Genomic DNA, 72,089 nt, shown 5'->3' on the forward strand with positions numbered 1-72,089 from the left:
AGAACATGTACCGCCTTTACACATCGCCCCGTGAAGAGCGTCAATTAGTCTACAATGTAGACTAAAAAAGACTTCATCACCACGCCGAACGGAACCGGTCCGACCCAAGCAGTACCGAAATACTTCGGTTTAAAGTTCAAACATTCTGACATTGTCAAAAGAGAGAGGGAGGGGGGAGAAAGAGAGAGAGAGAGGGAGAGGGAGAGGGAAGGAAAGGGTGGGATGGAGGGAGTGAGGGGGAGGGATGGATGGAGAGAGAGAGATGTGCATGTGTCGCATATATTTTATGACGCTTCCCTTCGCTCGTCATTTATTCTATTTCCTGCCTCGCGCGCGCGTGCATATGGACCCTCCGTATGTCTCACAGATGCCGATAATTCAAAGCGAAACGTCCCCACATTTTGGACGTGATGTGTCGTAATGTGTCCCCTGGCGATCCGTATCAGTCACTCACACACACACAACAGGCTGACAGCACCGTGACCCACGAGCTGCCGCGTCACACACACAAGGCGGCTGTCTATTCACTTTATATGTGATTTAAAACGTTGTACGGGTTTTAATGCCGGTTCTTTGATGCCTAAATGGGGACAGTACACACACACACACACACACACACACACACACACACACACACGCCGCTCTGCGAATGCGGCTTGTTGCAGCGTGAGAAATAGAACGCTGTTGTTCCTCGCGCGAGACGGGTTCGTGTCGGTACGCTCCCCAGGTGTGTGGAGAACCCGGTTCTGCTGGGGTTCTGCCGACCTCGTCGCAACAGCCTTTGTTCCGACGACAGGAGAATGAATGTGGCGGTATTGGGTTCCGCGGCTGAGAGCGACACAGTCGCACATCACAAATGTTTATTATTACTGTAGGATCTGTGATCCTGATACACTGTTCATATATGAAGGAGTAAAACTGTTTCATTACCAAACATCCACACATCTTGGTGCAAATGAAGCTAGCGAGGGAGTGGGAGAGAAAAACAGGCGAATGCGAGTAGAAATATAAGAGGATTTAGTTTTCCAGCCACTGAGAGATTAAGCCGACAGCAGTGGAAGTGAAATTGTGCATGACATATAAAATGGGCGGATTGGTGGTTAGATGAGAGTCTGTTACCACCGTCCATCCTACAATAAACGCGCTCATGAAGTCACAGTCTGTTGAACATCCGCTTCACCACACACACACACACCGCTATTGTCCCGGGAAAGAACATCATGATTTGACCACAGTATCGGTGTGATCGGTCTCCACTGACGGTTTTTGCAGTCAGATGAACAACTAAGAGTTTCAGTGTGGTGCGCGAGCCCTGCGCAACCTCAGCACCGTCAGCACGCGCGTCTCGTGTCTCCAGCCCAGATCCCGCACATCCCCACATCTCTGAGGATCTTCTCATCGCAACCACGCAGAAAAGGTACCGTTAAAAGTTTGCGGATCCAGCGCAGGAGAGCGGAGGCTCGCTGCTGTAAGTGAAGGTTGTGCTTGTGTTTCTGGCGCTGTGAAATGAGGGTTCAGGATTTATGATTCTGAACGGCAGAGCGCCGCTAACGGCACAGACGACGAGGCTCGATGCACTGAAGGAGTTTGATGAGAAGTGATTTTTCTGATTCTTCGTTACAGGTACGAATGCACGTTAACTCCGTTGGCTTTATTAAATGTCTCTACAGTTGCTTCATTAATATCCGTGCACCAAGTTAATATCGGCGCGTGCCGAGGCGCAGACCTGAGGGATGCTTGCGGAATGATAAAATCTACTTTTTTTTCATCTGGAGGACATGTCCCCGCTACAACTTCGGAAGTATTGTCGCTGAGGATGTCATATGAAGCTGCAAGATCCCCACTGTACCAAACGCTTGAGAAGTGAAGGATCTGTAGGCGAGCCGCGCATCTTGTGCGCTGTGTGTGTTTGTGTGTCCAACCTGCTCGGCGCATTCTGGGTCCAGTGACCGCGGGGTTTACGCAGTTTTCGTTGCCTCGTTATTCATTTTCATTGCAGTCACTGCTGGTACAATGTTTTATCAAGGATTAGAGCATCTCTCTGCGTAATGATTTACCCGGATAGAGAGAGAGTGATAGAGAGAGAGAGAGAACCCTAGGACGTTTGGGGAAATATCCGACGGAGGCGAACGACAAGTACGTGTATGTACCTTGTGTTTTATAAGGACTCGGTCACTAATCGGGTGGCTGTTATATTGCGATAAATGACGGGGTTAGAGAAAAAGAGAATGCTTGAAGATTTGGATGCAAATGGTGGTCTCGTCGCTTGCTGAAAGCCCTTCCGTATGCATCTGCCATGTCAGTGTGGTAATTGTGATATTTGCGACAAACGGCTCGTCACTATTTATAGCGTCTCTTCGTGTCTTCGGTGCGTGTCGAGCCTCGCGCCATCGCCGGTGTTTTTGTGGCTTTCTCACGCGCTCGGGCGTAACGCGTCTCCACTGTTTCGTGTGAAAGTGTCCGCTGCGCGAGCGTTACGTGCTCGCTATGCGCAGTCTTCCGAGAGTCTGCACTCCAACCGTAGGGTGTTATTAAAGGGACGCAAGCTACACTTGACTTAAATTGTCTTTGCAGTCTGGTGGTGTTGGGATTGGAGTACGTTTTCTTATACGTTCTTATGATTTGTGGCAACAGTAGTGAACGTGTACTTCATGGTCTGTTCCTGTCAGTCAAATAACATATTAGTTTTGATATCATTTTGAATTATCTGAGATCTTTCTGACACGGAGAGTGTGGTCAGTACTGTGAGATCTCCACTGACACGGAGAGGGTGGTCAGTACTGTGAGATCTCCACTGACACGGAGAGGGTGGTCAGTATTGTGAGATCTCCACTGACACGGAGAGTGTGGTCAGTACTGTGAGATCTCCACTGACACGGAGAGGGTGGTCAGTACTGTGAGATCTCCACTGACACTGAGAGGGTGGTCAGTACTGTGAGATCTCCACTGACACTGAGAGGGTGGTCAGTTCTGTGAGATCTCCAGACCAGGGTTACCCTTGTGTGACCAACGGCCAATGTAGGAGTGCAGTGATTATTTCGGTCTACAGCAACACCTGTGTGAGGCTTCATTCTGTTGGCAGCTGAGATGTGTCTGATGTCTTATCACGTTCTGTCTTTGGTCAGGTTCTTCTGGAGCGATGTGGGCTCGTGTGGGAGCAGCAGTCTTGGTTTGGGCTTGCGTGCTGATAGCCAGCGTCCTGGCTGCTAGCAAAAGGTAAGTGTCCACTCACTGGGACATATAATCCAGATGTTGTCTTCTTTAAATCAGAGTCACCCGGGGTAGTTTAAACGGTGTGTGAAGGCTAATCGTCTTCAGCCAGTGGATTCCAGGGTTCCTTACGTCTACACCACAGGGGCGGTTTAAGGCCAGCACAGATGAGACCAGCACGGCAGACAGCAGCAAAAGTCACAACAGTGAAACACAGCAATGATTAAGTAGTGTATTAAGATTTGTTAATTAATTACATGTTTTGTTTGCTAGTTAAAGTAAATGCATCACATGCAATGACAAAATCGATAAAACATAAGAATGTTTTTCAGTGTGGTCCTCAGATATGTTTAATTATTCTGGGTATTCCTACACACCACAGCTTGTCACAGATTATATGATAGACTGACTCATAAAGATTATATTAGCACCCTTTTCAACAAGGTCACAATCATACGAATAAGATCCACCTTTCTGGAGTTAATCTGACACATTCACTGTGTTTAAAAGTGTACATTTCCACTGAGAGTCATAAAGACACAGCAGAATCATCTGTGTTGTGATGATGTGGCCGTTCACATCAAATCTGCATGAGTTCAGTGGTTTAGTCTTAAGCAGGAACATCTGTGTGCAGACAGTGGAGGTGACGGTGGTGTGAGGTGTGACCCCACCCTGTTGGGGCGCTGTGTACACGTGCATGCTTGGTTGCGCCGTTGCTATGGTTGCTGGGAGATGGGCGTGTCCTTGGGCGTGTCCGTGGGAGGGGCATGTTGACACGCTCTTCCTGACACGTCTCTGGACTGTTTTCATCAGACTGCGTTTAGCCCACAGTCGTCAGATTCTGATGCCTAAAGGGAACTGTGCAAGGCCCTGCTGTTATAACCAGGGTAGTGCAGCATTATAAGCAGGCTGTGACAGTGTAATAGTGAACGTAAGTGTGACCCAGAACCCTCAGCACAGTCCTGTAGGCGACCCACAATGACGCCCTGCAGCTGCTCAGATGACCTGTAGGGGGGGCTGGTGTGCTGTCTTTATATGAGGTGGGGGGGTGGGGTATCTACAACCCCACAACACGTGTACCGCCTCGCTGATTTGTTTACACTTGATGGTCCCTGTAGATCTACAGATTCATAAATTGTTAACAACCCAATTTATTCTCTATTGTTGATAGTCTGCAGGGTTAAGGTTAGAGTTAGGTTTAGAATCAGGCTCAGCTTCTGGGTTGAAGTTACGGTTAGAACTAGAGTTATGGGCATGTTTAGAGTTACAGTTAGATTTGATAGTATCTCTGGCAGTTAATTGTGGTTTCATTTGTATTTAATTGCTATTTGGGTGAATCAAAGTTAAAGACCAAATCACCCCAAACAGCCGAAGTGTCGACGTGGAACACAAGATTCTCACCACTGGTTCTCTTATATTCTCCTACTACACTGTCGTCTACCCTGTCTGTCATCTCTCCTGTCTGTCATCTACCCTGTCTGTCTTCTACCCTGTCTGTCATCTATCCTGTCTGTCATCTACCCTGTCTGTCTTCTACCCTGTCTGTCATCTATCCTGTCTGTCATCTACCCTGTCTGTCTTCTACCCTGTCTGTCATCTATCCTGTCTGTCATCTACCCTGTCTGTCTTCTACCCTGTCTGTCATCTATCCTGTCTGTCATCTACCCTGTCTGTCATCTACCCTGTCTGTCATCTATCCTGTCTGTCATCTACCCTGTCTGTCATCTACCCTGTCTGTCATCTATCCTGTCTGTCATCTACCCTGTCTGTCATCTATCCTGTCTGTCATCTATCCTGTCTGTCATCTACCCTGTCTGTCATCTACCCTGTCTGTCATCTATCCTGTCTGTCATCTACCCTGTCTGTCATCTATCCTGTCTGTCATCTACCCTGTCTGTCATCTACCCTGTCTGTCATCTACCCTGTCTGTCATCTATCCTGTCTGTCATCTTTCCCCTCTTCTATCCCGTCTCCCTTGTTTCGGGTGGCTCCTTTTCTCCATCCTCTCTTCTTCACTTCCTCATCCTCTCCCTCCTCTTCCTCTAGCTCCTCCTCCTCTGGCTCCTCCCCCTTCGCTCTACTTCATGCAGACTTTATTCTGTGTCGTTTCTGGTGCAGTTTGAATTATTCTTCAGCCCAGTCTCTGCTCGTGGGGTGACAGGTTGGGACAAGATGGGGGCATGAGTCTGGGGCAGGCTGATAGCTGCATGCTAACACTGCTACGCTGTCATCAGGCCTTATGGGTGGGGTCTGTCTCCTGCAGCCACTCCCCTTTCATGCTGTTTATGGCTGGTATGTGTGTGTGTGTGTGTGTGTGTGTGTGTGTGTGTGTGTGTGTGTGTGTGTGTGTGTGTGTGTGTGTGTGTGTGTGTGTGCACATGCGTGTGCATGTCATGTTGTTCCTCTTCTGATGTAACATGGCTGATGTAATGAGAATACTTGCCAAGCTGTTTTACTATTTCTGAACACTTGCAGTCTTCACGTTTCTCTGTGCCATGTTCTTGTCATCCCAAACCCCCGTTGGCTTCCCCATGACAACCCATCACCAGGGGCCACCCGTGACAGCCCATCACCGGGGGCGACCCATGGCGCTCTGGGCTCTTGTGGCTAATGTGAAGGAGACTGATTGAGTGTCTAACAAACCTGACACTGCATCGCATGGCACACGTGTGATACCGCATGGCACACGTGTGATACCGCATGGCACACGTGTGATACAGCATGGCACACGTGTGATACCGCATGGCACACGTGTGATACCGCATGGCACACGTGTGATACAGCATGGCACACGTGTGATACAGCATGGCACACGTGCGATAGGGCATGGCACACGTGTGATACCGCATGGCACACGTGTGATACAGCATGGCACACGTGTGATACCGCATGGCACACGTGTGATACCGCATGGCACATGTGTGATACAGCATGGCACACGTGTGATACAGCATGGCACACGTGTGATACAGCATGGCACACGTGCGATACAGCATGGCACACGTGCGATACAGCATGGCACACGTGTGATACCGCATGGCACACGCGCGATAGGGCATGGCAGCATGCCATCTCATCACTGGCACTCTTTCTCCTTTTCTCCCTCTCTCTCATTCTCCCCCTTGCTCTCCCCTCCACCTGTCTCTCTCTCTCCTTCTCTCCCCCCCTCTCTCTCAGTCCCTCCCTCCCTCCTACTCCCTCTCTCTCATTCTCTCTCTCCTTCTCTCTATCTCTCCCTTCCTCTCTCTCTCCCTCTCTAGTGCTAACTAATCTTGATGACCTCCTGGTCTCCTTGTGTGTCTCCTGTTGTCTGGGCTGTGCGTGGTGGTGAAGCTCTGTTAAGTGTTTATTCAGTGGTCAGATCATGGTGGTGGACACCAGGTCTGTGGGGAAAAGGAAACAGCGATCACCATAAAAGACACATTTACATCACCAGTGACTGCACATAAAAGAGACCGCTCACTTATAAAATGATAAAACATTTTACCTGATTTACCTGATACCTGATTTTACTTGACACTTGGTAGATATTTGATATTTGATTTGGTAGATAGGCTGTTGTGTTAACCATGGCCTTCCCAGTGACAGCGTCCTGGTTTTGCCAATGACACAGTCCTGGTTTTGCCAGTGACCCAGTTCGGGTGTTCCAGTGACCCAGTCCGGGTGTTCCAGTGACCCAGTCCGGGTGTTCCAGTGACAGTGTCCGGGTGTTCCAGTGACAGCGTCCTGGTGTTCCAGTGACCCAGTCCGGGTGTTCCAGTGACTCAGTCTGGGTGTTCCAGTGACCCAGTCCGGGTGTTCCAGTGACAGTGTCCAGGTGTTCCAGTGACCCAGTCCGGGTGTTCCAGTGACCCAGTCCGGGTGTTCCAGTGATTCCTTCCAGCTTTTCCCAGCTGGTCACCTCCTCCAACACCCAGACTGTGCAGCTGTTTCACTGTGTCATACATCCTCACACTGTAATAAATTCCCACTTGTGCTGTTTTAGCTCCAGTCAGAACGGGTCTGGCGAGCCGAAGGACAACACCACAGTGTTCACACGGATCCTGGACAGCCTGCTTGATGGATACGACAACCGCCTGAGGCCAGGACTGGGAGGTGGGTGGACCTGTCCTGGGTATATGTATGTATATACTTACAATACATATAGACACGTATACAATACATATATACATATATATATATATATATATATATATATATATATATATATATATATATATATATATATATATATATATATATGTTCATTTTGGTCAGGTGTGTTCTGGTTTGATCAGGTGTCTTCAGGTATGTTCAGGTGTGTTCAGATATGTTCAGGTATGTTTAGCTATGTTCAGTTGTGTTCATGTGTATCCAGGTGTGTTCAGGTATGTTTAGCTATGTTTAGCTATTTTCAGGTGTGTTCAGGTGTGTACAGGTGTGTTCAGGTATGCTGTGGTAGAGCATTTAAATACATATTGTTTATATTGTGAGTTATATCTGTCCTGTCAGTGTTAGCATCCTGCTAGCATCCGTTAGCATTAGCATCAGGACCTGGTAGCACCTGGTTAAATAAGAGACGTGTTCAGTAGTGAGAGTGCAGCGTTGGGTGTGAGATTCTGGAAGTGCCGGTTCCTTCTCAGAAGGGCACAAGGACATCTTACCATGCTGGAACATTCTTAACACTGCAGGTGTCTTCATTTACATGAGGAATGGAGAGCAAAGTTCATCAAAAAGAGAAGAGAGAGAGAAATAGAGGGAGAGGGGGAAGGGGAGTGAGAGAGAGGGAGAAAGAGGGGGAGGAGGTATCATTCATAAATGATCATTCATAATGTTGATCCTATTACTATTTATTATTTGTAATGTCAGTTACTACTATTACTATTTATAACTATTTATTATTCATAATGTCAGTTACTATTACTATATATAACTGTTTATTATTCGAAATGCCGATCCTGTTTCTATTTATTATTTGGACTATCAATCATGTTTCTATTTATTACTTTTATTATTCGTAATGTTGCTGGTGTCTCTCCTGCCTCCTTGTCTCCTGTGTTTGGGATGTTTGGGGTGTTCAGGGTGTTTGTGGTGTTCAGGGTGTTTGTGGTGTTCAGGGTGTTTGGGGTGTTTTGGATGCTCGGGGTGCATTACATCCTAATACAGAAAGATCCTTTGAGATTTGGAGAGAAATGGTGTAAAACACAGAGCGCTGGTGCAGGAGACTACAGCGCCACCTGCTGTCTTACATTCATCCACACGCTCAGACGCGTGGCCAGTTGTGAACGTCTAGGCCTGTGTGAGATGGTCACCAGTCCTGAACTACAGCGCGTGACTGATTGACACTCACACTGTTCGTTTGTTGCTCCAACAGAGCGTGTAACGGAAGTCAAGACGGACATTTTCGTGACGAGCATCGGCCCTGTGTCGGACCATGACATGGTGAGCTGGCATCCCTGCCTGCATGGGGCTGGTCTGCAGACAGGCAGCTCTAGCTCTCTCAGCAGAGCACTTTATGTCTTTGTGTTCCTATATGGTCCAGGCATTGAAAGAAAAATCAACAAAATGCTTTTCTTCTAACAGAGTGGATACGGTAGTATGATTTGTTACAGTAGATGTAGTTAACAAAGGTTATGAGTTTTTTTTCTGTAGGTCACAGATGGAATGTGTGTAGAAGTTCAACATATCACATAAACTTCCTCTTGGGCCCTGTGCGCCTGCGAATTAATATGTTGCCAGCACCAGTCATTTAGAGTAAAACCAAATCTGTTTCATTAAGTGCCTGTAATGTTTCAATATGAGATGTAGTTTCACTGTGTTGAAGGTGTAGTGTTACTGTGTTGAAGGTGTAGTGTCACAGTGTTGAAGGTGTATTGTCACACTGGTGAAGATGTAGTGTTACTGTGTTGAAGGTGTATTGTCACACTATGTTGAAGGTGTAGTCACACTGTTTAAAGTGTATTGTCACACTATGTTGAAAGTGTATTGTCACACTATGTTGAAGGTGTAGTCACACTGTTTAAAGTGTATTGTCACACTATGTTGAAAGTGTATTGTCACACTATGTTGAAGGTGTAGTCACACTGTTTAAAGTGTATTGTCACACTATGTTGAAGGTGTAGTCACACTGTTTAAAGTGTATTGTCACATTATGTTGAAAGTGTATTGTCACACTATGGTTAAGGTGTAGTGTCACTATGTTGAAGGTGTAGTGTCAGTGTTGAAGGTGTAGTGTCAGTGTTTAAGGTGTAGTGTTACTGTGTTGAAGGTGTAGTGTCACAGTGTGTTGATGGTGTAGTGTCACACTATGTTGAAGGTGTAGTGTCACAATCTGTTGTAGGTGTAGTCACTATGTTGAAGGTGTAGTGTCACACTGTTGAAGGTGTAGTGTCACACTGTTGAAGGTGTATTGTCATACTATGTTAAAGGTGTAGTGTCACACTGTTGAAGGTGAAGTGTCAGTGTTGAAGGTGTAGTGTCAGTGTTGAAGGTGTAGTGTCACACTGTTGAAGGTGTAGTGTTACTGTGTTGAAGGTGTAGTGTCACAATAGGTTGAAGGTGTATTGTCACACTGTGTTAAAGGTGTAGTGTCACTGTGTTTAATGTGTAGTGTCACACTGTGTTGATGGTGTAGTGTCATACTGTACTGTGCTGACTGTAGTGTCACACTGCGTTGAAAGTGTAGTGTCACACTGCGTTGAAGGTGTAGTGTCACTGTGTTGAAGGTGTAGTGTTACTCTATGTTGAAGGTGTAGTGTCACACTGTGTTGAAGGTGTAGTGTCACATTCTGTTGAAGGTGTAGTGTCACACTATATTGAAGGTGTAGTATCACACTCTGTTGAGGGTGTAATGTCACGCTGTGTTCAAGTCTTTATTGAGCATACCCAGAGTGATATACCCAGAGTGATTTACCCAGAGTAATATACCCAGAGTGATTTACCCAGAGTGATATACACAGAGTGGTTTACCCAGAGTGATTCAGAACTCCCGCTCATTCACGTCCACACTCTGAACCTTCATGAAAAACAGGCCAAAGGTCAAAATCAGGCAGTAGTCTGGCAAGCTGCTTTGCTGTGTGGTGTAATCACGCACGGGTTTCTGAACCTGGATTATGAGATCTTCTGAACCTGGATTATGAGATCTTCTGGGAAAGGATTCTGATAAAGCCTCAGGTTCCTATATTCTGCATGATTTATGAGACATTAAAGACAAAACATCAGCTTAGATCCGCACTCAGTGTTTTGACAGATTTGATGAATATGTTTTACATGGAGCACACAGCTGGAGTCCAGCTAGTGTCCACGACTTCACTCACGTTTAAGAGAATCAAAGGAAGAACCAGGACGTAGAAGGAAAAGCGCCGTCTCTCCTGGTCCAGGTGGGCCAGGTGAGACAGGTGGGACAGGAAGGCCAGGTGGGCCAGGTGAGACAGGTGGGACAGGAGGGCCAGGTGAGACAGGTGGGACAGGAGGGCCAGGTGAGACAGGTGGGCCAGGTGGACCAGGTGAGACAGGTGGGCCAGGTGGACCAGGTGAGACAGGTGGGCCAGGTGTGCCAGGTCAGACAGGTGGGACAGGTGAGACAGGTGGACCAGGTGGACCAGGTGGGCCAGGTGAGACAGGTGGGTCAGGTGAGACAAGTGGGCCAGGTGGGTCAGGTGAATGCGTCTCAGTCCAGGCTGACTGTGCTCCTCTGCTCCTGCAGGAGTACACCATCGATGTGTTCTTCAGACAGAGCTGGAAGGATGAGCGACTGAAGTTCAAAGGTCCCATGGCTGTTCTCCGCCTCAATAACCTGATGGCCAGCAAGATCTGGACACCTGACACCTTCTTCCACAACGGAAAGAAGTCTGTGGCACACAACATGACCATGCCCAACAAACTGCTACGCATCACAGAGGAAGGGACGTTGCTCTACACCATGAGGTGAGGCTCTCTCCAGCTGGGGGCAGTAGCGTGAGGCCTCCACCACGCTCCACTCATTTCAGCTCTGCCTCATGCAGAGGCAATCACCATGGTGACAGAGCTTGCTGGATTTTATAGATATGAGGACAGTTGCCTTCATGTTCAACCGTATCCACAGAGTATTTCATGTGACTTTGCAAACCTTTTCTTCAAAGTTGTGATACTGCAGTTTTACTAGTTTATCTCTTTATATTTCTAGCACCCCAGGTCTGTGTTCAGAGGCAGTCTCAGGATTTCAGATGTCAAAACAAACAGTAACTCCTATTTAGATGTAAACACTAAAACTGGGTCTTTAGTTGCACTTTTAAAAACTGAGAGATTGTTTTGCGGTTGATCTCCTAGAGAGAGACCTACGAGACTCTGGTAAAATAAAATACATTTTAATGCTGTGTTAGAATCAGTCCATGGAAACTGTTGACATATTCAGAAAAGTTCCATGACATTGCTAAGATTCCCTGAATTTTCCTGCTTACAGACTGCTGCTATATTGAGTTATGAGGGTATATGACCAGAGAGGGGAGAGATAAGGACATAGGACTGTATGAGGGACCAGAGGGGGTGGATGTGTGTGTGTGTATGTGTGTGTGTGTGTGTGTGTGAGAGAGAGAGAGAGAGAGAGAGAGAGAGAGAGAGAGAGAGAGAGAGGGTGAATGTGTGTGTGTGTGTGTGTGTGTGTGTAAGAGAGAGAGGGGGTGAATGTGTGTGTGTGTGTGTGAGAGAGAGAGAGAGAGAGAGAGAGAGAAAGAGAGAGAGAGAGAGGGTGAATGTGTGTGTGTGGTGTGTGAGGGAGTGAATGTGTGTGTGTGCGTGGGGGTTTTGTGTGTGTGTGTGTGTGTGTGTGTGTGAGAGAGAGAGAGAGAGAGGGGGGGGTGAATGTGTGTGTGTGTGTGTAAGAGGGAGTGAATGTGTATGTGTGTGTGTGTGTGTGTGTGTGTGTGTGTGTGTGTGTGTGTGTGTGTGTGTGTGTGTGTGTGTGTGTGTGTGTGAGAGAGAGAGAGCGAGAGAGAGCGAGAGAGCGAGATAGAGAGAGAGAGAGGCCTTGAGGGGACTGTGTTGTTTTTCTGATGTTGAATAACCCTGTTGTGCGTATATGGACCAAGGGCAGTGTCTGTGAGGTGGAGGTATTGTGTGTTATTCTGGTCAGGGTCTCCGTGCCCCTCACCCTGCAGCCCCACATCTCTCTCCTGTTTCAGGCTGACGGTGCGAGCGGAGTGTCCCATGCACTTAGAGGACTTCCCCATGGACGCCCACGCCTGCCCGCTTAAGTTTGGCAGCTGTGAGTCCATCCATCCTGCTCCTCCACCCTGGACACTACAGTAAACCAGACGAGCACCTTAGAGCTCTTCTCCCTCGTTATTCAGCTCGCTCTCTGTCTGTCTCTCTGTCTCTGTCTCTCTCTCTCTCTGTGTCTCTCTCTCTATGTCTTTCTTTCTGTCACTGTTTCTCTCTGTCTTTCTCTGGCAGTCTCTTTCTTTATGTGTCTGCCTGTCTCTCTCTCTGTTTCTCTCTGTCTCTCTCTCTAACCACACATCATTTCTGTAAAAAGCACAGCTGTGTTTCATCTGAGAGATAAAGAATTAAAAACAAAGGTGACGTCTGCAGCCCTCTGGCGTGTGACTCAACAGACGAGACCAGGGGATGTGAATCGTTTAGGGGATGTGAATCGTTTAGGGGTTGTGAATCGTTTAGGGGCTGTGAATCGTTTAGGGGTTGTGAATCGTTTAGGGGCTGTGAATCGTTTAGGGGCTGTGAATCGTTTAGGGGTTGTGAATCGTTTAGGGGCTGTGAATAGTTTAGGGGCTGTGGATGCTGTAGACCAGTGTCGCACTGTAGCAGGACTCTGGGACAGCACAGATTGCGTGTTGCCCACAGCCCTGCCTTTCACAAGAGGTTTTCTGATGGGTTTGAACCCAGCTGATGGCCCAGGGTGATTTTATCTGGACTCTTAAGCAACTCCACTGTAGCTGGGTCTTGTGTGTCTTTAACCCACTGTAGCTGGGTCTTGAGTGTCTTTAACCCACTGTAGCTGGGTCTTGTGTGTCTTTAACCCACTGTAGCTGGGTCTTGTGTGTCTTTAACCCACTGTAGCTGGGTCTTGTGTGTCTTTAACCCACTGTAGCTGCGTCCTGTGTGTCTTTAACCCACTGTAGCTGGGTCCTGTGTGTCTTTAACCCACTGTAGCTGGGTCTTGTGTGTCTTTAACCCACTGTAGCTGGGTCTTGTGTGTCTTTAACCCACTGTAGCTGCATACTGTGTGTCTTTAACCCACTGTAGCTGGGTCTTGTGTGTCTTTAACCCACTGTAGCTGGGTCCTGTGTGTCTTTAACCCACTGTAGCTGGGTCTTGTGTGTCTTTAACCCACTGTAACTGGGTCTTGTGTGTCTTTAACCCAATGTAGCTGGGTCTTGAGTGTCTTTAACCCACTGTAGCTGGGTCTTGTGTGTCTTTAACCCACTGTAGCTGGGTCTTGTGTGTCTTTAACCCACTGTAGCTGGGTCTTGTGTGTCTTTAACCCACTGTAGCTGGGTCCTGTGTGTCTTTAACCCACTGTAGCTGGGTCTTGTGTGTCTTTAACCCACTGTAGCTGGGTCTTGTGTGTCTTTAACCCAATGTAGCTGGGTCTTGAGTGTCTTTAACCCACTGTAGCTGGGTCTTGTGTGTCTTTAACCCACTGTAGCTGGGTCTTGTGTGTCTTTAACCCACTGTAGCTGGGTCCTGTGTGTCTTTAACCCACTGTAGCTGGGTCTTGTGTGTCTTTAACCCACTGTAGCTGGGTCTTGTGTGTCTTTAACCCACTGTAGCTGGGTCTTGAGTGTCTTTAACCCACTGTAGCTGGGTCTTGAGTGTCTTTAACCCACTGTAGCTGGGTCTTGTGTGTCTTTAACCCACTGTAGCTAGGTCTTGTGTGTCTTTAACCCACTGTAGCTGGGTCTTGTGTGTCTTTAACCCACTGTAGCTGGGTCTTGTGTGTCTTTAACCCACTGTAGCTGGGTCCTGTGTGATATCCAGCTGATCCTGGTGTTGTTTGTGTTGTCAGATGCCTACACCCGGGCGGAGGTTGTGTACGTGTGGACGCGTGGTGCTGCCCAGTCTGTGGTTGTGGCTGAAGATGGATCTCGTTTGAACCAGTATGACCTGATGGGGCAGGCGGTGGACTCAGGCGTGGTGCAGTCCAGCACGGGTGGGTGCCACACCACAAGTTCTCATGAACCTCCACCTCCCACACTCCCACTCCACCCTCTTACCCTAAAAGCACACACCTTTGAACAGCACTCAGGATTAAACAGTACATACTAGTAGTCTAACAGTACATACTAGTATTCTAACAGTACATACTAGTATTCTAACAGTACACACTAGTATTCTAAAAGTACATACTAGTATTATAACAGTACATACTAGTATTCTAAAAGTACATACTAGTATTCTAAAAGTACATACTAGTATCCTAACAGTACATACTAGTATTATAACAGTACATACTAGTATCATAACAGTACATACTACTATTCTAAAAGTACATACTAGTATTATAACAGTACATACTAGTATTATAACAGTACATACTAGTATTCTAAAAGTACATACTAGTATTCTAAAAGTACATACTAGTATTCTAACAGTACACACTAGTATTCTAAAAGTACATACTAGTATTCTAAAAGTACATGCTAGTATTCTAACTGTACATGCTAGTATAACAGTACATACTAGTATCCTAACAGTACATACTAGTATTATGACAGTACATACTAGTATTCTAAAAGTACATACTAGTATTCTAACTGTACACACTAGTATTATAACAGTACATACTAGTATTCTAAAAGTACATACCAGTATTCTAACTGTACACACTAGTATTATAACAGTACATACTAATATTATAACAGTACATACTAGTATTCTAACTGTACACACTAGTATAACAGTACATACTAGTATCCTAACAGTACATACTAGTAATCTAACAGTACACAGTAACTGTACTCAGTGTATTTGTGGCTGGTAGCCAGTGGTGAGTTCATCCACACAAGCACATGGCCCAGATCTGTCGTCTCCTCAAGATTCTTTTCTTCTCTGTGGGCCGATGCACACTGGTAGCTGCCTGGGGGGGGGGGGGGGGGGGGGGGGGTAGGGGTGAGGACGCCACGCTATTACACATTGAATAAGTATGTATTGATTAAGTATGTATTGATTAAGTATGTAATGAATAAGTATGTATTGAGTAAGTGTTTATTGAATAAGTATGTATTGATTATGGTGTCTCTTGTGGTCAGACTGAGAAAAGCTATTAATGTACGAATAGGAAAAAAACTGTTAGTGGTAAGAGTTCTGAGTCACAGTGTTTAATTAGTTTGCGCTCATTATCACAACAAAGAGTGTGTGTTTAATGAGCGGTCTGTTCAGAGGCAGGAAGATGGCCAGCGTGGTGAACACGAGTGCTTCATTCTCCCCGTGCTGGAGAAGTAACAACTACAGCACACGACAACCGCAAATAATGAAATAATGCAAATCTGGAATCAGGATTAGATCAGCTTAACAAAAAGAGTTTATAAAAGAATGGCTTCAGTTAATCCACATCGATGGCCAGGATCAGGTCTAAACGATGCTGGATCGCTTAGTTTATTTGTCAAACAGCTGATTGGACAAACTGGCACTGTGAATATGGTTGATTGGTCAGACTGTCATTGTGAATACAGTTGATTGGTCAGACTGGTACTGTGAATGTGATTGATTGATCAAACTAGAAGTGTGAATGTGCTTGATTGGTCAGACTGCTGCCTGCTGTCAGCTCTGAGCAGATCCAGTGAGACCCAGACTGCTACTCCAGTGGACTTAAATGCACCAAAACAAAACACTACCAATTATCCCTAAATCTCTGTCTCTTTTTCTGTCTCTCTCTTTGTCTCTCTATCCCTCTCTCTCTCCCTCTCTCTTTTTCTCTCTCTCTCTCTCACTCACTCTTTCTTTGTCCCTCTACCTTTCTCTCTCTCTTCCTCTCCCTCTTTTTTCACTCTTTATCTCTCACTCTTTCTCTCCCCCTCTCTCTCCCTCTCTCTTTTTCTCCCCTTTTCTCTCTCTTTCACTCTCCCTCTCTCTCTCCCTCTCAATCTTTCTCACTCTCTTTCTCTCTCTCTCTCTCTCCCTCTCAGTCTTTCTCACTCTCTTTCTCTCTCTCTCTCTCTCTTCATCTTTCTCATTTACCTCATAAGATGTCTTTTCCTTTTTTCTCATCCCAGGAGAATATGTTGTCATGACGACACACTTCCATCTGAAGAGGAAGATTGGCTACTTCGTCATTCAGACATACCTACCATGCATCATGACCGTCATCCTGTCCCAGGTCTCCTTCTGGCTGAACCGGGAGTCTGTCCCCGCCAGGACAGTCTTTGGTGAGTCTTCTCATTCATCTCTGAAGAGTAAACAATCAACAAGCTGTTATCTGCATCTTCAGAACCCTGTGGAGCCCAATGATATGATCCTGAGTGAGTGGGTCCAGTTCTGTTTGTGGTAGTCCTCTCATTACTAAAGCAGAGGAGAACATGGTTGTGTTGTTTTGTAGCGTGCCTGGGCTGGCTTGAAGCTTTTAATCCGCAACTAAAAGTGCAGTGCAGTCTCTGATAAGGGCAGTGCATCCATTACAGTGTCTGATAACGGAAGTGCATCCATTACAGAGTCTGATAAGGGCAGTGTATCCATTACAGTGTCTGATAAGGGCGGTGTATCCATTACAGTGTCTGATATAAGGGTGGTGCATCCATTACAGTGTCTGATAAGGGCAGTGCATCCATTACAGTGTCTAATAAGGGCAGTGCATCCATTACAGAGTCTGATAAGGGCGGTGCATCCATTACAGTGTCTGATAAGGGTGGTGCATCCATTACAGTGTCTGATAAGGGTGGTGCATCCATTATTTACAGTGTCTGATAACGGAAGTGCATCTATTACAGAGTCTGATAAGGGCAGTGTATCTATTACAGTGTCTGATAAGGGCAGTGCATCCATTACAGAGTCTGATAAGGGCGGTGCATCCATTACAGTGTCTGATAAGGGCAGTGCATCCATTACAGTGTCTAATAAGGGCAGTGCATCCATTACAGAGTCTGTTAAGGGCGGTGCATCCATTACAGTGTCTGATAAGGGTGGTGCATCCATTACAGTGTCTGATAACGGAAGTGCATCTATTACAGAGTCTGATAAGGGCAGTGTATCCATTACAGTGTCTGATAAGGGCAGTGCATCCATTACAGAGTCTGATAAGGCGGTGCATCCATTACAGTGTCTAATAAGGGCAGTGCATCCATTACAGTGTCTGATAATGGAAGTGCATCCATTACAGAGTCTGATAAGGGCAGTGCATCCATTACAGTGTCTGATAAGGGCAGTGCATCCATTACAGTGTCTGATAACGGAAGTGCATCCATTACAGAGTCTGATAAGGGCAGTGCATCCATTACAGTGTCTGATAACGGAAGTGCATCCATTACAGAGTGTGATAAGGGCAGTGCACCCATTACAGAGTCTGATAAGGGCAGTGCATCCATTACAGTGTCTGATAAGGGCAGTGTATCCATTACAGTGTCTGATAAGGGCAGTGCATCCATTACAGAGTCTGATAAGGGCAGTGCACCCATTACAGAGTCTGATAAGGGCAGTGCATCCATTACAGTGTCTGATAAGGGCAGTGCATCCATTACAGTGTCTGATAAGGGCAGTGCATCCATTACAGTGTCTGATAATGGAAGTGCATCCATTACAGAGTCTGATAAGGGCAGTGCATCCATTACAGTGTCTGATAAGGGCAGTGCATCCATTACAGTGTCTGATAACGGAAGTGCATCCATTACAGAGTCTGATAAGGGCAGTGCATCCATTACAGTGTCTGATAAGGGCAGTGTATCCATTACAGTGTCTGATAAGGGCAGTGCATCCATTACAGTGTCTGATAACGGAAGTGCATCCATTACAGAGTGTGATAAGGGCAGTGCACCCATTACAGAGTCTGATAAGGGCAGTGCATCCATTACAGTGTCTGATAAGGGCAGTGTATCCATTACAGTGTCTGATAAGGGCAGTGCATCCATTACAGAGTCTGATAAGGGCAGTGCACCCATTACAGAGTCTGATAAGGGCAGTGCATCCATTACAGTGTCTGATAAGGGCAGTGCATCCATTACAGTGTCTGATAAGGAGGGGCGCGTGGTGTTCAGCTGATGGCTGGTCCAGGCTGGTGCACTGAGGTTGTGTTGGCTTCCTACATGTGTGCCGAGACAGACGTGTTCAGGAATCTCACAGCCACATTGTTTCAGCTCCTCTGTTGCCCACTGAAGTCAGAGCTGAATTTAGAATGTAGTCCCAGAATGTGAACCAGTAAGATATGTCAGGAATCCTCAGTTTGAAGAGAAGATGTATGTGTGTGTGTGTGTGTGTGTGTGTGTGTGTGTGTGTGTGTGTGTGTGTGTATGTGTGTGTGTGTGTGTGTGTGTGTGTGTGAGTGTGTGAGTGCGTGTGTTTGTGTGTGCGCATGCGTGTATGTATGTGTATGTATGTGTGTGTGAATGTGTGTTTGTGTCTGTGTGTATGTATGTGTGTGTGAATGTGTGTATGTATGTGTGTGTGTGTGTGTTTGTGTGAGTGTGTGTGTTTGTGTGTGCTCATGCGTGTATGTATGTATCTATGTGTGTGTGTGTGTGTGTGTGAGGTATTTGAATCAGTACTATTCCATCCATATGCCCCCCTCCCTAGTAGCTTTGAAATAACACACAAACACACAGATTAGCTTTAGCATAACACAAACACCGAGATTAATTTCAAACACATGCACACATTAACTTACACTTAAACTTAAAAATGAGAGCACACACAATGATTAGCACACTGAGTTCAATCAATCAATCAATCAAAGTTTATTTGTATAGCGCTTTTCACAACACATGTTGTCACAAAGCGCCTTACAGGATTTAAAAGGTTAACAATACTACGGGTCCAGAACCCTAATGAGCAAGCCAAGGGCGACAGTGGCGAGGAAAAACTCCCTAAGATAGTGGGGAATAGGAAGAAACCTCGGGAGAACCAAGACTCAAAAGGGAACCCATCCTCCATTGGGCGGCCCATTAACACACAGATTACACAAAATACAGACAAATACACAAGTCACACACAAATCACACAATCAGACTAAGTAAAGGTAAAAATGAAAGTTCTGGGTTATGATATTGTCACTGGTAATGTCTGTTGATGAACGCCAGGCTTTCATTCCGTGTCGGAGCAGCGATGCTGGTATTGTAGGCTCCGACTGCAATGTTACTCTCCAGGTGAACCTCGGAGAAAAGATACGAGATGTAGTAAATATGTAACAGATTAATCAAAGGCCAAACTAAACAGATGAGTCTTTAATCGAGTTTTAAACATTGAGACTGTGTCTGAGTCCCGAATAGAGGCAGGAAGATTATTCCACAATTGTGGAGCTTTAAAAGAAAAGGCTCTTCCACCTGCTGTGATCTTTTTGATCCTAGGAACAGTTAATAACCCTGCGTCCTGCGAGCGAAGTGAACGCGCTGGGTTATATTGTTCAATAAGTTCACTAAGATAGTCTGGAGCTAAGCCATGCAGCGTTTTATATGTTAATAAAAGTATTTTATAGTCAATACGGAATCTAATTGGCAGCCAGTGTAATGACGATAGTACGGGACTAATGTGATCAAACTTTTTAGTTTTTGTTAAAACTCGTGCTGCTGCGTTCTGAACCAGCTGGAGTTTGTTTATCGATTTACCAGAACATCCAGCTAGGAGACTGTTGCAATAATCTAAACGAGAGGATATGAATGCATGGATGAGTTAAAACCTTTCTGTAAAATAAAAATATGGACTCATCCTTAGAAGACTATAGATAATAAATAATGACAAATGTGCATAAATAATTAAGTTTCAAACTAAATTAATTAGTTAACCCTAACCCTAAAATATTTATTTAAAAATTCAATTGTTTGTTAAAATAATTTGTTAGTAACATCACAATATGAATAGTAAACCACACAGATTTACTTACTAGATTGAGTTACAGAATGTTGCTCAGAGACTCTATATATTGTTGGAGTTCATTGCGTTTATGTCTAATCACTGTAAAGTTTAATATTATTGATGCTGCAGTGAAGAGTGTTTAGTCCAGTGTGATGACAGAGGTGACTGTGGTACAACAGAAGCATCATTACCAACAGACCCCAGAGAAGAGCCGCTCCAGCCCGACGGGTGGCTGATACGTTTTATCTTTATTTGTTTAGAAATATGTCTTATCTTTCCTCGTGGCTCTGATTAAAGAGGATGTTACGTGGGTGTTTAATCACTGCAAAATCTATTTGAATTTAATTCATCCATTGTGAAAGTTTTCTGTGACATGCAGATAAAAGAACAGAGAGAATGTTCTCAGTTGTGTTTGAAGTGAAGGTGTGTGTGGTGTTGTGGTGTGTTAGAAGTGAAGGTGTGTGTGGTGTTGTGGTGTGTTTGAAGTGAAGGTGTGTGTGATGTGGTGTGTGTGGTGTTACCTCACTGCAGAGTTACTAACAGCTGCAGTGCTAAAGTTCTGCATGGTGGTTGTGATGGATGACCTCTGCTCACAGGGGGCATTCAGAGGTCAGAGAGGCACCTGCACACAACCCATCCAGTTGGCTGCATGCCCTTTTAGAAGCATGAGTGTGTGTGTGTGTGTGTGTGTGTGTGTGTTCGCGTGTTCGCGCCAGCTGACTAGTAGCTTCTGATCAAATGTCTTTGTTCTTTAAATATTAAGGTTTCTGTTTGTCATGGTCCACGGCTTCTGCTGTTCTCAGACCAGTCATCCATGGGAAGAATGCTTTCTGCATGTCATCCTCCACATTATCTGCTGTCCTCAGATCAGTTATCTGCTGGACTCCCTGTCAGCCCTGTCCAGCAGGACTACATCAGGACTCCAGCCCTGTCCATGGGGTCTTCTCTGTGGCCCTTTGCTCCTGTTCTGGTCCACAGTCATAGGTGTTCAGAGTGCTGCACCGGCCCAACAAGCTAAACAGGCTTCAATTATATTTCAGTGTTTCAGTCCAGTCCATCATGTAACAAGAAAAACATCATCCCATAAAGGTGTGAGGAAAACAAACAAAATTAAAACACTAATTTAGAAGCACAAACTCAAATTACCTGGTTCTGTCACACACACACACACACACACACACACACACACACACACACACACACACACACACACACACACACACACACACACACACACATACATACACTCACATACACACACACACACACACACACACACACAAACACACACACACACACATACATACACTCACATACACACACACACACACACACACACACACACACACACACACACACACACACACACAATCATTTAGAAAACAAAATCCATTCGTATAATGGTACTTATAAGAAAACAAAAAATATTTCTTCATTATTCTACATGAAGATAGTGTAGTTCCACCATTAACTGTATCAGAGCCTCAGGGACAAAGTGAACTACTTTTTACATAGGCTGGACCTGTCAGCAAATCACAGTATGTTAAATAATAGCTTTAGTGCTTTGTCTCCAGGGGGGCTCATCCAGTCTCTCACCTGCTGGTGCTCTCCGGGTCTAATGAGTCCTGCTGTGACTGAGCAAACAGTTAAAGAATAAGATTCACAACTGTCAACAGTCCATCACATAAGATTTGGATAATTGCTTTAAATCATCAGCCTCAACCTTAGAAGCTTTTCAAGACAGGAGCAGGAGTTCAGATGCCCTGCAGCACAGCCGTCTCAGACCCAGCAATCAGCACAGCAGTCTCAGACCCAGCAATCAGCACAGCCGTCTCAGACCCAGCAATCAGCACAGCATCCCCAGACCCAGCAATCAGCACAGCTGCCCCAGACCCAGCAATCAGCACAGCCATCTCAGACCCAGCAATCAGCACAGCCGTCTCAGACCCAGCTATCAGCACAGCTGACTTATGGCGCATTTCCACACGGGCCTGCTTGGCGCGGTACGGTTCGATACGGGTCGATTCGCAACGGAACGGTACGGTCGCGTTGTGTTTCCATTACAATGGTGGACCAACACAATGTGGGTGGAGTCGCTGTTGGCGCGCGGGTTGTAGTGTCGTGACATCATTTGTATGCGACCACAACACCGGTCGATGCCCCTTAACACATAGCATTACTTATTTATCTTTATCTTCATTATTGTATGTGGTTGCTCTAATTATTGATAATTTGGTATTACTCAAACAGGCTGAACACACCCTGCATAAAAAGCATCAGTCATACAATCAAATGAAATCAAACTTTATTATGAAATATAGATATTTAAAGTACAACATATGTAAATAATATAGTTATAGTTAAAAAAAGTGCAAAAAGCAAATATATACGTATAGCTTTATATGAAATAAATATTTATAGTACTACAAGCAACATTTTGTGTGCTTTTACTGGCGTCTGTCTCGCATGGTGTTCACAAGTTCGCCAAGCACCCCGAGGAAAGCCCGGTTGAAGGAAACATTTCCCGCCAACTCCGCTCGCCTCGTCAGTGGAAGGGGAATCTTGAACGTAAAAAATAACAAATATTAAATACAAGCATTCCCGTGAAAGCAACAACAATATAGCGTAACTGCACAAAATGTGTAGCACGTCATCGCTGCGCATGCTGTGTTAATGGCTACAGCTAACTAGCAACTAGCAAGGCTAAGAGCTAGCTATTGTACAGTAGTGACTGTGGTGGTAACATTAACTACAAACACAGCTCTAAATTCCTGCGTTTACAATAGATGCGTTCATATTACGTTCATATTACATCTTTTACGAGCCTAGTAGTAAAACTGTGAAATCACAATACACTCACCATTCTCCGTGGCCTCCAGCACCGACATTGTCCAGCACGTTTTCTCTTCCGTTACTGGCTGGCCGGTGACCGTATATGACATCCATTTGCTGGAAGCATTTCCAGTCTTTGCAGTTTTGCTCCGCTGCGTTCGTTATGGTCCTTCACCGCCCGGTAATCGCGTTAAGCTTTTTTAGCTTGGACCGACCGGCACTGCTGAACGGACCGCTGGTAGCCATGAGTGGCCATTAGTGCGGAAACCTCGCTAAAAACCTTTACATTTTTAGTGGCCCCGTCCAGTTCGCCCTGGATTTTTTGATCGCTGATTATTAACAGAAAGGTTTGTACCTCGGCGTTTGACCAGGGAACAGACTTCGCTCCTTGGGTTTTAAAAATGGCTGAGGAGTCCATAGCATAGCGGAGGAGTCGCTCTCCTGACGCAACCTGTGACGACACTCCCTGGCCAATCAGTGTCATGCAGTTCCTCCACGTCACAGAACTGTACCGCTTCGGAACGGTTAGAACCTCGAGTGAGTCGGTACGAAAAAAGTACCCGAAGGGGCCGGCTCACTGGGGCCTGGTACTAATGGAAACACTCACAAACCGTCGCGAATCGAACCATACTGCGCCAAGTAGGCCCTAGTGGAAATGCGCCATTAGACCCAGCAATCAGCACAGCCGCCCCAGACCCAGCAATCAGCACAGCCACCCCAGAACCAGAGTACACTGCACCAGAGCATCTTTTAGCCATGCTTTGTGTTCCATTTCAAATGAAAAGTATGAATGAAGTAAAATCTGTATGATCTGCCAGAGGTCTGCCAGATGAGTTCTCTCCGTGAGTGGAGCACATGGATGGGAAACATGTCCATTCTCCACCTCACTAGCACCATCTCCACCAAATATATTACTGATAGTGCTCAGTCCTCATCTTCTGTTTGCAAAACAGATCCAATCTGTTGATGGTGCTGTTCCTCAGAGACCGTCGGTTATCTAGAATGATGATCTAGAAGGTGAAACAACTGGTTTTAATTGCACTATTGAGAACAGACATCATGTATTTTCATAAAACATCCCACATGTCATTAACTTGCAGGCGTGACGACTGTGCTGACCATGACCACCCTGAGTATCAGTGCCAGGAACTCCCTGCCCAAGGTGGCCTATGCCACAGCCATGGACTGGTTCATCGCCGTCTGCTACGCCTTCGTCTTCTCCGCCCTTATAGAGTTCGCCACAGTCAACTACTTCACCAAAAGGGGCTACGCCTGGGACGGCAAGAGTGTGGTACCTGAAAAGGTATGTAAAGAAAACCAGGTTCGCCACCCCACCACCCCACCCCCCGCTCAACAACTTTCATTCGCCACCGCCCCCCCCGCTCAACAAAATACACTCGCCACTGGCTCCAGGTTAAAATCTCACTCCAAGCGAACGTCAAAAGTTGGCAACCCTGTATGTACTGAATCTGACAATTATCCTGCACATTGAGGACTCTTATTGACTTTCTTTTAATTAGTTGCTAATGCTAATACTATGCTAATAATGCTAATACTTGGTTGAAATATGGGCTTGTTTTGGGGAAGGGATCATCAAATAAAGTTTGAAAGCTTTAAAAATTAGATTTCAAAATCTCATGATTTCTAATGTCTCTGAAGATGTTTCATCATTTTTGAATCCACCCGTACTTTTGTACTTTCCCAAATGGACGTTATCTCCTCCTGCTGCAATGCTAAGCTAACCCACTCGCTGTTGCGATGCTAAGCTAACCCACTCGCTGCCAACCCATGTTACAGCAAAAGAAGAAGAAGGAGTCCCTGTTGAAGAAGAACAACACCTACACTGCTGCCACGGTTACGTCCTTTGCCCCCAACATCGCCAGGGATCCTGGCTTGGCGACCATCGCCAAGAGCGCCCCCCCTCCCCCCACCGAGCCCAAGGAGGAGCCCAAACCCAAACCGGCCGAGGCCAAGAAGACCTTCAACAGCGTGAGCAGGATCGACCGCATCGCCAGAATAGCCTTCCCCCTGCTGTTCGGGACCTTTAACCTCGTCTACTGGGCCACATACCTGAACAAAAAACCCAAACTGCAAGGCGCCCTGCAGCCTCACTAATCCGGCTGGTGCTCACCACACTCCCTCTTCCTGTCTCTCTTCCTGTCTCTCTTCCTCTCTCTCCCTGTCTCTCTTCCTGTCTCTCTTCCTCTCTCCCCCTGTCTCCCTTCCTGTCTCTCTTCCTCTCTCTCCCTCTCTCTTCCTGTCTCTCTTCCTGCCTCTCTTCCTCTCTCTCACTGTCTCTCTTCCTGCCTCTCTTCCTCTCTCTGTCTCTCTTCCTGCCTCTCTTCCTCTCTCTCCCTGTCTCTCTTCCTGCCTCTCTTCCTCTCTCTCCCTGTCTCTCTTCCTGTCTCTCTTCCTCTCTCCCCCTGTCTCCCTTCCTGTCTCTCTTCCTCTCTCTCCCTCTCTCTTCCTGTCTCTCTTCCTGCCTCTCTTCCTCTCTCCCCCTGTCTCCCTTCCTGTCTCTCTTCCTCTCTCTCCCTCTCTCTTCCTGCCTCTCCCCTGTCTCTCTCCCTGTCTCTCTTCCTGTCTCTCTCCCTGTCTATCTTCTTGTCTCTTCCTGTCTCTCCCCCTGTCTCTCCCCCTGTCTCTCTCCCTGCCTCTCCTCGTCTCTCTTTCTTTGACTATTTTTTTTACTGTTTCTTTAAACAAAATGAGAGTGAATCAGAAACACTGAAGTATTAGTCAGGATGGGTTGTCTGTGCTCTCTCTGGTGTCATATACCGTACTACTGAAATGAAGGAAAAGAAAAGAAATGAAAATAAAACTCCTTTTTTTTATATTCATAAATCACTTTTGACAGACGCTATTAAAACGTATATAAACATTTGTATATATTATATATAAAATATATATACTGTATATAACAGTATATGTCTTGTGTAAGAGAATGCCATTCCACAAACACACATAACAGAACTGGGACAAAGACGTCTTGTTCTGCTCGTTTGTTGTGTCTGGTGATGTCACTAATGTTTTGCATTACGTCATTATTCTGTACATAGTTTGCATGGGCTGGCCTCTCCATGACGTTAATCTGGTGGACTGCAGCGATGCTTCCTTCACTCACAGCCAAGTGTTCTCCCGTGTTTTGGAGCTTGTGTTTTCTATTGGAATAGGGTTTCAGCAATAGCAATAAAACACGCCTCAGTGCACACACGTTCATTTACTCATGGTTATTACAAAAGTGGAACCATTCAGTCAGTAATTACGTATAACAAGAAGCTTAATATTTATGTAGTTTTAATGTAAATATTATAAATTAGAGACATCAGTAATAAGTTTGACCTTTGCTTAATGTGTCCACAAGGTACAACCACTCAGCGTGGAGCTGAGACAGACAGACAGACAGACAGCCAGAGATAGACAGACAGAGAGACAGAGACAGACAGACAGGGCTGTGTGTGTTTTAAATGTGTGGAGCATCGAATGGTACTTGTCTAAAAAAAGAGTTTCCAGGTTTAAAATTACTTTTTTATTTTATTTACTTGATGGCCCGATATTCACTATATTTTAGTTTCCATGTAATAGAAATGTACATGGAAAAACGCAAAACTGAAATTTATGCATTTGCACAGTTGATAATTTAAGTTGGAGACGTGTGAAAAGAGAATGTAAGACTGCAGAATTGTTGGAATGCATTTGTGCGATATGATACACTTTAATTCTGTAGTACGATAACGTTTAAATTCTTTGATTTCTTCGGTTTATTTTCGGGCGGAGGTGCATGCAGCAGCAGACTGTCCTGTACCGCAGTGTCCCGCACCGCTGTGTCCCGCACAGACGTGTCCAACACCGCTGTGTCCCGCACCGCTGTGTCCCGCACAAACGTGTCCCACACCGCTGTGTCCTGCACCGCTGTGTCCTGCACCGCTGTGTCCCACACAAACGTGTCCCACACTGCAGTGTCCCACACAAACGTGTCCCACACCACTGTGTCCCACACCGCTGTGTCCCACACAAATGTGTCTAACACCGCAGTGTCCAGCACCGCAGTGTCCCGCACCGCAGTGTCCCGCACCCCAGTGTCCTGCACAAACGTGTCCCGCACCGCAGTGTCCCACACAATTGTGTCCCGCATTGTAGTCTCCCGCACCAGCTTCTGCTGTGCTGCTAGTGCTGCTTCTCTGAAAGCTATGAAGGACAGGACCCTGGGTGGTGTTCTGTGTCCTGGGTGGTGTTCTGGGTCCTGGGTGATGCTCTGTGTCCTGGGTGGTGTTCTGGGTCCTGGGTGATGCTCTGTGTCCTGGGTGATGCTCTGTGTCCTGGGTGGTGTTCTGTGTCCTGGGTGGTGTTCTGAATGAACACCTTCCTGCGTTGGTTGTCTCTGGTTGACTCATTTCAAACATTTCTCAGAAGTACCAGCTACACTGCCCTTTGTGTCATGTGCTGTTTAGGCCTCTTCTGTTCAGGACTTGTTAGCCGCTGCTTAAGAAACAAGGCTGACCCGTTACCCTGGAGACCAGTGAAGTTCAGCCAGTGCTCATAGTGGTGGCGCTGTTCGCTTAGTAGCATGATGTCACTTCCTCTTCAAGAAAACACCTATAAAAAACCAGAGGTTCATTTTATGTTGTTAATAGTTTTTGGCTAATGCAAGAAACATAGATGATATTCCTTTTTGTTTTAATTACTTTGATGTAGCAATATCAGAATAGTAAGGGCTTTATCGTCATCCAAACATTAAAAATCTCTTGTCATTTTGTTCATGTAGAGTCACTTTATGTATTAAAAGGTGTAAATATCCTTTCATTCATTGTATTTTTTTTTCTATTTTGCGCTTCAAGTGAAAAGTAGCTCATTTATATATATATATATATATATATATATATATATATATATATATATATATATATATATATATATATATATAATTACATTTAATTATTGAAAAACTATAATGGTTTTGTGTATGCCGCATTAGGACATTTTTGATGGAGTTTTCTGGAGAAAATGATGCAGTTAAGTGCTGCTAAACCCCTGCTGTATCTCAGACTTTGCTAAAAGATTATTTTCAAACAGTATATTGAATGGATGGTGCAATGTACTCTGGGACTTGTAGGCTGGTTGATATGCAAGTGGACTTTAGCATATGTCATCAGAAACTGCATTGTTTTGGAGCAAGACTTTTCTGAAATGCTGTAGAAATATGAACATACGTTCATATATATATATATATATATATATATATATATATATATATATATATATATATATATATATATATATAAACTCCATGATGATAATTATAAAGATTTGTTGATGATACTTGTTCTAAAGATTTGCAACTTATTGTTATGCATTTTGCACATTAGAGGCATAATTTATGTAGTGAGCTTGTGCTATGCAAAAACAGCTTTGAACCATACCAGTTAGCTTTGAACCATACCAGTTAGCTTTGAACCATACCAGTTAGCTTTTCCCTTATTCACTGTCTTTCAATTGAAAATATTGTAAAGGTAACCACGGTTCTTTTAAGGACCCGATATAGCAGTGTGTGTTCTTTGCCAGTCAATAAAATAACTTTTAGTTTCCTCTAATTTCAGGTGTTTATAGTTGTACAGGGTTAGGGTTGATCGTTTTTGAATGTTGAATGCACTTTTTAGTGACATGGCAATAAAATAAAGTTAAGGCTTGACAACAAAATCCAGTAAAGTAATTTATTTTATGTTAAATCACTGAAAATGTTTGTGAAGAAAGATTAATGAAGGAAGCACCAGATGACGTGCTGATTTGGATATATCACGTAGTAAGTAATGATGTAATCCTGTAATCCTTGTTTCCCTGAGGGTCTCTACTCTCCACCCTGGAGTATAACTCCACCCTGGGGTACATCTCCACCCTGGGGTATATCTCTACTCTGACGTATAACTCCACCTTGGGGTATATCTCTACTCTGACGTATAACTCCACCTTGGGGTAGATCTCCACCCTGGGGTATAACTCCACCCTGGGGTATATCTCCACCCTGGGGTATATCTCTACTCTGACGTATAACTCCACCCTGCATCCCCTCTTCTTCTATTTGGCTATTTAGTTTTTTCACATGTATAGTTGTTGCTGCTTTTCTTCAGAAAGTCATGTACACACACACAACACACACACACACACACACACACACACACACACACACAACACACACACACACACACACACACACACACACACACACACACACACACACACACACACACACACACACACCCTCTGCATTCTGCATTTTAGGTTTCGGTGCCACTCAACAGAATTATACACTAAAATACATAACTTCACAATTTACTGAAATGTGATTGAAGATAATACTGATGCATATGTTTATTTCACTAATTGAATTATAAAGCACAAATATTTTAATAGTTTTCTAAGTCTAAGTAAGTGTTCAACATCTGTAGCTAACCTAAACAGGGTAGATCACTCATTAGCATGCTAATGCACACACACACACACACACACATGCATAACAAACTCTCAAACTTTAAAAAACAAATTGCATTTTAGAATTTCATACAATAGTATATATTACATTGAATTATATTAACAGAAGTTATTTGTGGACAGATATATAAGAACAACTTTCCCTGCACTGATTTGTTTATCTGTAGAAGAGGAATGAGCTTGGTTTGTTGGTACTGGGGATGTGATCTCTGTAAACGTTTTGGTTTATTATGATATGACCCTGTACAATTTGTTTCTCTGCATTAGTCTTCAAATAAAATAAAAATATTATTGTATTGGTTTTTATCCAGTATGTTTTTTGTTTTTTGTTGTTTAACAGTGTTTTATATATAAAGAGAGAGAGAGACAGAGAGAGAAATAGGATTATCAATAAAAAAAATTCTCTCCATACTGCACCAATAAACATAATTGGTTTGCTGTTACTATAAACATACATCAGTACAATGATGTACACAACATTTCCCAGCAGCACAGACTTCATGACACACAAGACTTAATGTAGACTCTAGGACCTGGATCTGCACTGCAACACTGGACTACAACAGAGGACAAGGGGAGAAGATGGCCTGTAGACTGAAGGACCAGACGCCTAGACATGCAGACTGAAGGACCAGACGCCCAGACATGCAGACTGAAGGACCAGACGCCCAGACATGCAGACTGAAGGACCAGACGCCCAGACATGCAGACTGAAGGACCAGACGCCCAGACATGCAGACTGAAGGACCAGATGCCCAGACACGCAGCCTGTAGACTGAAGAACCAGACGCCCAGACATGAAGACTGAAGGACCAGATGCCCAGACATGCAGTCTGTAGACTGAAGAACCAGATGCCCAGACATGAAGACTGAAGGACCAGGTGCCCAGACACGCAGACCGAAGTGTTACGACCCATCTAGGCTCTAGGCCGTAACAGGGGTGTGAAGGGGTGGAATATGGATGACAGTGATTGAAGAAATTGTAAAGTATTGGTGTATTTACAAGTATTCACAAACAGAATATATTTACAGGACAAAGTGCACACAGGTACAAACGTCAGAAGTGACCCAGGCCAAAACAACTAACAAAAACCATACTAGAAAGAAACAGACATAACTACACTAACAGGGTGAAACAAAAGACAACACTACTCTGACTCCCTATGTCCAAAACAGATACAAACCCACAACCCAAACAAAATGGCAGCCACTTCCTACTCACCGTGTGCACACACAAACCACCAATATACATATATCTATATACACAACTCTATACAGTTATATTAAAGGAGCACGCAAATCCAAATCCAAATCACAAGGTCATACACAGTATATCAATATCTCAAAGTTCACAATCTCTACAAGGTCGGCAAGGCTGAATCGCAACGGGGATCCTCTCATTTCCTCCTTATATACCAGGAAGCCGAGGGCGGAGACTTCATGTTCCCAGGGACATCAGGGATTCCTGGAGTGGAACATGGACTGGACAAACCTATAACAAAATGCTTCACGCGAACACATAACAAGACAGGGTCATAACACCCCCCCCCCCCCCCCCCCCATAAGTGTGAACTTCAAATAACGTTCACAAATAACACATTCAGCAGCACCTGGACAGGGCATCAGCCACCACATTATCGAAGCCTCTTTTGTGCACAATGTGGATGTTAAAACCTTGGACAATAAGAGACCAACGCATTAGCCTTTGGTTTGCATTGGCCATGCGCTGCAGAAAAACCAACGGATTATGGTCGGTAAACACAGTGATGGGGTGAGCACTGCCACCGAGATAAACTTCAAAATGCTGAAGGGCTAAGAGAAGGGTACTATAGGCTAGTTGGTGTTTGTTGAACTTACGAGAAAAGTAACATGTAGGATGATCCACTCCAAACATGTCCTCTTGCACCAACACAGCACCAATGCCAGTACCACTAGCATCAACCTCCAGTTTAAATGGTCGGTCATAATCTGGTGCAGCAAGCACAGGTGCACTTATCAGTAAGGACTTCACAGCCTCAAAGGATCTCTGACAGGCAGGGGACCAGACAAAAGGAACATTTTTGCACAACAAGTTTGACATGGGTGCCACAACATCGGAAAAGTTTGGACAGAAACAGCGGTAATAGCCAGCCATTCCTAGGAACCGCCGTAGGTGGCGCCTCGTTTCTGGTGCAGGGAATGCACATATAGCATCCACCTTGGCATTCAGAGGACGCACGGTACCATTACCAACTACCTTACCCAAGTATATGATTTCCCCTTTACCAAAGTCACATTTCTCCATATTCAACACTAGGGAAGCATCCTGCAATTTCCTAAAGACATTATCCAAAACTTGGATGTGGTGGGCCCAAGAAGAAGTGTAAATCACAACATCATCCAAGTATACTTCACAGTTTTGCACGTCACCCAAAACCATATTCATTAAGCGTTGAAACGTGGATGGGGCGTTTCTAAGACCAAAAGGCATGACTGTATACTGTAAAAATTGGTCAGGCGTAGCAAAGGCAGAGATGTCTGAAGCACGAGATGTCAACGGGACTTGCCAATACCCCTTCAATAAATCAAGCTTAGAGACAAAACGAGCAGAACCTATGCGGTCTATACAGTCCTCCATCCTGGGCATTGGATAAGAGTCCAGGACGGTGACAGCATTAACCTTACGGTAGTCTGTGCACAATCGAAAAGTACCATCGGGCTTGGGTACCAACAGACATGGGGAACACCACGGACTAATACTAGGGACAGCCAAACCATGTTCTAAAAGATAGTCAGTCTCTTTTCTCAACAGGGAGCGTTTGTGTGGATTTACTCTGTATGGGTGCTGCCTAATAGGGGCAGGAGAATCTATGAGTATGTCATGTTGTAGCATAGACGTGCGAGTAGGAACATCAGAGAACAAACTAGGGTATGTGTGGATCAGCGAGATCACATCAGTCTGAGCTTCTGTAGGAAGGTGCGCTACTTTCTGTGGCAGGGTTTGTAAGGCTAAGGAGTTTGGGAGGCGAGCACAGGGCACACAATTATGACCTATCCGCAAGTCATCTTGCTCAGGTACATACTCACTAGGAGGTACCTTGGCAGTCACAGCGACAGGTATCGTAGAAATCACAGAGGCCTCAGATTGGGTCAAACTATCTGGCTGGTGGCGATCAATGTAGGGTTTCAACAGGTTTATATGACAAAGACGTGACTTTCGTCGACGATCAGGCGTAGCCAAAATGTAATTGGTAGGAGAGGTTTTTGCCTCAACCGTATATGGACCTGAAAATCTGGTACAAAGGGGAGATCCTGGAATGGGCAAAAGTACAAGCACACGATCACCAACCTTAAATGAACGTTCAACTGCTTTCTGGTCATAACGAATTTTCATGTCGGCTTGTACAGATTTCAAGTTCCTGCTGGCAATCTCACGAACAGTGCTTAACCGTTTACGAAGGGTTTCAACAAAATCACAAACAGGCTGAGTTGATGTAGACTGAGGAGCACCCAGCCATCGTTCGTACAGAAGTCTAAGGGGACCACGGACTGTTCTACCAAAAAGCAAGGTGTTAGGACTATAACCTGTTGAGTCCTGCACAGTGTCACGGATAGCAAATAGCAATAACGGAACACCCTCATCCCAGTCTTTGTCACAGTCATGACAAAAGGTCCTCAGCATTGTCTTAAAGGTCTGATGAAACCTTTCCAATGCTCCTTGAGATTCTGGATGATAAGCGCTTGATACTTTATGTTCTATGTCCAATTCCTTAACCACTTGTTCAAAGAGCTTAGACATGAAGTTAGAGCCTTGGTCTGACTGTATGCATTTCGGAATGCCAAAAGTAGTGCAAAATTTTATCAAGGCCTTGACAATCACTTTGGATTTCAAGGAACGCAAGGGTATTGCCTCAGGAAATCTAGTCGTAGCACACATTAAGGTAAAAAGGTACGAATGACCTGAACGAGTTTTAGGTAGGGGTCCTACACAGTCTACTAACAGTCTCTCGAATGGTTCTCCAACAACCGGTATTGGGCACAGCGGGGCAGGAGGGATCACTTGGTTGGGTTTTCCTACCAATTGACAAGTGTGACAAGAGTGACAGAAACGAGCCACATCGCTACTCAGAGAAGGCCAAAAGAAATGCGATAGAATACGCTTAACAGTTTTACGAATACCCAAGTGACCAGACAGTGGATGTTCATGGGCCAACTGCAACACGTGTGACCGAAAAGATGTGGGAACAACAATTTGATGTATAGCATCCCACCCATCAGTAGCATTAGACGGAGACCAAGTTCTTATCAATACCCCATCTCGTATGGAGTAACGTTGCTGCTGTTTTGGGGTACCGGACTTTTTCTCTGCAAGGTTGAAGTATTGCAAGAGGGTTTTGTCCAACTTCTGTGCAGCCACTAAAGCATCCCTATTCACATCTGTTTTAGGGGACGGAGGAGACAAAACAAGAGTGTCCGAGTCAACAGGTTGGGAGACCGGGGAATCACACATAAAGGTATCAACCAATGACACTGTGGACCCGGCCCTACGTGCCTGGGCACGAGTCAAAACACAAGCAGGATAAACTGCAGGAGAATCACTTGCCATGGAACTAGATATGCTCTCTGAAGGGCGACTGAAGGACCAGACGCCCAGACATGAAGACTGAAGGACCAGACGCCCAGACTCGCAGCCTGCAGACTGAAGGAACAGACGCCCAGACATGCATACTGAAGGACCAGATGCCCAGACACGCAGCCTGTAGACTGAAGCACCAGACGCCCAGACATGAAGACTGAAGGACCAGATGCCCAGACATGCAGTCTGTAGACTGAAGAACCAGATGCCCAGACATGAAGACTGAAGGACCAGGTGCCCAGACACGCAGACCGAAGGACGAGATGCCCAGACACGCAGCCTGCAGACTGAAGAACCAGACGCCCAGACATGAAGACTGAAGGACCAGACACCCAGACACGCAGACTGAAGGACCAGACGCCCAGACACGCAGACCGAAGGACCAGACGCCTAGACTCACAGCCTGCAGACTGAAGGAACAGACGCCCAGACACACATACTGAAGGACCAGATGCCCAGACACGCAGCCTGTAGACTGAAGCACCAGACGCCCAGACACACATACTGAAGGGCCAGACGCCCAGACACGCAGCCTGCAGACTGAAGGACCAGATGCCCAGACATGAAGACTGAAGGACCAGATGCCCAGACACGCACACTGAAGGACCAGACGCCCAGACACGCAGACCGAAGGACCAGACGCCTAGACTCGCAGCCTGCAGACTGAAGGAACAGACGCCCAGACACGCATAATGAAGGACCAAATGCCCAGACACGCAGCCTGTTGACTGAAGCACCAGACGCCCAGACATGAAGACTGAAGGACCAGATGCCCAGACACGCAGACTGAAGGGCCAGACGCCCAGACACGCAGCCTGCAAACTGAAGGACCAGACGCCCAGACACGCAGACTGAAGGACCAGACGCCCAGACATGCAGCCTGCAGACTGAAGGAACAGACGCCCAGACACGCAGACTGAAGGGCCAGACACCCAGACACGCAGACTGAAGGACCAGACGCCCAGACATGCAGCCTGCAGACTGAAGGATCAGACGCCCAGACACGCAGACTGAAGGACCAGACGCCCGGACACACAGCCTGCAGACTGAAGGAACAGACACCCAGACATGCAGCCTGCAGACTGAAGCACCAGACACCCAGACATGAAGACTGAAGGACCAGACACGCAGACCGAAAGACCAGACGCCCAGATATGCAGACTGAAGCACCAGACGTCCAGACACGCAGCCTGCAGACTGAAGCACCAGACGCCCAGACACGCAGACTGAAGGACCAAAGGCCCAGACACGCAGCCTGCAGACTGAATGTATTCTTCCAGAGCTTGTTAGGTGCCAATTCCTTGTTCCTTGCCATCATCCTCAGCTATGGCTCCGCCTTGGCGCTCAAAGGTGTGGGACTCTAACACTGGCACACAAACACTGGCTCCTGTTCACCAACACACACAAACACTGGCTCCTGTTCACCAACACATAAATACTGCACTAGGAGGGGGTCTAGAAGCACCTTCACCACCTCTATCTCTCCATTCACCTGCATGTGATCTGCATATTCACCTACCTGAAGAGTTTACAGCACTTTTCTACCTGCACGACCCAATAAGACACAGACAAAACAACAAACCTTTCTGGCTCCTATTTTTGAAAACATTACATTTTTTTATTCATTTTCTTAAATTCATTATCTTGCATCATTTTTGTCTGAACTGTGATCAAGAAGTCTTTAGTATATTTCTGGGATCGTGCTGAAGGTAACTGCCTGTGAGAGGTGTGTGATGACCAGGTGTGTACAGTTGAACACATCACTACACTATGTTTCCTATATGAACAACAATATACAGCATAATAAGCGTGATGTTGTCATTCCAGATATTCTTACAGTCGACTCCCGGAATAGCTTGTATATGAATCTTATGGCCAGAAATGACCGAGCTAGCAATACAGTGGTGTATTTCATGACCGTTATTCTTTTAAATATATCTAGAATAAATCAAATGTAGATGATAGCTAACCACTCCATCTTGAGCCAATGATACTGAGAACTGTCTTCCTCACCATTCGGAGAACGTTTGAAGGTTCCTGCCTCTATTACCACAAACGTATCTGAGATGAAGCTACTGTGCCCAAGTGTCTTTCAAGAAGAGCACTTGTTCTTACTCTTCTGTTCATGGTTCTTCTGATCATGGTTATTTTGTTCATGGTTCTTCTGTTCCTTAGAGTAAAAGGTGCTTTGCTTTCAGATGCTGGTCTGAAAAGTGCGTCCAGCTCCGTCTTCAGACGCTTTCCAGCTCAGTGAATAGAAATAGAAGTAAATCTCTCTGCAAATGATCTTTAAAGTTCTTTTATTACAGTGCAGGATATTTTTTCTTCACACCCCATGACTCACATTTCATTATGTGCAGTTTTTTGCAGATGCTAAGACCCAATTTCTGAAACTATGTCTCTTTTGTCGAAACTTAACACACAGCAGCCCATGCAGCACACACGACAGGCAAAACATCTCAGACTTTTGGAAAAAGTCAACCAAAACTCTTGCAACTCTTGCCAAAACCATATTATTGATTGGATAGATATAGATAGATAGATAGATAGATAGATAGATAGATAGATAGATAGATAGATAGATAGATAGACAGACGGACGGACACATACATACATACATACATACATACATACATACATACATACGTATGTGTGTGCTTCAGCAGCAGGTCTGGAGGGTCGAGATGTTCAGTCCTCTTGTTCCATCTTCAGCCTGCTTCTGTTTCCTCTCTCCTCTTCCTTTCTCCTCTTCTTCTCTCCTCTCTGTCACTCCTCCCCATTTCTCCTCTCCTCTAAGTTCTCAGAACCTCCTGTGTTCATGGGTTGAAAGGAGCGAGGTATTTCTTCATCACCATCCTGGATTGCTCCTGGATTGCTCTGCAGCTGGTCATCACCTCCCCTGGATAAGCTCCTGCTAACCACCTCAGTTTCTCTCATCAGCGCCTTCCTTTGATACACTGAAATTGAATCCATTGGAAAAAGATCAAAGGAGTTGACTGGCTAAACTTTAGAAAGTTCCCCAGGACTATCATGCCAGACGTTCAGCTCTAATGCAGACACACTCAGTGCAGACTGTACGCACTTTTGGTTAATTTCTTTTAAAATGAGAAACAGCGTTTACACTTCAGAGAGCTGGACTAGACTGTTCTGGGCATAATGGCTGTTTCAGCTGGCAACTCCAACTGCATTGGACATTAGTTACACAGTTTGGGAATCACTACATTCTTGTACATGAGTGCATGTTTCATGCAGAATGTGCTGTCAGTATTAGATTATAGATAATTTTACTGTATAGTTGCGTTAATGTTAAAGGTCATGCCTATTGTTTCATATTTGCACCACAGCTCTGCTAAAAGCACAGCTAACACACCTATTACAAATGCCCATGCAAACAAACACACACACACACACACACACACACACACACACACACACACACACACACACACACACACACACACACACACACACACAACAATACTCCCTCCACAAGTCCTGTGACCCCTGTAGTTCTCTCTCTTCATATTCATGTACACATAGCCAGGGTCAGAGGTCAAGGATCAGGGATAATAGATATTGCAGTTTACAGACACAAACAAAGCTAAGCTTTACTGCTTTGGCACTGAGTATGAATCCCTATTGTACGCAAAACACGTAAAAGTCTTTTTAATAGGCATGACACGCACACACGATCATCACATGGGCCAAACATATTTGATAGAACCAGTAGAAATAATGGTCAGTGTGATCAGAATTGTATTGCACTGTGATAACATGCAGTCATGCAACACTACACTCACAGCTGAAAGGCCATTCTGCTTGGACAGAGTTTGGAATTTTTCAACTCCTAGAATATGTAATAGTGACACTCCAGCACTGACTCTCCACCACATTCACTCCAGTGCTGACACTTACTAACACGTTTACTAACATGTTTACTAACACGGTTACCAAAACCTTTACCAACACGTTTACTAACACGGTTACTAACACGTTTACTAACACGGTTACCAACACGTTTACTAACATGTTTACTAACACTGTTACCAACACGTTTACAAACACGTTTACTAACATGGTTACTAACACGTTTACTAACACGGTTACCAACACATTTACTAACATGTTTACTAACACTGTTACCAACACGTTTACCAACACGTTTACTAACACGGTTACTAACACGTTTACTAACACGGTTACCAACACATTTACTAACACTGTTACCAACACGTTTACTAACACGGTTACTAACACGGTTACCAACACGGTTACCAACACGTTTACTAACACGGTTACTAACACGTTCACTAACAGGGTAGCTAACACGGTTACTAACACTTTTACTAACACATTTACTAACATGTTTACTAACACGTTTACTAACACATTTATTAACACGGCTACTAACACGGCTACTAACACGTTTACTAACACGTTTACTAACATGTTTACTAACACGTTTACTAACATGTTTACTAACACATTTACTAACACGTTTACTAACACGTTTACTAACACGTTTACCAACACGTTTACCAACATGTTTACTAACACATTTACTAACATGTTTACTAACACGTTTACTAACACGTTTACTAACACGGTTACCAACACGTTTACCAACTTGGTTACTAACAAGTTTACTAACATGTTTACTAACACATTTACTAACACATTTATTAACACGTTTACCAACACGTTTACCAACATGTTTACCAACACGTTTACCAACACGGTTACTAACACGTTTACTAACATGTTTACTCACACATTTACTAACACGTTTACTAACATGTTACTTACACGTTAATGTTCATTAAGCTGTTGGAACTGCATTAGCTTCACTACTAATGCAGGCAGAAGTGTCCCACTTTCCCGACAGACACACACACGCCAGTCCCACCACACTGTCCCACCCCACACAGTCCCACCACACACAGTCCCACCACACAGTCTCACCACACAGTCCCACCACACACAGTCTCACCACACAGTCCCACCACACACAGTCCCGCCCCACATTCCCACCACACACAGTCTCACCACACACAGTCCCGCCCCACAGTCTTACCAGACACAGTCTCATCACACAGTCCCACCACACACAGTCCCACCACACAGTCCTACCACACAGTCTCACCACACAGTCCCACCACACACAGTCTCACCACACAGTCCCACCACACACAGTCCCGCCCCACAGTCCCACCACACACAGTCTCACCACACAGTCCCACCACACAGTCTCACCACATAGTCTCACCACACAGTCTCACCACACAGTCTCACCACACACAGTCCCACCACACACAGTCTCACCACACACAGTCCCACCACACACAGTCTCACCACAGTCCCACCACAGACAGTCCCACCACACAGTCTCACCACACACAGTCTCACCACACACAGTCCCACCCCACAGTCTCACCAGACACAGTCTCACCACACAGTCCCACCACACACAGTCCCACCACACAGTCCCACCACACAGTCTCACCAACACAGTCCCACCACACACAGTCTCACCACACAGTCCCACCACACAGTCTCACCACACAGTCCCACCACACACAGTCCCACCACACACAGTCTCACCACAGTCCCACCACACACAGTCCCACCACACAGTCTCACCACACACAGTCCCACCACACACAGTCTCACCACACAGTCCCACCACAAACAGTCCCACCACACAGTCTCACCACACACAGTCCCACCACACAGTCTCACCACACAGTCTCACCACACACAGTCCCACCACACAGTCTCACCACACACAGTCCCACCACACACAGTCCCGCCCCACAGTCCCGCCCCACAGTCCCACCACACACAGTCTCACCACAGTCCCACCACACACAGTCCCACCACACAGTCTCACCACACACAGTCCCACCACACACAGTCTCACCACACAGTCCCACCACAAACAGTCCCACCACACAGTCCCACCACACACAGTCCCACCACACAGTCTCACCACACACAGTCTCACCACACACAGTCCCACCCCACAGTCTCACCAGACACAGTCTCACCACACAGTCCCACCACACACAGTCCCACCACACAGTCCCACCACACAGTCTCACCAACACAGTCCCACCACACACAGTCTCACCACACAGTCCCACCACACAGTCTCACCACACAGTCCCACCAAACACAGTCTCACCACACACAGTCCCATCACACACAATCTCACCACAGTCCCACCACACACAGTCCCACCACACAGTCTCACCACACACAGTCCCACCACACACAGTCTCACCACACAGTCCCACCACACAGTCTCACCACACACAGTCCCACCACACAGTCTCACCACACACAGTCTCACCACACACAGTCCCACCACACAGTCTCACCACACACAGTCCCACCACACACAGTCTCTCCACACAGTCCCACCACAAACAGTCCCACCACACAGTCCCACCACACACAGTCTCACCACACACAGTCCCACCACACACAGTCTCACCACAGTCCCACCACACACAGTCCCACCACACACAGTCCCACCACACAGTCTCACCACACACAGCCCCAGCACACACAGTCTCACCACACAGTCCCACCACAAACAGTCCCACCACACAGTCTCACCACACACAGTCCCACCACACAGTCCCACCACACACAGTCCCACCACACAGTCTCACCACACAGTCCCACCACACACAGTCTCACCACACACAGTCCCACCACACACAGTCTCACCACACACAGTCCCACCCCACAGTCTCACCACACACAGTCTCACCACACACAGTCCCACCACACACAGTTCCACCACACAGTCTCACCACACAGTCCCACCACACAGTCTCACCACACAGTCCCACCACACACAGTCTCACCACACACAGTCCCACCACACACAGTCTCACCACAGTCTCACCACACACAGTCCCACCACACACAGTCCCACCACACAGTCTCACCACACACAGTCCCACCACACACAGTTCCACCACACAGTCTCACCACACAGTCCCACCACACACAGTCTCACCACACACAGTCCCACCACACACAGTCTCACCACACACAGTCCCACCACACAGTCTCACCACACACAGTCCCACCACACACAGTCTCACCACACAGTCCCACCACAAACAGTCCCACCACACACAGTCTCACCACACACAGTCCCACCACACACAGTCTCACCACAGTCCCACCACACACAGTCCCACCACACAGTCTCACCATACACAGTCCCACCACACACAGTCTCACCACACAGTCCCACCACAAACAGTCCCACCACACAGTCTCACCACACACAGTCCCACCACACAGTCCCACCACACACAGTCCCACCACACAGTCTCACCACACAGTCCCACCACACACAGTCCCACCACACAGTCTCACCACACACAGTCCCACCACACACAGTCCCACCACACACAGTCCCACCCCACAGTCTCACCACACACAGTCTCACCACACACAGTCCCACCACACACAGTCCCACCACACACAGTCTCACCACACAGTCCCACCACACACAGTCTCACCACACAGTCCCACCACACAGTCCCACCACACAGTCTCACCACACACAGTCTCACCACACACAGTCCCACCACACACAGTCTCACCACAGTCCCACCACACACAGTCCCACCACACAGTCTCACCACACACAGTCCCACCACACACAGTCTCACCACACAGTCCCACCACAAACAGTCCCACCACACAGTCTCACCACACACAGTCCCACCACACAGTCCCACCACACACAGTCCCACCACACAGTCTCACCACACAGTCCCACCACACACAGTCCCACCACACACAGTCCCACCCCACAGTCTCACCACACACAGTCTCACCACACACAGTCCCACCACACACAGTCCCACCCCACAGTCTCACCACACACAGTCTCACCACACACAGTCCCACCACACACAGTTCCACCACACAGTCTCACCACACAGTCCCACCACACAGTCCCACAACACACAGTCCCACCACACAGTCTCACCACACAGTCCCACCACACACAGTCCCACCACACACAGTCTCACCACACACAGTCCCACCACACACAGTCTCACCACAGTCCCACCACACACAGTCCCACCACACACAGTCCCACCCCACAGTCTCACCACACACAGTCTCACCACACACAGTCCCACCACACACAGTTCCACCACACAGTCTCACCACACAGTCCCACCACACAGTCTCACCACACAGTCCCACCACACACAGTCTCACCACACACAGTCCCACCACACACAGTCTCACCACAGTCTCACCACACACAGTCCCACCACACAGTCTCACCACACACAGTCCCACCACACACAGTCCCACCACACACAATCTCACCACACACAGTCTCACCACAGTCCCACCACACACAGTCCCACCACACACAGTCCCACCCCACAGTCTCACCACACACAGTCTCACCACACACAGTCCCACCACACACAGTCTCACCACACAGTCCCACCACACACAGTCTCACCACACAGTCCCACCACACAGTCTCACCACACACAGTCCCACCACACACAGTCTCACCACACACAGTCTCACCCCACAGTCTCACCACACACAGTCTCACCACACAGTCTCAGCACACAGTCTCACCACACAGTCTCACCACACAATCCCACCACACAGTCCCACCACACACAGTCTCACCACACAGTCTCACCACACAGTCCCACCACACACAGTCCCACCACACACAGTCCCACCACACACAGTCCCACCACACAGTCTCACCACACACAGTCTCACCACACAGTCTCACCACACAGTCCCACCACACAGTCCACCACACTGTCCCACTGATGGATATAACTAACCCCAACAAGACAAAATAAAATGGAAAATTAGCGGCTACATTTCAGACCTCAGACTCCACTTGCGTCTTACCTGCTCTCACACATCTCTCACCAGACACGATTTAGTTTTTTTTTGTTTTTTACAATTGTTATTGTTTTTTTAAATGTTGTTGTTCATTTTCTCATTGATGACGTTTCAGAACAGGGTGGCTCACCAGATTCACACTGGGCTGGCACATATGTTCTGTTACCATGGAGACTTCCTACCAACACTCCCCATTAAATATTTTAGGCCTATTTTAACTGGGCTCAGATTATGGTAGACTGCTTTCTGCTCTGATTATTTTGCTGTGTGGTTGCTTTAACGGGACACAGTCTGTAGTGAAGCACTGTCGTTTATAGAGGGGCTTTTAAAGAGGACATTAAATGACTTGCATGTACTTTACTTGAGTTATAACAACAATTTAATGAAGCAGTTTAAAGAAAAAAAAATAGCTATCCATTAGAATGTGTGACATCACTAACCTGCTTTAACCAGTCAGAGGAGTTCACTCGACCTCTCATTGAATTGTCAACCAGTCATGTGTCCTCTCTGTCGTCACGGTTACAGCCCACAGGTCTCACCCAGCCAGTCCTGTGTGTTTATATACACTATTAGTGCAGAAGTGGCTGCTAAGGTCAAGCGCCTGTTTCTAATGGTCTGTCTGTCTCAAACGGCTCCTCTGCCTGTGGTCTAAATTCCCTTTTACTGCTTTGAGAAATAAAAGATGATGAAGGTTCAGTAAGAGCCGCTGGAGCCACACACTGCTGCAGGTGACCCCCACACACCTGAACCTACCACACACACCTGAACCTGCACCACACACCTGAACCTGCCCCACACACCTGAACCTGCCCCACACACCTGAACATGCCACACACACCTGAACCTACCACACACACCTGAACCTGCCCCACACACCTGAACCTGCACCACACACCTGAACCTGCCCCACACACCTGAACCTACCATGCACACCTGAACCTGCCCCACACACCTGAACCTGCCCCACACACCTGAACCTACCATGCACACCTGAACCTGCCCCGCACACCTGAACATGCCACACACACCTGAACCTTCCCTCACACACCTGAACCTGCCACACACACCTGAAACTGCCATACACACCTGAATCTGCCACACACACCTGAACATGCACCACACACCTGAACCTGCCACACACACTTGAACATGCACCACACACCTGAACCTGCCCCACACACCTGAACATGCACCACACACCTGAACCTGAACCTGAGCTGTGTGTTGTACTTACAGACAATCAGATTCTCAAGTTGCTGGATGTGATTCACAGAATGTGAAATGCAATATTCAAAAATGTACAATATTCCAGCTTCTGATAAGAGAAAAATATTAGAGTCCTTTACACAGTTCAGCAGCACATTACATAAGCCAAGTCTCTGCAACACATAAATAGGAGTTTTCTTGTCCTTAAGGGACTTATTTAGTGATGACAGCCCGGTTGTACATTATCCCACTTAGTACACAGTTACTACAGAAATCAATAACATGACACTAAATAATGTTGTGAATTCATTTGAGTAGATGGTTACAAGCTTCCACTAAGAAAAACAGTTGATCAGAACCACACTGATAATGCCAATCAGAACCACACTGATAATGCCAATCAGAACCACACTGATAATGCCAATCAGAACTACACTGATAATGCCAATCAGAACTACACTGATAATGCCAATCAGAACTACACGGATAATGCCAATCAGAACCACACTGATAATGCCAATCAGAACCACACTGATAATGCCAATCAGAACTACACTGATAATGCCAATCAGAACCACACTGATAATGCCAATCAGAACTACACTGATAATGATCCTTAATGAGTCATCAGCACCGTTAAAATCAGCACAATAGTCAAACACATCAGACCTTCTGGGGTCCACTGGGACACTGGGACACTGGTGTCCTCCCTACTCATTAGGACATCAGACCTTCTGGGGTCCACTGGGACACTGGGACACTGGTGTCCTCCCTACTCATTAGGACATCAGACCTTCTGGGGTCCACTGGGACACTGGGACACTGGTGTCCTCCCTACTCATTAGGACATCAGACCTTCTGGGGTCCACTGGGACACTGGTGTCCTCCCTACTCATTAGGACATCAGACCTTTTGGGGTCCACTGGGACACTGGTGTCCTCCCTACTCATTAGGAACTGAGGAACCTGCAGAGCTGTGTACATTTAAATTATAGCAGAACATTTAAAAGGCTATCATCTCTGAAGGCTATTTATGCAGTGATGACACATTTAGAAGTGATACTAATAAATACTAATCCCACTGCTACTCACACTACTAATATTAAATACTAAAAATAGTGGTGCAGTATACACCAAACAACCCCCTCCACCTTGTGCTCTCTCACTCTCTCTCCCTCTCTCTCTCCTTCTCTCTCTCTCCCTCTCTATCCCTCTCTCTCTCTCCCCCCTCTCTCTCTCTCCATTTCTCTCTCTCTCACCCTCTGTTTCTCTCTCCCTCTCTCTCTCTCTGTTTCTGTCCCTCACTCCCCTCTCTTTCTCCCTCTCTCCCTCTCTCCCTCTCTCTCTCTCTCTTTCTCTCTCTCTCTCCCTCTCTCTCCCTCTCTCTCCCTCTCTCTCTCTCTCTCTGAGTCTTCATGTGATCCAGGTGGCCAGTCTGTCATTACTAATTGATTCCAGTGTCCACCTGTTCTCCTTCTAGGTTAAAAATGTTAACAATGTTAAAATTCTATTTATTGAATATTTATTCGATATTTATAGACGTTTGACTGTGAAGGGGGTGTGGTTAAGGAGGTGTGGCTAAAGGGGGTGTGTCTGGGGAGGGACGTGTAAGCTGTGGGATGTGAAGGTTGGGGAGTGAGTAACTACTACTGTATAAGGGTGTAGCATTGGCTGGTGGTAGCAGATGGAGAGGAGGAGGCTGGGGAGGGGCGCGGTGGGTGGAGGGGACAGGGGACGCAGGTGGGACGTGGGTGGAGGGGACAGGGGACGCAGTTGGGACGTGGGTGGAGGGGACAGGGGACGCAGGTGGGACGTGGGTGGAGGGGACAGGGGACGCAGTTGGGACGTGGGTGGAGGGGACAGGGGACACAGTTGGGACGTGGGTGGAGGGGACAGGGGACGCAGGTGGGACGTGGGTGGAGGGGACAGGGGACGCAGGTGGGACGTGGGTGGAGGGGACAGGGGACGCAGGTGGGATGTGGGTGGCGGCTGTGGAGGAGGAGGAGGAGGAGGAGGAGGAGGAGGAGGAGGAGGAGGAGGTGGCTACAGAGGCAGTGGAAGAAACAATGACCATGGAGAGTTGGCAGGTGACCAGGCAGTGGGGTGATTCACACAGGCCCCGCCCCTCCCAGGATGTGAGCTGGGCTGATTTACACAGGCCCCACCCCTCCCCTCATATTTTACAGTGTTCCCCCCACATTTGTCCCTGGTTGTCATCAGAACACCAGGCAGCTTGTCCATGGTGAACCACCCTCAGCAGTGACATCATCTCAGGGGTGGAGGTCCACTCTCAGTTTATCCTTTATTACACTGCTGTCTTTGTTATGTTTATTTAAATAAGCAACACCTACATGTTGTTACTAAGGTTATGAAACTGAACTTATGTAACATGATTAAAACCTTTTTTCTAGTTTTTGCACAGTTGCACTGCAATAGTGTTTGTGAAGTAGATGTGTTGAGCTAGTTGAAATGTTTCTGTGCATCTGTACGAAAGCGAAGATGATTCAGCTACCAAACCGAGGTCCAGTCTTCGAGGAATTCTTGGAATCCGTCCTGCTGATTTCATCGAGCTGACTGAGTAACATATCAGAGTTGACAATTTCCAGGTTACATTCTGCATGTGGAAATGCTGTGGTCCAGGTGTAATATCGCCCCCTCTGGGGCAGTGGGGAACTGCTCCTCAATTTGTGGACCACTACGTTCTAGCTTGGTGAAAGGATTAACCTGGTGATCCCAGAGCAGAGGGGAGGAGGGAGGAGGAGAGAAGGGAGGAGAGGGGAGGGGAGGGGAGGAGAGAAGGGAGGAGAGGGGAGGGGTAACTCCGTTTGCCACTGATTACAAAGAAGCACAGGACGGAAACCCCTGGGGTGATGAGAAAGAGAGAGAGAGAGAGAGAGAGAGAGAGAGAGAGAGAGAGAGAGAGATGCAGCTAGAGAGAGAGAGTGAGAGACACATAGAGAGAGACAGAGAGTGAGAGAGACAGAGAGAGAGATAGATATCCAAATATATCAATATCCAATAACGAGCAATATCCAAAAACGAGCTCTAAATTTCTGGATGCATCTGAAAACGAGTCCCAGTGATACGCTACATTTTAAGACGTTACAGACCCAAGAACTGAACCCAGAGAAGAGCCCCCTCAGTCAGCTGGTTCTGAGGCTTATTAACCCTCTAACAGATCAGCCTCGTTCCAGCACTGCTTTAACCTCAAAACTAAACATTAACCACATCATCAAACGCAGTCAAAGGGATTATCTGGAACATTGGGGAAAAGAGATTCGGACTCAAAACAAACTTGAATGCTATCGGGCCCTAAAATCAGAGTATGAATTGGAAGAGTATCTCCTGACTGTCAGAGATACAAAGCAGAGACAGATCCTGACCAAGTACAGACTCAGTGACCACAGCCTGGCCGTAGAGAGAGGCAGGTATAAACAGTCCTGGCTGCCCAGAGAGCAGAGGCTGTGTGGTCACTGTATGACAGGTGAGGTCGAGACAGAGATGCACTTTCTTCTAAAATGTGAAAAATTCAGGCCAACACGTGAAATTTACATACACAAATTCAAAAAGAAAATCCCAAACTTCCAAACACTAACACAAATTGAACAACTAAAAATCATTCTAGGAGGGGGACACAGCGCCCCCCTCGCTGCAAAATATGTATCTACATGTCACATCCTGAGAGACAGTGGGAAACGACCCCCCCCCCCCCCCCCTTCAGTTTCAGAATGTAAATAATTATAATGATAACTTTTCATAAATGTTATCATATATTATTATTATTATTATTGTTGTTGTTGTTATTGTTATTTGTCAATATTATTATCATTGTTATCGTTGTTTTTTAATGCTTTGGCAACACTGTACCTTATACAGTCATGCTAATAAAGCTATATTGAATTGAATTGAATTGAATTGATAGAGAGAGAGAGAGGGAGAGAGACAGACAGAGAGAGACACATAGAGGGAGTGAGAGACAGACAGATAGACAGAGAGAGTGAGAGAGACAGAGAGAGAGAAACAGACAGAGAGAGAGAGAGAAACAGAGAGAGAGACAGACAGACAGAGAGAGAGAAACAGAGACAGAGAGAGAGACAGACAGAGAGAGAGAGAGAGAGAGAGAGAGAGAGAGACAGAGACAGAGAGAGAGAGACACATAGAGGGAGTGAGAGACAGACAGATAGACAGAGAGAGTGAGAGAGACAGAGAGAGAGAAACAGACAGAGAGAGAGAGAGAAACAGAGAGAGAGAGACAGACAGAGAGAGAGAAACAGACAGAGAGAGAGAGACAGACAGAGAGAGAGAGAGAGAGAGAGAGAGAGGAGGAAACCAGCCATCAGTCCTTCTCTCAGTTCCTCTCTGATGTGGTGATCTGCATGTTGATGTCATCACCCCTTCCTCCCCAACCTGTGTAGAGCCACTGCTGATGCCATGGTAACCGACTGCTGGAGTGCAGAGGTGTGTTCGCCATAGCGTGCAGCGCAGACGTGTGAACTCACGTGTGAACTCACGTGTCCTCTATGAGCCCACAGACGTGTGGACTCACGTGTCCTTCATCTCTATCACAATCCGGCTGTTTTCTTTCTTTTTTAGATTTTTTTTACACTCAAGTCATAGAAGTGGAGCACAATGAATATCTTACTGTGGGCTCTGTGTGCTGGTTGGTCTGTGTGCTGACTGGTCTGTGTGCTGACTGGTCTGTGTGCTGACTGGTCTGTGTGCTGGTTGGTCTGTGTGCTGACTGGTCTGTGTGCTGGTTGGTCTGTGTGCTGGTTGGTCTGTGTGCTGGTTGGTCTGTGTGCTGACTGGTCTGTGTGCTGGTTGGTCTGTGTGCTGACTGGTCTGTGTGCTGACTGGTCTGTGTGCTGGTTGGTCTGTGTGCTGACTGGTCTGTGTGCTGGTTGGTCTGTGTGCTGGTTGGTCTGTGTGCTGGCTGGTCTGTGTGCTGACTGGTCTGTGTGCTGGTTGGTCTGTGTGCTGACTGGTCTGTGTGCTGACTGGTCTGTGTGCTGGTTGGTCTGTGTGCTGTCCCTCTTCCTCTCCTCTTCCTCTCTTCCTCTCTCGTCTTCTGTCACTTCATTCAGTCTGGGGTGGTTTCATGCAGCGTACACCAGATGTCCTGAAAACGCAGATGCGTGAAGTATTTCACCAACCCCCCTGCATTCAGATTATACTGTCACTCACGCCTTATAAAAACCAACAGGGGATGACGGGCCACCTGCTTCAGTGGGAACCCAGCATATGGCACTGAAGGTCACCACACATGCCCACACTCACCACACACACCACACACACCCACCCTTACCGCACACGCCCACACTCACCACACACACCCACACTCACCACCCACACTCACCGCACACACCCACCTTACCACACACACACACACACTCACCACACACACCCACCCTTACCACACACACCCACCCTTACCGCACACGCCCACACTCACCACACACACCCACCCTTGCCACACACACACACACACTCACCACACACACCCACCCACTCACCACACATGCCCACACTCACCACACACACCCACCCTTACCACACACACCCTTACCACACACACCCAAACTCACCGCACACACACACCCTTACCACACACACCCAAACTCACCGCACACACCCACACTCACCCCACATGCTCACACTCACTGCACACTCCCACCCTGACCACACACGCCCACTATCACCGCACCCCCACCCTTACCACACACACACACCCTTACCACACACACACACCCTTACCACACACACACCCTTACCACACACACCCACCCTTACACACGCCCACCCACCCTTACACACGCCCACCCTTACACACGCCCACCCTCACCACACACACCCACTATCACCGCACACACCCACCCTCACCACACATGCCCACCCTTACCACACACACCCACCCTCACCACACATTCCCACCCTTACCACATACACCCAATATCACCGCACACACCCACTATCACCCCACACGCCCACTATTACCACACATGCCCACCCTCACCGCACACGCCTACCACAGCATTACTTGTGCTGGTTTCCCCTTCATGCCCGTTTTAATTCAGTCCTTCATTGTTTAATCTGCTCCTGCATCTTGGTCCAGTCCTTTATATTCTGTGTAGACAGCCAGCGAGTGCAGAGCCAGCAGCTGGAATGTGTAAGTCTTTATCACCAGGTCCAAATTGAATTTCACTTCCCTCGTACATTTTGACTTTGCGTTGTGTGTGTGGTGGCATTGGTGAAGCTCACAGAATACCAAGAGAATGTACAAGAGAAACGGCAAGAGAGAGAGATAGAGAGAGAGAGAAAGAGAGACAGAGGGAGAGAGAGATGGAGAGTGAGGGAGAAAGAGTGAAGGAGAGACAGAGGGAGAGTGAGAAAGGGAGAGAAGTAGAGATATACGGAGAGAAAGTTGTACTTCACACATTCAGTCTTAATTCAGACGTAATCAGAAGCTTGCAGGTCTTCTGATGCCTTTACTGGAAGAGCCATGCAGCCAAACACAGAGAAGAGTTAACAGACACAGAAGAGTTAACAGACACGGAGAAGAGTTAATAAGCACTGAGAAGAGTTAACAGACATGGAGAAGAGTTAACATACACTGAGAAGAGTTAACAGACACTTCAGCAGTGGAGTGTTGTGATCACACCAAATACAGTCCTATCTGTCTGCAAGTGTATCAGTTGGCATCAGTGTGTGCAACTTTTATTCCATTAAAACATCTCTATCAATGAATCAGATAGTGAAAAAGAGAACAAGAGATAGACAGATGAGAGAGAGAGAGAGAGAGAGAATGAGAGGATAAGTGAAGGTAGTGGTGCATTTTTATCATCCGCTGACCCCTGTAGGTCAGTTCCAGCAGGGGGAGCTGTTACAGTGACTGACAGGTATGGAGCTACGCGTCTCTCTCTTAGGCTGAGCAGTGGAACAGAGGAGGAGAGAAAAGAGTCTCTCACCCTCCTCACACTCCTCACCCACCTCACTTCCTCACCCTCCTCACCCACCTCACCCTCCTCACACTCCTCACCCACCTCACCCTCCTCACCCACCTCACTTCCTCACCATCCTCACACTCCTCACCCACCTCACCCTCCTCACCCTCCTCACCCACCTCACTCACCTCACCCTCCTCACCCACCTCACTTCCTCACCCACCTCACCCTCCTCACCCACCTCACTCACCTCACCCTCCTCACCCTCCTCACCCACCTCACTTCCTCACCCACCTCACCCTCCTCACCCACCTCACTCACCTCACCCTCCTCACACTCCTCACCCACCTCACCCTCCTCACCCTCCTCACCCACCTCACCCTCCTCACACTCCTCACCCACCTCACCCTCCTCACCCACCTCACTTCCTCACCATCCTCACACTCCTCACCCACCTCACCCTCCTCACCCTCCTCACCCACCTCACTCACCTCACCCTCCTCACCCACCTCACTCACCTCACCCTCCTCACCCACCTCACTTCCTCACCCTCCTCACCCTCCTCACCCACCTCACTCACCTCACCCTCCTCACCCACCTCACCCTCCTCACACTCCTCACCCACCTCACTTCCTCACCCACCTCACCCACCTCACTTCCTCACCCACCTCACCCTCCTCACCCACCTCACTCACCTCACCCTCCTCACACTCCTCACCCACCTCACCCTCCTCACCCTCCTCACCCACCTCACCCTCCTCACACTCCTCACCCACCTCACCCTCCTCACCCACCTCACTTCCTCAATAATGAATAAGAATGACAATGACATATTTATCCACTTTATTCTACATTTACATTCTACAAACTTCATGTGTAAATTCTGCTTCTGCTGATTTCTGGTCTGATCTCCCCTCCCTGCTGATCTCTGGTCTGATCTCCCCTCTCTACTGATCTCTGGTCTGATCTCCCCTCTCTGCTGATCTCCGGTCTGATCTCCCCTCCCTGCTGATCTCTGGTCTGATCTCCCCTCCCTGCTGATCTCCGATCTGATCTCCTCTCTCTGCTGATTTCTGGTCTGATCTCCCCTCTCTGCTGATCTCCGGTCTGATCTCCCCTCCCTGCTGATCTCTGGTCTGATCTCCCCTCCCTGCTGATCTCTGATCTGATCTCCCCTCCCTGCTGATTTCTGGTCTGATCTCCCCTCCCTGCTGATCTCTGGTCTGATCTCCCCTCCCTGCTGATCTCTGGTCTGATCTCCCCTCTCTACTGATCTCTGGTCTGATCTCCCCTCTCTGCTGATCTCCGGTCTGATCTCCCCTCCCTGCTGATTTCTGGTCTGATCTCCCCTCCCTGCTGATCTCTGGTCTGATTTCCTCTCTCTGCTGATCTCTGGTCTGATCTCCCCTCCCTGCTGATCTCTGGTCTGATCTCCCCTCCCTGCTGATCTCCGATCTGATCTCCTCTCTCTGCTGATCTCTGGTCTGATCTCCCCTCCCTGCTGATCTCTGATCTGATCTCCCCTCCCTGCTGATTTCTGGTCTGATCTCCCCTCCCTGCTGATCTCTGGTCTGATCTCCCCTCCCTGCTGATTTCTGGTCTGATCTCCCCTCCCTGCTGATCTCTGGTCTGATCTCCTCTCTCTGCTGATCTCTGGTCTGACCTCCCCTCCCTGCTGATCTCTGGTCTGATCTCCCCTCCCTGCTGATTTCTGGTCTGATCTCCCCTCCCTGCTGATCTCTGGTCTGATCTTCCCTCCCTGCTGATCTCTGATCTTATCTTCCCTCTCTGCTGATCTCCGGTCTGATCTCCCCTCCCTGCTGATCTCCGGTCTGATCTCCCCTCCCTGCTGATTTCTGGTCTGATCTCCCCTCTCTACTGATATCTGGTCTGATCTCCCCTCTCTGCTGATCTCCGGTCTGATCTCCCCTCCCTGCTGATTTCTGGTCTGATCTCCCCTCTCTACTGATATCTGGTCTGATCTCCCCTCTCTGCTGATCTCCGGTCTGATCTCCCCTCCCTGCTGATCTCTGGTGTGTCTGTGTTCTCTGCCTCGCAGACACTGACCCAGGTGCCGCCTCTGGGGCCAGATTCCACCTGGCAGGCTGTCTGACTGACAGTGGATCAGATAGCTTACTAGATGTGGGGGTAAAGGAAGTGCTATCTCTCAGCAAAGTCCAACGTGCTTCCAGTCTAAGTGGTCAGGGAGGACGTATCCTCAGTGTGGAGTGATTAGTACAGCAGCTGAAAGCACCGACAGACCCCAGGGGTCGCCAAAGTTTCCATCTTTGGCTTGAGCGTGATTCGGAGCAAGCATTAAAAAGTTCTTCCCTAAATCCATTATGCTTTGCTGAGACAGTTACCTCAGCGTAAATCGAATCACAGGAGCGCGTAATTGCTCTGTGGCGCACGGCTTCTCTTCACAGCACTGATCTGGGGCCAGAGACGCCAACACTGGATTATATAGAAGAGAGAGAGAGAGAGAGAGAGAGAGAGAAAGAGAGAGGGAGAGAGGGATGGAGGGAGAGAGAGGGGGGCAGAGAGAGAGATGGAGGGAGAGGGAGAGAGAGGGGAAGGAGAGAGGGTGAGGGAGAGAGAGGGGGAGGTAGAGAGAGAAGGAGAGAGAGGGTGAGGGAGAGAGAGAAAGAAGGAGAGAGAGAGGGGGAGGGAGGGCGAGTGGGAGGGGGAGAGAGGGGGAGGGAGAGAGAAGGAGAGAGAAGGAGAGAGAAGGAGAGGGAGGTGGTGCAAAAGTGATAAAAAGTGTTGGAGAGAAGTATGGTTGGAGAATGAGAGTGAGAAAAAGAAAAAGAGAAAAGAAAGAGAGAACGAGATAGAGAGAATGAGATAGTGTATGTGATGTAGAGAATCGCTTGGCTGCAGGGTGGTGTGTCTGTCCACTGTGAGAGTGAGACTCACGGCTAATGAGGTTTGATCACCTCATAAATAACCCAGTAATGTGCCAGTCCAGACATTAATACACAGTGCGGTCATACAGCACTATTTCTCCCATTTACCACAGCAGGATGAATAACAATTTATTTGATGGAAATGTGTTAGTGCTTGACTGTACAGCATCAGCGCACAGTCTCTGAGGAGAGACCAGCACTCCTGAAGAGAGACCGGGCTCCTGAGGAGAGACTACTGCTCCTGAATAGAGACCAGCACTCCTGAGGTGAGACCAGCGCTCCTGAATAGAGACTAGCACTCCTGAGGAGAGACCAGCGCTCCTGAGGATAGACCAGCGCTCCTGAAGAGAGACCAGCGCTCCTGAGGAGAGACCAGCGCTCCTGAGGTGAGACCAGTGCTCCTGAGGTGAGACCAGTGCTCCTGAGGAGAGACCAGCACTCCTGAGGAGAGACCAGGACTCCTGAGGAGAGACCAGCGCTCCTGAGGAGAGACCTGTTTTTGTTCATGACGTACAGATCATCCTCTGTCCTTCATGACATGTTCGGCACTTGATGCTATTGGAAGGGGCGTGGTCTTCATACTGTCGGAAGGGGCGTGGTCTTGATGCTATTTGAAGAGGTGTGGTCTTGATGCTGTGGGCATATGTAAAGCTACACTGCTGACATAATATTACATAATATTAACCCCATAATATTGTGATATTGTAGTTTGTGATTTGTAATGAAAGCAATGCTCAGCTGTGGTGCTGGCGGTGTTTGGTCCACACGTCTGGCGGTGTTTGGCCCCACACGTCTGGTGGTGTTTGGCCCCACACATCTGGTGGTGTTTGGCCCCACACGTCTGGCGGGGTTTGGCCCCACACGTCTGGTGGTGTTTGGCCCCACACATCTGGCGGTGTTTGGCCCCACACGTCTGGCGGTGTTTGGCCCCACACGTATGGTGGTGTTTGGCCCCACACGTCTGGTGGTGTTTGGCCCCACACGTCTGGCGGTGTTTGGCCCCACACGTATGGTGGTGTTTGGCCCCACACGTCTGGTGGTGTTTGGCCCCACATGTATGGTGGTGTTTGGCCCCACACGTCTGGCGGTGTTTGGCCCCACACGTATGGTGGTGTTTGGCCCCACACGTCTGGTGGTGTTTGGCCCCACACGTCTGGCGGTGTTTGGCCCCACACGTCTGGCGGTGTTTGGCCCCACACGTATGGTGGTGTTTGGCCCCACACGTCTGGTGGTGTTTGGCCCCACACGTCTGGCGGTGTTTGGCCCCACACGTATGGTGGTGTTTGGCCCCACACGTCTGGTGGTGTTTGGCCCCACATGTATGGTGGTGTTTGGCCCCACACGTCTGGCGGTGTTTGGCCCCACACGTATGGTGGTGTTTGGCCCCACACGTCTGGTGGTGTTTGGCCCCACACATCTGGCGGTGTTTGGCCCCACACGTCTGGCGGTGTTTAGCCCCACACGTATGGTGGTGTTTGGCCCCACACGTCTGGTGGTGTTTGGCCCCACACATCTGGCGGTGTTTGGCCCCACACGTCTGGCGGTGTTTGGCCCCACACGTCTGGTGGTGTTTGGCCCCACACGTTTGGCCCCACACGTCTGGCGGTGTTTGGCCCCACACGTCTGGTGGTGTATAGCCCCACACATCTGGCGGTGTTTGGCCCCACACGTCTGGCGGTGTTTGGCCCCACACGTATGGTGGTGTTTGGCCCCACACGTCTGGCGGTGTTTGGCCCCACACGTCTGGCGGTGTTTGGCCCCACACATCTGGTGGTGTTTGGCCCCACACGTCTGGTGGTGTTTGGCCCCACATGTCTGGCGGTGTTTGGCCCCACACGTATGGTGGTGTTTGGCCCCACACGTCTGGTGGTGTTTGGCCCCACACATCTGGTGGTGTTTGGCCCCACACATCTGGTGGTGTTTGGCCCCACACGTCTGGCGGTGTTTGGCCCCACACGTCTGGCGGTGTTTGGCCCCACACGTCTGGTGGTGTTTGGCCCCACACATCTGGCGGTGTTTGGCCCCACACGTCTGGCGGTGTTTGGCCCCACACGTATGGTGGTGTTTGGCCCCACACGTCTGGTGGTGTTTGGCCCCACACATCTGGTGGTGTTTGGCCCCACACGTCCCAGCTGAGGTCTGCTGCTCTTTCTACATTTTCTCCTCCTGCTCAAGTTCTTTTTGGCAGCTCATTTTTCTTTATTTATTCCACTGAAGCAGCAACACACTGGATGTAGATGTAGACGTGCGCTGTGTAGCACCTGCTCTTGACCACAGGACCTCACACACACATGCAGGTTCAGCCTGTGCACAGTTTACGGCTTCTGTCCCCACCTCAGTGTGTCTTTATCAGCCCCGTCTCACACTTTATTACTACCATCACTTCCCATAATTTATAATGGTGCAGAACACATCTTTCCCAATAATGTTAGCAAAGACAGACTTCCTAGACATCATCGTCTGTGTCTGAAGCTCACACTCCAGAGCAGGTAACGCCAGTCACACCAAACCTTCTGTTCATGTAACGCCAGTCACACAAAACCTTCTGTTCATTTAACGCCAGTCACACCAAACCTTCTGTTCATTTAACGCCAGTCACACAAAACCTTCTGTTAATTTAACGCCAGTCACACCAAACCTTCTATTCATTTAACGCCAGTCACAACAAACCTTCTGGAGCTCACACACGGACTGACGTGGTCAGAAGATCAGTATGTCAGTCAGAAGTCAGTAGGCTATGTGTTCACTGGCTCAACATAAAGAGGATGTAGATACTGTATCTAACCATAGATCATGTTTCATGTCATGGGAAGACATGCAATATGCAAATCTCAATATAACCTTAATTTCTTACAGTAATATGATTTCTTTAGTGTATTAAAGTATCATTAAAGTGACACTGACTTGTCTTGTAAGTGATCACTTCTGAGATTTGGACAGAGATTTTGGGGATTTGATGAAACCCTGAGAAAGTACTGACAGTGTCACTGACATTAAGAAGACCTCCGTAGCTTAGCAACAGACCACCGCAGCTTAGCAACAGAAGAAGATTTGGTAGCAGAGTTTGTGAGTGGGTCAGGATGGCCTGATGTGGAACAGCACACAGGGCTGAAAGGGCCAATACCTGGGGAACAGCAGGGGTAGGGGTAGGTGGTGGGGGTAGGGGTAGAAGGTAGGGGTAGATGGTGGGGTAGATGGTGGGGTAGATGGTAGATGGTAGGGGTAGGGGTAGATTGTAGGGGTAGGGGTAGAATGTAGGGGTAGATGATAGGGGTAGGGGTAGATTGTAGAGGTAGGGGTAGATGATAGGTTTAGGGGTAGGTGGTAGAGGTAGGGGTAGAAGGTAGGGGTAGATGGTGGGGTAGATGGTGGGGTAGATGGTAAGGGTAGGGGTAGATTGTAGGGGTGGGGTAGGAGTAGATGATAGGGGTAGGGGTAGATTGTAGAGGTAGGGTAGATTGTAGAGGTAGGGGTAGAAGATATGGATTGGGGTAGATTGTAGAGGTAGGGGTAGAAGATATGGGTTGGGGTAGATTGTAGAGGTAGGGGTAGAAGATATGGATTGGGGTAGATTGTAGAGGTAGGGGTAGATGATAGGGGTAGGGGTAGATTGTAGAAGCAGGGGTAGATGATAGGGGTAGGGGTAGATTGTAGAGGTAGGGGTAGATGATAGGGGTAGGGGTAGATTGTAGAAGCAGGGGTAGATAATAGGGGTAGGGGTAGATTGTAGAGGTAGGGGTAGATGATAGGGGTAGGGGTAGATTGTAGGGGCAGGGGTAGATGATAGGGGTAGGGGTAGATTGTAGAGGTAGGGGTAGATGATAGGGGTAGGGGTAGATTGTAGGGGTAGGAGTAAATGATAGGGGTAGGGGTAGGGGTAGATGGTAGTTTGGGGGTAGATTGTAGAGGTAGGGGTAGATGATAGAGGTAGGGGTAGATGGTAGTTTGGGGGTAGATTGTAGGGGTAGGGTAGATGATAGGTTTAGGGGGAGGGGGCTTCACTTTACATTTACATTTATGTCATTTAGCAGACGCTCTTATCCAGAACGACTTACAAAAGTGCTACGTAGTTGCTTGGAATCTCCAAGGTGGTATAGATAGTCCTGAACACAAGATACTATAAGCTGGAAAAACCACTAGACGAAAGTCAAATGATACCTAACAATTATACCTGAATATACACATCACCTGAGGAAAAAGACAGTAAACAATTCTTATAACCCAATTATGCACAATACCTGAGAAAAAGACAGTGAGCAATACCTGTAACAAACACCTGAGGAAAGAGACGATAAAGTACAATAGACAAAGCATAATTATGCAAAGTGCACTTGAAAGAGGTGGGTCTTCAGTCGGCGTCTGAAGACAGCAAGTGACTCCGATGTTCGCACACACAAGGGAAGTTCATTCAACCACCTTGGAGCCAGGACAGAGAAAAGTCTGGATGCTTGTCTCCCATGTGTCCTGGATGATGGAGGGTGAAGACGAGACATACTTGAGGTGCGGAGGGCTTCACGTGCAGGAGATATAATCTTCTTGATATTGTGATTCCAAGAGCAGACATGCTGACAGGTCTGATGAACCTTCAGACCATCAGGGTTGAAGATCGTTTCCAATAGTGTTTTAACATTGTGTTAACAACATATCTGTTGGCATTGCCAGTTATTGCTACAATCTACAGTTTACATTCTTAAAACTCCACAAAATGAACATTGTGATTTATATATATACCATATGGTACCACAGAGCGGGGCAGCGTGTTCCTGATGGTGTCTGTGAGGTCCACACCACCAGCAGCACAGCAGACGTGGCCCTGCCAGTGAGACTGCCAGCGTCCAGGATGGAGTTTCTGGTTGCTGAGTAACAGTAGCTGCAAGATTTGACAGATGTGAAACCTGTGATGACACCCCATCTCCTGCACGCTCATCCCTACGTGGGAGGTGCAGCCCTGCATCAGAGAGAGAGGAAGTTCTAAATTATTCAGTGCTATTTCCATAGCCAGCAATTCCATCAACTTAGCTTCATTGCTAGTAAACCGTAGATAAGTCATGTACTGAAATATTTATTTGTTTGTTTGTGTTTCTATCTTTTCTTACTTAATAGAATTTGTGCTCCAAAATCTTTAAATGGCTGCAGAAAAATGTTGGGAGTGTTTCTGTCCACCTCCCCATCACTCCATGACGCCCCAGGCATTACAGACTGTATGAGATTGTATGAGACTGTATGAGAGTGTATGAGAGTGTATCAGACTGTGTGAGAGTGTATGAGAGTGTATCAGACTGTATGAGAGTGTATGAGAGTGTATCAGACTGTGTGAGAGTGTATGAGAGTGTATAAGAGTGTATCAGACTGTATGAGAGTGTATGAGAGTGTATCAGATTGTATGAGAGTGTATAAGTGTATCAAAATGTATGAGAGTGTATCAGAGCTTTTTCTGTCTGCTCGGCTTCATGCCTGAGCCTCCACACTCTGGTCCACACTGGTCCACTCTGGTCCACTCTGGTCCACTCTGGTCCACACTCTGGTCCACACTGGTCCACTCTGGTCCACACTCTGGTCCACACACTGGTCCACACACTGGTCCACTCTGGTCCACACTCTGGTCCACTCTGGTCCACTCTGGTCCACTCTGGTCCACACTCTGGTCCACTCTGGTCCACACTCTGGTCCACACCGGTCCACTCTGGTCCACTCTGGTCCACACTGGTCCACTCTGGTCCACTCTGGTCCACACTGGTCCACACACTGGTCCACACACTGGTCCACTCTGGTCCACACTGGTCCACACTGGTCCACTCTGGTCCACTCTGGTCCACACTCTGGTCCACACTGGTCCACTCTGGTCCACACTGGTCCACTCTGGTCCACTCTTGTCCACTCTGGTCCACACACTGGTCCGCACACTGGTCCACACACTGGTCCACTCTGGTCCACTCTGGTCCACTCTGGTCCACACACTGGTCCACACACTGGTCCTCACACTGGTCCACTCTGGTCCACTCTGGTCCACACACTGGTCCACTCTGGTCCATTCTGGTCCACACTGTCTCTCTGCTTCCTGAACTACAGATATTTTTTCTTCCAGCAGTTCCTGTCTACCACAAACAGGTTGTTCTACTTCCTCTTTTCATTCATTTTGTTTTAGAAGTATCACAAAAACTAACTTCCATCTGTCCATCTGTCCATCTGTCCATCTGAGCAGAGAGTCAAGACGGAAGGTCCTGGATCTCAGTCATGTTTCTATCATGAACGCACAGATCTGTTGTCCAGTCACTGGTGTCAACAGCTGCCCATGTCTAATATCTAACCAAATATATAGTGTCTGATATTTAGTGTCTGATATGTAGGCTGATGTGTAGTGTCTTATTTATAGTGTCTGATATGTAGCTTGATTACTGTGCAATTCTGTGTTCTGTGAGGGGATGTAAATGTGATGCCCCTAACCCCTAACCCCTAATCCTAACTCCTAACTTCTAACCCCTAACCCTAACCCCTAACCCCTAACCCCTAACCCCTAATCCCTAATCCTAACTCCTAACTTCTAACCCCTAACCCTAACCCCTAATCCTAACCCCTAACCCCAACCCCTAATCCTAACTCCTAACCCTAACCCCTAATCCTAACCCCTAACCCCAACCCCTAATCCTAACTCCTAACTTCTAACTCCTAAACCTAGCCCTAACCCCTAATCCTAACGCCTAACCCCTAACCCCTAATCCCTAATCCTAACTCCTAACTTCTAACCCCTAACCCTAACCCCGAACCCCTAACCCTAACCCCTAATCCTAACCCCTAACCCCAACCCCTAATCCTAACTCCTAACCCTAACCCCTAATCCTAACCCCTAACCCCAACCCCTAATCCTAACTCCTAACTTCTAACTCCTAAACCTAGCCCTAACCCCTAATCCTAACGCCTAACCCCTAACCCCTAAACCCTAATCCTAACTCCTAACTTCTAACCCCTAACCCTAACCCCGAACCCCTAATCCTAACCCTAACCCCTAACCCCTCTAGCATCAAGGGAAGGATTCCTCATTTGTTTCTCTTAAGTTTTATTATTTGAAACGCTTTGTTGATTTAATATCTTAAATTGTTTTATTGAATTGCATTTTATTTCTTTAAAATCTTGTTTTTGTTTTCTATTTATTTGATACAATTAATTTATTTAGATTATTTATTTATTATAAATTTGATTATAATTTTTGGCAAATTATTATTATTATTATTATTTTATTTTTTTCTCCTGTGCAAAGCACTGTGAGGGTGAGGCTGTTCTCAGCACAGGTAGCGATACAAACCCAACAGCATGATGGGAAGGATCTGTCATTTGACTTTTCCATCAGAATAAATTAAATGAATTCATATATAGCTAAAATAAATAAAAAACAATGTATTATAAGCCACAGCTCTAACACGTCCTGCATTGTTGAACACCGACAGGCTTGCTAAGTGTGTCCACAGGACCTATTGCTGAACTCTGCTTTGAAGTCACTTCTGTGTGAGTGTGGGATCTTGCTCATGTTCGTCTGTGTGGCGTCTGAGTGGCACCAGGACTGCCATCTTCTCCCGAGCCTCTTCAAAGCAGAGTTACACCCGTCTGTACAACGGATGTAAAATGTGTAGCACCATCTGTCATGCAAATGGTAAAAAATGCCACAGTCCACCTTTATGAATGAGACAGCGTGTTGCGCTGTTTACTGTTAACGTCACGTTATATCTGGCAGTGTGTTTTATGAACGTGGTGCACTGTGTGGAATCAGCCTCCTGTTATATATGTTGGATAAACATGGAGCACACTGAAATGAATTACTGCCATTTCTGTCCAGAAATGTGAGGGAGTTTTTCCACTCAGAAGGAGAGCACAGCTGCAGAGACTCTGAGCTCCTGTCGGCCTCTTACTCAGAGCCTCGGGTCCCGCTGTAATGCTGCGTAGCTCTGCTGTGTTGTGTTGTCTGTAACCTGTGCTGTGTTGTCTGTAAGCTGTGCTGTGTTGTCTGTAAGCTGTGTTGTGTTGTCTGTAACCTGTGCTGTGTTGTCTGTAAGCTGTGCTGTGTTGTCTCTGAGCTCTGCTGTGTTTATCTTTTGTTGTCCTGGTTTCATGTAATTGTCTGTCACACAGTGATGCTTCATTTGATTAGGAATGGTGATTTGTCTTCTGTGAAGACTACCAGCAGGACATGTGTGGACTACCAGCAGGACATATGCAGTAATAATTCAGCAATTAGACAAATAACACAGATAGTAAAGACAATAGTGTGATCTTCATGTATTCAGATCTAATATTCATTTCTAATCCACAGCCAATATCAGTGTTTCCCCACATCTGGGTTAGCAGGTGTTCCAGGAAGAGCAGTGTGTGGGAAGAAAGAGTGTGTGGGAAGAGGAGAGAGTGTGTGGGATGTGGGATGTGTGTGTGTGTGTGTGTGTGTGTGTGTGTGTGTGTGTGTGTGTGTGTGTGTGTGTGTGTGTGTGTGTGTGTGTTTGTGTGTGTTTGTGTGTGTGTGTGTGTGTGTGTGTGTGTGTGTGTGTGTGTGTGTGTGTGTCTTACATTGTTATAGCTGTGAGACTGTTAGCATTTTTGCAGCAATGAAATGTCCACATTATTACTTTGAGATTGTAGGATTTTAATGAAAACAAGTGAGGAATGATTGAGATGAAGGAGCCACATTCTCCCAGCTGCAGATACAACACTGGCCACATGTAACACTGTCAGTACATCACACACCGCATGTAACACTGTGTCAGTACATCACACACCGCATGTAACACTGTTTCAATACATCACACACCACATGTAACACTGTGTCAGTACATCACACACCGCATGTAACACTGTTTCAATACATCACACACCACATGTAACACTGTGTCAGTACATCACACACCGCATGTAACACTGTTTCAATACATCACACACCACATGTAACACTGTCAGTACATCACACACCGCATGTAACACTGTTTCAATACATCACACACCACATGTAACACTGTGTCAGTACATCACACACCGCATGTAACACTGTTTCAATACATCACACACCACATGTAACACTGTGTCAGTACATCACACACCGCATGTAACACTGTTTCAATACATCACACACCACATGTAACACTGTGTCAGTACATCACACACCGCATGTAACACTGTTTCAATACATCACACACCACATGTAACACTGTGTCAGTACATCACACACCGCATGTAACACTGTTTCAATACATCACACACCACATGTAACACTGTCAGTACATCACACACCGCATGTAACACTGTTTCAATACATCACACACCACATGTAACACTGTGTCAGTACATCACACACCACATGTAACACTGTTTCAATACATCACACACCACATGTAACACTGTCAGTACATCAGACACCGCATGTAACACTGTTTCAATACATCACACACCACATGTAACACTGTGTCAGTACATCACACACCGCATGTAACACTGTTTCAATACATCACACACCACATGTAACACTGTGTCAGTACATCACACACCACATGTAACACTGTTTCAATACATCACACACCACATGTAACACTGTCAGTACATCACACACCACATGTAACACTGTTTCACTACATCACACACCACATGTAACACTGTGTGAGTACATCACACACCGCATGTAACACTGTTTCAATACATCACACACCACATGTAACACTGTCAGTACATCACACACCACATGTAACACTGTTTCACTACATCACACACCACATGTAACACTGTGTCAGTACATCACACACTGCATGTAACACTGTTTCAATACATCACACACCACATGTAACACAGTGTCAGTACATCACACACCGCATGTAACACTGTTTCAATACATCACACACCACATGTAACACAGTGTCAGTACATCACACACCACATGTAACACTGTTTCAATACATCACACACCACATGTAACACTGTCAGTACATCACACACCACATGTAACACTGTTTCACTACATCAGACACCACATGTAACACTGCTTCAGTGTATCAGTACCACATGTAACACTGTTTCACTACATCACACACCACATGTAACACTGTTTCACTACATCACACACCACATGTAACACTGTTTCACTACATCAGACACCGCATGTAACACTGTTTCACTACATCACACACCACATGTAACACTGTTTCAGTACATCACACACCACATGTAACACTGTCAGTACATCAGACACCACATGTAACACTGCTTCAGTGTATCAGACACCACATGTAACACTGTTTCACTACATCAGACACCACATGTAACACTGTTTCACTACATCAGACACCACATGTAACACTGCTTCAGTACATCAGACACCACATGTAACACTGTGTCAGTACATCAGACACCACATGTAACACTGTTTCACTACATCAGACACCACATGTAACACTGTGTCAGTACATCAGACACCACATGTAACACTGCTTCGGTGTATCAGACACCACATGTAACACTATGTCAGTACATCAGACACCACATGTAACACTGCTTCGGTGTATCAGACACCACATGTAACACTGTTTCAGTGTATCAGACACCACATGTAACACTGGTTCAGTGTATCAGACACCACATGTAACACTGTTTCAGTGTATCAGCTATTTAACAGTGTTTACGAGTTTCCTGCACGTTGTTGGTTTGTTTGGAGTGACCATTCTAACCCTCACACCCATCACAAGCGGACACAACAGTGACCAGCTGCGGCTCCATGACACAAACATTCAGCATGAGAAACACAAAGTGTGTTACAGATACTATACATGTGGGCCAGGCAGAGACTGGACAGATGTGGTCTGAGGAGAGTTTGAGCTTTGCTGCTGTGGTTTCTGTGTGAATGTTTGGAGTCTTCAGTCCATCAGTCATGCAGCTCCCAGCTTGGTGAAAGTTACAACTAAGTCACATTTTTATGTAACACTGTAACACTGATCTTCTGTCTTGGGTTAGTCGGCCATTTGTCTCTTCGAATGACTATTGAATATGCATGACCTCATTTACATGTCAGTGTTGATTGGCTTTCACCTTGGGCACAAATGAATTAAGTGGTAAATTGACACCAGTGTGCTAATTATCTCCATGGTAACTTTAAACTCCTGCTGCTGGTGGTGTGTTTTGTTGCTTGTCTCCATCAGTGCCACCAACAGACATGATGAGGTGTGCTGATATCATCTCAGGAGAGCTGAACCACTGCAGGGTTCTGAGGCGATGACCACAGTCACTATTCTATCTATGTATTGCAGAATATTTTCTGCCTGGCTGGTCACCTGGGGCTGGTCACCTGGGGCTGGTCACCTCGGGCTGGTGGTTAAGGGCCAGGGTCATCACCTGCCATGATGCCCTGACACCCCAGAAGGCTGCTTCTGAAAGTCCCTGTCCTCATGTGGAAGTGAACCTCATTAGACATTTAGATTGAACTTCAGATTCTTCAGTGGTGATCTTTTCCACGGACACATTTTCTCTTTCCCCTTCCCGCAAATGTGCTAGAACACGTCTGGGTTTGGGTCTGGGTCTCGCTACTCAAGTATGAGGACATTAAATGCTTTGTAGATGCAGGTCTTTCACTTTCATGGTGAATGTAAATGTCATGATTTGTGTGATAAAGACCATTAGGGTTCGTTCATGTTAGTTATCATGTTAGGGTTTGTTCATGTTAGTTTAGGGTTCGTTCATGTTTATCATGTTAGGGGTCGTTCATGTTAGTTTAGGATTCGTTCATGTTCGTTATTTTCTCTCCCTTGCAGTTCTCTGTATAACACGGTCAAATCAAAACCGTGAAACGTTGATGTGTGTTTGGCTGCATGCATCATCAGCAGAAGGACACAGAGTCCATGTTCACCTGGTCCAGCTAGCTCGGTCTAGAGCCTTGTGTGCGGACAAAACCTGCTCCCACACTGGTGACATTTTCAATGAATATAAATAGAATATTAAACATAAACCTGAAACCAGTGTGAACTCTGGGAAAGATGTAGACGGAGGCATTTTATCAAATGAGCAGTGAACTGTTGCACTATTTAGCATGAGAAGATATTACCTTACTTAATGTGACATTAAAGTGGCCTAATGCACCAAGATGAGGGTCTGATATGAGGGTCTGATATGAGGGTCTGATAGAGGAGTCACCAAGGTGATGGAAAATATGTAGGATAAAAGGATTTAATTAAAATTGCAGTTGACAAAAATCTCTCTATAGGTATCTTTGAAAGTGAGCAGAGATGTGTGAGTATAGGTGAGTGAGTAGAGGTGTGTGTGTTTGTGTGCAGTGTGTGTTTGTGTGAGGTGTGTGTGTGTGTTTGTGTGAGGTCTGTGTTTGAGGAGATGTGTGTTTGTGTGAGGTGTGTGTGTGTGAGGAGGTGTGTGTTTGTGTGAGGTGTGTGTGTGGTATGTGTGTGAGGAGGTGTGTGTGTGTGTGAGGTGTATTAGGTGTGTGTGAGGTGTGTTAGGTGTGTGTGTGAGGTGTGTGTGTGAGGAGGTGTGTGTGTGTGTGAGATGTATTAGGTGTGTGTGTGAGGTTGTGTGTTAGGTGTGTGTGTGAGGTGTGTGTGAGGAGTTGTGTGTGTGTGTGTGTGTGTGTGTGTGAGGTGTATTAGGTGTGTGTGAGGAGGTGTGTGTGTGTGAGGTGTGTGCAAGGTGTGTGTGTGAGGAGTTGAGTGTGTGCGATTTGTGTGAGGTGTGGTGGTGTGAGGAGGTGTGTGTGTGAGAGGTGTGTGTGTGTGAGGTGTCTGTGTAAGGATTTGTGTGAGTGTGTGTAAGGTGTGTGTGAGGTGTATTAGGTGTGTGTGAGGAGGTGTGTGCAAGGTGTGTGTGTGAGGAGTTGTGTGTGTGCAATGTGTGTGAGGTGTGGTGGTGTGAGGAGGTGTGTGTGTGTGAGAGGTGTGTGTGTGAGGTTTCTGTGTGAGGTGTCTGTGTGAGGATTTGTGTGAGTGTGTGTAAGGTGTGTGTGAGGAGGTGTGTGTGTGAGGAGTTGTGTGTGTGTGTGTGTGTGTGCGATGTGTGTGAGGTGTGTGTGTGTGTGTATGTGTGTGTGTGAGGTGTCTGTGTGAAGAGGTGTGTGTGTGTGTGAGGTGTATTAGGTGTGTGTGAGGAGATGTGTGTGTGAGGTGTGTTAGGTGTGTGTGTGTGTGAGGTGTATGTGTGAGGTGTGTGTGTGAGGAGGTGTGTGTGTGTGTGTGTGTGTGTGTGTGTGTGTGTGTGTGTGTGTGTGTGTGTGTGTGTGAGGAGGTGTGTGTGTGTGTGTGTGTGTGTGTGTGTGTGTGTGTGTGTGTGTGTGTGTGTGTGTGTGTGTGTGTGTGTGTGTGTGAGGTGTGTCTATAAGTAGGTGGCAGATATTGTTCAGCAGTAAGTGGTGTTCAGTTGCAGTTGTGCAGTTTGCTATAAACACACACAGCTCCTGTCCTAGTTCACCCCAGTGTAGCTGCAAACATCTGTAACCTGCAGACCACGTCAACCAATCACAGTCCTTGCCCACCTCACATGCTGAACGTCCAGGTGGATGTCAAATCACAGACACCAGAGGGAAAGCTCGATGTGGTCAGATTAGCAGTGTGGTCAGCTTAGCACAGTGTGGTCAGATTAGCACAGTGTGGTCAGATTACCACAGTGTGGTCAGATTAGCACAGTGTGGTCAGCTTAGCACAGTGTGGTCAGATTAGCACAGTGTGGAGTGAAACTTTCCCCACTTATCACAGATCAACACCTCACAGCCTCACGCATCTTTATTTACTTTTCTTTTGCTGTTTTTCTAGGCCATCCCTCATGCAGCTGTAACGAGCTGCGTCTGAAAGGTGCAGTGAACACTGTACAGAGTGATACATCTGGGAGAATGCTGTATATGGGAGAGTGCTCTATATGGGAGAGTGCTTTGTCTGGAACTGAACTGTGACTGTGTGTATGAACTGTGTGTGTGAACTGTGACTTTGTGTGTCTGAATTGTGTCTGTGACTGAACTGTTACAGCGACTCTGAGCTGGGAAAGCAAGAATGATGTGGTTGTCTCAAGAAGTCAAACCTCAGTCCTATTTTCTAGATTCTCGTATCAATTATCCATAAGCTAATGCACACACACACACACACACACACACACACACACACACACACACACACATACACAGACACACAGACACACACACACACACACAGACACACACACACACACACACATACACACACACACACAGACACACACACACACACAGACACACACACACACACACACAGGCACAGACACACACACACACACACACACACACAAACACACACACACAGACACACACACACACACACACACACACACACACACACACACACATATTCCTCATTGGTGTATGTCAAACACACATTCTCAGTGGTCTCCATGTAAACTGTTCTGTACAGTTCCAGTAAGTAAATAAAGTACCTATAGTATCTCATTTGCTATGCATGTTTTAATTACACCTATTACATAATCACTTTATTGAAAATTGCTATTATTTTTATTATAGGGATAATAATGTAAAATAGTAATAATACATTTTAGTTTTGCTCATGTTTCCCCAGATCAGCTAAATGCACAACATGTACATCTTTGCTGAACTGAACTGTAAAGGAAACATATTGCAGTGCCACATTTTAATGCTAACACTAAATGCTACAAGATTACATCTGTTATTTGTAATTAGTTGATTCTGTATAATTAGTTGATTCTGTATAATTATGTATATGTAGTCAACCTAAATCTGAATGCATACTGTGTTTGTTATGATTTTGTTGCATAAATGTAGGTATTGAGGTCATCTCATAATAAGTAGATGATGTATGCTGGTTCTGATTTAGCCCGTCATGATGAATCGCATTACTGTGTTTATCCAAAACATGAACATGTAATCCAGCTCTTTGTAATAATGGCAGCGGTTTGGGAGCTCAGACATTAATAATCTCCCACACTGTTATTGCCTCATTTACCTGTGAGTGGCTGAGTGGACTGTTCTCGTTTTGGCTTGAATATGAACCATCTCATGATCTCCAGTGCCAACCTGCCCGGATCTGCAGTCATTTCCTGTCGTTAGTCTTGAGTTCCTGGGTCAGTGAGAGGCTGTGAGGTTCTGCAGTGACCCGTCCCTGTACACTGGGGCCCATTTTGACTGCACCAGGACTCTCTCGCTAAGGACCAGGCACATGAAACGTGGCTTCAAATACTACACAGTGTGGGTGTGCACGTGAAACATGGCCTCAAACACTGCACAGTGTGGGAGTGCACGTGAAACGTGAAACGTTTCAGGTGGCGAACGTGATTTGTTGACGGGGGGCGATAAAACAACTGGTTTAAGCCTAGTTTATACTTGACGCATCGCGAGCGAAAATGGCGAGGGCCTCGCACGCTGTCGATTCGTGAGGTCGTGTATGGAGTGATTTTTGTTTCAATAGTTCCACAAATGCAAAAGTAAATCCAAGAGCAGAAAGTATATGTTATGAATGCAAAACAGAAAAAAATATATCAAAAGTATATATTTTTTATATAATTGGTTATTTGAAACTTATTTTCGTTTGCATTTTGACAAGTTTTTGGTTCCATTATTTTTGTTTTTTTGGATTTTCCCAGTAAGGTCTTTTGCTTCTGGAATCTCTCTTTGCTTCTGCTTCGTTTTTTGCTTCTGACTTTTGGAACACATTTCACGTGTGGGAGGGGCTTAGATGAAGGCGTTCCTCTGCAATCTCCATTGGTCACTGATTCCGGACTGACACAGAGCTCTGAGACCGCCTCTGGGACCAAGCCACGCCCACCCCACCAGCTTCCCAGCGTTTTCAAACATGGCGGAACGCGAGGGTTCTGTTTCACAGCATGTAAACTGAGTTTTACCATTAAAGTTTATACAAAGGTTATAATTAATTGCTAAATGGTCTGTAGATATTGCAAATGTACACTTGACAAAAACTTGTCAAAATGCAAACGAAAATAAGTTTCAAATAACCAATTATATTAAAAATATACTTTTGATATTTTTTCTCTGTTTTGCATTCATAACATATACTTTCTGCTCTTGGATTTACTTTTGCTTTTGTGGAACTATTGAAATAAAAATCACTCCATAGTCGTGCACCTCTCGAGTTTTGTAACTTTGCACGTGCCGCGCCTCAGCGCAATGAACAAAGTCATGTTTGCAGGGTTCATACACCTTCATAAGGTGGAATTAAAGCACTTGTACGTAACTTTAAAGGTGCATTTCAATATTTCACAGCACGTTAAACTTAATTAAGTTAAATATTTATACATATACTCGAAATGATTCGAAATAATTCGCTTTTTATCACATTATTTAATGGTTGTTTATTTTCAAAACGCCCAATCTTAACGTCTTCACGTTTTCTCATGTTTTGTCCTGGAATTACAAGAGGCTCGTATTTGTTAATGTAATACAAGAGAACTGTTCAGTCAGACAGATATTTGTTGTGAAACGAAGTAGTTACAATTTTAAGCATTTTCAAGCACTTTAACCTAAATTCCAGCACTTTCAAACCTGAAACACAAAGCAACATTAAAATTCATCAGGTAAATGTTCCTTCCCCTGTTTTTGAGGGGTGTTTCTTTATACTACCACACATCGTTTCGGAGAACACTGCACGCGTAAAGTATAAATGCTTCCACCGTTCGCACAGGGTCGCGTGAGGTGGGCGGAGTCATGCGCTACGGTCACTCGCGAAAGTATAAACCAGGCTTTAGAAAGGTTCATTTCTTCCAATTGCTTGCGCCCCACCTGCAATACCCATGCGCCCCACACTTTGAGAAACGCTGGGTTAGTGTAAGACAGGTTAAAACAGGTTAGTGTAAGACATGTTAGTGTAAGACAGGTTAAAACAGGTTAGTGTAAGACATGTTAGTGTAAGACAGGTTAAAACAGGCTAGTGTAAGACATAGTGTAAAACAGGTTAGGGTAAGACATGTTAGTGTAAGATAGCTTAGTGTAAGACAGGTTAAAACAGGCTAGTGTAAGACAGGTTAGTGTAAGACAAGATAGTGTAAGACAGGTTAGTGTAAGACAGGTTAAGACAGGTTAGTGTAAGACAGGTTATAACAGGCTAGTGTAAGACAGGTTAGTGTAAGGCAGGTTAGTGTAAAACAGGTTAGTGTAAGACAGGTTAGTGCTGCGTTTCTCAAAGTGTGGGGCGCATGGGTATTGCAGGTGAGGCGCAAGCAATTGAAAGAAATGAACCTTTTTAAGCCTGTCGTTTTAAACCCTGTTCGTTTTTCATAAGCCCCGGATGCCCTTTAATGAATCTGTACCCCCCCCATCAACAAAGTACGTTCGCCACCCACACCCCCCCCCACCCCCATCAACAAATCACGATCGCCACCCCCCATTTGTATTTTATTACCATTTCGTTTGAGTGATATGGGACAGGTGGGGCGTGGAATTTCCCCTTTTTCTGAGGTGGGGAATGATAGAAAAAGTTTGAGAACCACTGGGTTAGTGTAAAACAGGTTAGTGTAAGACATGTTAGTGTAAGACAGGTTAGTGTTAGACAGGTTAGTGTAAGACATGTTAGTGTAAGACAGGTTTGTGTAAGGTTAATGATGAAGATGGATACACCTCTGTTGTGGTTATGCTGTGGTTTTGTAGAAAAGTTGTGGTTCTCTAGAAAAGCTGTGGTTCTGTGGTGAGTGGTCAAGTTCAAATGTAGAGGATGAAACATTGATCATGAGTTAGTACAGGACTGCTGCTGTAAGTCCTGCAACAGCAGAAAACTCATTCATGAGTACAATGAAGTATGTGTGTTTGTGTGTGTGTGTGTGTGTCTGTGTGTGTGATTAGAGAGGCAGCATTTGTACCCAGTACATGAAGGTATAATGCTAACTGATCAGCAGGGCCGGAGTTTCATGCCCAAATCCGGCCCAAAATTATTTTCCCTCCCAATCGGCCCAAACTAGAGATTGACATGAGCCGGCCCATCGGGAATCCTCCCGAATCTCCCGATTAGCCACTCCGGCTCTGCTGATCAGTGAT

At 46.7% G+C, this 72,089-nt stretch overlaps 1 protein-coding gene across 8 annotated transcripts; it reads left to right on the plus strand.

The window, feature by feature from the left end:
- The first annotated feature begins 335 nt into the window (after positions 1-335).
- gabra1 (gamma-aminobutyric acid type A receptor subunit alpha1) lies at positions 336-27,866 on the plus strand. 8 transcript variants are annotated; one of them, XM_076986933.1, is made up of 10 exons: positions 336-1,623; positions 3,126-3,216; positions 7,196-7,305; positions 8,564-8,631; positions 10,895-11,115; positions 12,348-12,430; positions 14,192-14,335; positions 16,398-16,550; positions 24,111-24,313; positions 24,808-27,866. In XM_076986933.1, exons 2-10 carry the CDS (start codon positions 3,140-3,142, stop codon positions 25,123-25,125), a joined length of 1,377 nt encoding a protein of 458 aa, XP_076843048.1. In that variant the 5' UTR covers positions 336-1,623; positions 3,126-3,139; the 3' UTR covers positions 25,126-27,866. The 8 variants fall into 8 exon arrangements, with proteins under 8 accessions (XP_076843048.1, XP_076843051.1, XP_076843047.1 ...); XM_076986936.1 differs by having other exon boundaries at positions 336-1,468; XM_076986932.1 differs by having other exon boundaries at positions 337-1,417.
- The last annotated feature ends 44,223 nt before the right edge of the window (positions 27,867-72,089 follow it).

The sequence above is a fragment of the Brachyhypopomus gauderio genome, unplaced genomic scaffold, assembly GCF_052324685.1.
Source record: "Brachyhypopomus gauderio isolate BG-103 unplaced genomic scaffold, BGAUD_0.2 sc50, whole genome shotgun sequence".
NCBI classification, from domain to species: domain Eukaryota; kingdom Metazoa; phylum Chordata; class Actinopteri; order Gymnotiformes; family Hypopomidae; genus Brachyhypopomus; species Brachyhypopomus gauderio.

What these genes read in the sequence shown, in the direction of transcription:
- gabra1 (XM_076986931.1), top strand. An exon ending in GTCCTGGCTGCTAGCAAAAG is followed by an intron (nt 3,217 to 7,195) that starts GTAAGTGTCCAC and finishes GTGCTGTTTTAG; the next exon opens with CTCCAGTCAGAACGGGTCTG. An exon ending in CTGTGTCGGACCATGACATG is followed by an intron (nt 8,632 to 10,894) that starts GTGAGCTGGCAT and finishes CTGCTCCTGCAG; the next exon opens with GAGTACACCATCGATGTGTT.